The sequence below is a fragment of the Euphorbia lathyris genome, chromosome 8 (genome assembly GCF_963576675.1).
Source record: "Euphorbia lathyris chromosome 8, ddEupLath1.1, whole genome shotgun sequence".
NCBI classification, from domain to species: Eukaryota; Viridiplantae; Streptophyta; class Magnoliopsida; order Malpighiales; family Euphorbiaceae; genus Euphorbia; species Euphorbia lathyris.
This window is the reverse complement of record NC_088917.1, coordinates 66134201-66206092: the sequence shown is the minus strand read 5'-3', so window position 1 is coordinate 66206092 and position 71892 is coordinate 66134201. Positions and strand designations below refer to the sequence as shown.

The window sequence follows — 71892 nt, the reverse complement described above, 5'->3', positions numbered from 1 at the left end:
CTGCCAAAGACGAGTATTTCTAGCCTGCCATAAACTCCAGAGGTGCATCAAAAATGTTTTCACAATTTTTTCCGGCACTGCTCTAATCATATTATGAAACCATGCTGTCAGGTTCTCAGCCACCGCCGCCTCCGCATTAATTCGATCCAGAAGTCCTGTCTTCTGCCACACTCTTATAGCTCATGCACATTCAATAAAAAGATGTCATCCATCCTCCCAAGGTTCGTTTCATATCACACAAGTACTATATACCTGTAAACCACGAAACTGAAGATTCACCCGCGTTGGGAGACAATTTCGTGCTAGTTGTCAACCAAAATACCGGACCTTGTGTGGAATTTCAGCATACCATAATTGTCACATCCGTGTCCTTAATTTTAGTTATTATACCCCAATATTATATTATATTATAGTTATTTATTAATTGATGAGTTAATAGGGTATTATGGATATAGTTTGGAGGTTAATTTTGTGCTCTAAGTGTAAAATTAAAAGTTTAGGGTAAGTTATAAAAGAAGTTAAAGTTTAGAGGGACCAAAAGGGAATTTTTCCCTTATTGGGAACATAAAATCACACTTCCCAAATGTATATTTCGGATAACCAAGAAAAGAAAAGAAAAGAAAATCAGATTTCATCCCCATCTCCTCATTTGTTCTCCATTCACCCCCAAACCTACCTAGTTTTGATCATTCTTTGATATCTGGAGTTTGCACCGTCGGATCGAGCTCATTTTTTTTACAGTAGGTTCTAGACATCCTAATAACATTGTGGTTGGTGTGATTTTGATTTGGAGATTTGTAGAATCAATTCGTCCTAAGCAGATTAGAGGGGAAGATTTGAGCCTTAATGTGTTTATTTTCTCAATTATGGTCAATGTAAGTAACTATCAACTACCCTTTTGAGTTTTTATGTATATATATGTATATATAACTCTATATTTTTCAGAAAATTGAATTTTTGTGGTGATTTTTGACATGCATTTGATTAATTTGAGTTTTTATGAATTAGTTTTTAACATGAGCTTAGAGTTAAGTTCAAGTGATTATATATGTATTTGCATGTCAATTTCAACCTATAATATATGTTTATGTATATATGATTTAAGTTTGGTTTTGATGAACTTAGTATATTTGATTAATAATTGTGTAAGATTTGATATTTTGAAGAGTTAAAATTCAAGAAAAGTGTGTTGAGAAACTTTATTGATAATTGATTTATGAACAAGGGTATATTTATATATTAAGTGATTTTCTATAAATTTATTTCTCAAAGTAAATTTTAGTTTTAATTAAAGATTGTTAAAGTTGCAATTTTGATGAATTTATGATTTATTGAAATAAAGTATATTTTTAAATTATTTATTGATGATTTTAGTACAATAATGATTTATGATGGAATATTTTGGAAATTGATTGAGTAAATGTGTTGATAAAACATTATGATGTTTGTTTATGAGTTATATATATTTTGATATATATATATATATATTTCTGATTTTAAATTATATTATGAAATTATAATATTTTTAGTATCCATCAAGAGTAATCCGGATATGTGGTTTTTATTAAAGTCCGTATTTAGTGAGAAATACGGCTTGTGTACACAGTTGAAAGACCTATCGGGTATGGCAAAGAAGTGTTGAGTAAGACCATGCGGGATGGGCAAATTATGAGATATCTCGATTCTATTATATTGTGGGGATTGATATATACGGGGATTATCTCTCGGATGGATACGATTTATGAAGTGTTTATTGAGATATGATTTATGAAGAATTTATTGATATACGGTTTATGAAATATTTATTGAGATACAATTTATGAGGTATTTATCTAAATACGATTTATGAAGTATTTTATCGTAATACGGTTTATGAAGTGTTTATTGATTTACGGTTGATTTGAATACATGTTTTGATATTAAGTATTTTAATACATTGATTTACGTTTTGACAATGCTTGATATTTTAAGAAATGATAGCAAGCTTGATATTTTAAGTTGAAAGTTTTGTTAAAAGTACCATTTGACTATTTTATTATGGTTTAATCCATAAAATATTCATTTTTAAGAATATGAATTTTATATGATGCATTTTGAAAATTAAACTATAGATATAGTTATTTTTAGTATAATTAATTTATATAGTTGATAATTACTTACTGAGATTTCTGTCTCACGTTTTTAAATGTTTTAATGTTTTAGGCGAGAAAGAGCAAGGTATAGAAGAAGTTACGAGTTGATAAACGAGGTTGAAGTATCAAGTCGGTGACTTGGTCTTTAGTTAGGACATTTGCCTTTCATTGGAAATTTGATTGTATTGGATTATATTTTGGGGCTTGAATGTAGTACATATATGAATTCGTTTATAATATATATCTAAGAGGAATACTCGAAAAACTTAAAATTTATGATATTCGGATAATTTGGAGACTTATAGGTATTGATTCTGATCTTTCTATTTCACGCCCGATGCCGATTGAGGTCAAAAAGGGTCGGGTGTGACAGTTTTTTTCCATGCTCCCTGAACATGAAATCTCTCACCTCCTTCCAACGTTGTAGCCAATCGGTAAGCACTTTTCACTGTGTAACGTCCTGAAGAATGGAATTTCCATATTAACCGATCCTCACTACTCAAAGTACCAACGGACAGTTTATGAATCTCTGTAACGTCTCTATGCTAAAAAATTTCCTCCAACAGCTCTTCATCCCAATCCCTGGAATTATGGATAAACAAATCATTAACTTTTAAATAATCCAACCCTTCTACTATAGGGGTTCGTATATAGCCATCCTCTTCATCACGTAACCATCTCTCACTCCACACATTTATTGATTGACCGTTTTCAATTTTCCATCTGATTCCTTCTTTAATGATTAGTTGAGAACTCCAGATACTTCGCCATATAAAACTTGGTGAATGCCCCAATGAGGCCCCCCATAAAATCCCCTCTTGGATAATATTTAGCTTTGAAAACTTTACTAACAAGCGAAGATGGATTGGTAAATAACCGTCATCCCTGTTTTCCCAACATAGCAAGATTAAAGGCTGTGAAATTTCGAAAACTCAGTCCTCCCATCAATTTTGGAGCACATAATCTATCCCATGCCATCCAATTCAGTCCTCTCTCACCTGATTTTTTATTACCCCACCAAAACGAATTCAGCATTCGTTGTAATTCCTCAGCCGTTGATATAGGGAGCAATAATACACTTATGAAATAGATTGGTATGGCTTGTCCAGCTGACCTAATAAGTGTAGCCTTACCACCTTTTGATATTCCTTTCCCTCTCCAGCGTTGTAACCGCTGCCATAATCTGTCTCTGAAGTGTGCAAAGATTGCTCGTTTCGTTCTACCCACCAATGATGGAAGACCCAAATACCTTCCCGTATTCAACGGATTAGTAATACCCAAAATGCTAGAAATTCCCATAGCTAGGTCATTTGCCACATTTCTACTAAACATGATTCCAGATTTTTGGAAATTTATAGCTTGCCCCGAAGCTAATTCATATGATCTAAGTAATTTTTTTAACACTCTACTTTCAGATATAGTAGCTTGGCAAAATAAGAATGAATCATCAGCAAAGAGCAAATGTGAAATCGCAGGCGCCCCTCGCTTAACTCGGCAACCATGCAATAACCCCCTATTCTCAGCTGCCACCAATAATGACGTCAACCCTTCAACACAAAGCAGGAATAAGTACGGTGATAGTGGATCACCTTGGCGAAGTCCTCTTTTTGGGCAAACAGGACCAACCAACTGATCATTTATTCTAACCATATATTGCACAGAAGTTACACAACGCATTATCAAATTTACCCATTTATCTGCAAAACCCAACTTTAGCATCAATTCTCTTAGATAATTCCAATCCACCCTGTCATATGCTTTACTCATATCAACCTTTAATGCCACATTTCCTACTTTCTTGGCAACGTTATTGTTAATGCTATGAATAAGTTCAAATGCGATCAAAACGTTGTCATGAATAGACCTCCCTTTAATAAAAGCAGATTGATTTTCAGAGATAATCCCAGGCAAAAGCATTTTCAATCTATTCGCTAAGACTATGGAGAAAATTCTGAGTATAACATTACACAATGCTATCGGACGAAGTTCAGTCATAATAACAGGATTCTCACATTTTGGAATGAGAGTAATGATAGTATTATTAAGCTTAGATGGAAACATACCTTGATCAAACCATGTTGACCCAGTAGTGAAGCTATCATCTCCAATTATATCCCAGAATTTTTGATAAAATCCTAGATTAAATCCATCAGGTCTTGGAGCCTTATCAGGATGCATATCAAATAATGCTCTCTTGAATTCCTGTTTTGTAAGTGGTCGCAGTAATTGCTCATTGTCCCGATCAGTGATGCGTGGCTGCATTAAATCTACTACTTCTCTCCATTCGCTATTACTGTCAGAGAAAACCGATTCAAAATACTGTATTGCAATCTGCCCCATCCCATCTTTATCATCAATCCATTCTCCTGCATTATTCCTAAGCCCTGTTAAACTATTCTGCTTCTGTCTTCCATTAGCGAAAGAGTGGTAAAAATGAGTATTCAGATCTCCCTCCTGTAGCCATAAGACTTTTGCTCTCTATTTCCAGTGGTCTTCCTCTTGAACCATAATTCTCACATACTCAGCTCGGGTCGACTCATACTCATCACTATTATTTGGACCTCCCACATCACGTAATTGTATTAATTTCACTTTTAATTCTTCAATTTTCTGACAAAAATTGACATCACTAATTCTGCTCCATCTCATAAGCACTTCTGCCACATGTGTTAACCGCGAACTCAGTGCCGTTTGATTATCTGATCCCCATGCCTCCTTAATCACATTCCAAATCTCCTCATCCCTTAGCCATCATTGCTCGAATCTGAACTGCTTTTGCCTCAAAACAGCTAAGTCGGTTGACGTATGCAATATTATTGGGGAGTGATCTAAAGTGGGAGCAATAGAATTAACACAAAAATTACCAGGAAAACGCCTTCCCCACGCTTATGTACAAAGGCTTCGATCTAACTTCTCTTGAACTTCATTTGGTTTACCTCTATGTCGTACCCATGTATACGGAGAACCTTGTAATGGAATATTAATAAGGCCACAATCAGTCAACGTATCTCTAAATCCCTTATAGCACCACTCCGGATGCTAATTTATCCCTTGTTTATCACTATGAACAAGTAGATATTAAAATCTCCCAAAATAGACCATGGGAGAGAAGAGGCGGCAGCAAGGCTCCTTAGTAAATCCCAAGAAGTCCTTCGTCTAGCTCTCTCCGGATACCCATAAAAACCAGTAAGGCGCCAGTCTCCATCACTAGGGTCATTTACAGTCAAATCAATGTAATTTGGTGAAAATGACCTTAAGGAGCACATACTGGCCTTCCTCCAAAAAGCACATATTCCTCCACTTCTCCCAATCCTATCAATAACAAAACACCCTTCAAAACCAATGCATACCTTTATAGCTTCAATGCGAGATTGACAAACCAGAGTTTCATACAAGAAAATAACATCAGGCCTATGAGCTTTGATGAACTCATACAGAATAGGAACTGCCCTAGTGTTGCCCAAACCTTAGCAGTTCCAACTAAAGATTTTCATTGCTATGGGCAGACCATTTGGCCTGCCTGTCTTGTTTGTTGTTCAACTTTGTTTTGAACTTTTTGGTTTCTCTGTTCTTTCTCACAAGCTTTATTATCATTTTCCTGGTTTGGGGATAGATCATCAACTTCCATGGTTTGAATGGTTACCTCCTGTATAGTCTCAATTAGTTTTGGTTGAAATGCAACAAGTTCTCCCCTTTGTCTTTTCCTTTCCTCTCCTACTTCTAATCCGGTTTCTGATTGCAAGAGATTAACTGGAGTGATTTCCACACCCTCCTGATCATAAAAGCTTACACCAAAGTTCTTTGATAGATGCCGGAGATTATGTCTAGGAGTTGGTTCCTTCATCTGTCCCGATGTACTACTACCTGCATTTCTGTTTGAGCCATATACCATATTTCCTTCGGGCCTAGCCTCTTCTTTCAACCATCTTTCTCCTCCCATAACACTAGCACGACGTAAGGGAGCCTTTATAGAGGTATCCCAAGCCCTCACTAAGTCCTCTTCCTTACTACGAAAAAAGATCTCACAATGTCTATCCAAATGTCCAATTAGACCACATATAAAACATATAGTTGGCAATTTTTCATATTTAAAGACACAGTTCAACCAATCTCCTCCTGCCCTTCTTACTTTTTTCCCCCTTTGTAATGGTTGTCTGATATCCACGCTAACTCGCACACGGAGATAACTTTGCTCATTTATCTATTTCGCTTTTGAGTCCATAGATACATAAGACCCAATGAAATTTCCCAATGCATGTGCCATTGTCTCAGTAAACAAATTCTGTGTAAGACCATAAATCTGTATCCAGAAATTTGTATGTGTCAATTGAGTCGCAGATGGATCTTCTCCCTCTTTCAGAGTATACAAAATCAACAATTGATTATCAAAAGTCCAAGGACCATTTTCACTAACCCATTTCAGATCATACGGATGATAAAACCTAAACAAAATCAAACTTCCCCCAATCTCAAAAGTTGTTAAACCCTTCCCCGGTCTCCATATACTAGCCATTCGATGTTTGAAAATTTCAAAATTAAAGTTTTTGTTCGTCACAAGTGATCCAACCACACACCACCTATAATCAATCTTTTCTCCTCCGGTGTCTGTCGCTTCGAACTCGAACCCATCATCAACAATCTTCAACTTAACATATAACATTTTAATATTTGGACTTTGATTAAATTTTATTTTATGAATTTACCTTTTTACCTTTTTTTTGTTAATTTAATTAAATTATTTTACGTGTCAATTTTTTTTTAAGACATGTTAAATTTCCATCTAAATTAGGTAAAATTTACAAATTAAAATAAGTTTGGAAGTAATGATAAATTTTGGGTGTTGTTATACCCAGCCTCAAATTCCCACCCCTAGCCCCGTGAAAGGACGAAAATGCCCTTTCATGGATTAAGGGTGGGAAAAAGCTATTTTTTTTGCTCTCCCAACACGGGGGCGTGTGGCTATCACGCCTCACCGTGTGGTCGGGCGTGATAGCCCCACACCTCACCGTGTGGTCGGGCGTGTGGTTATCACGCCCGACCACACGGTGAGGCGTGTAGCTATCACGCTCGACCACACGGTGAGGCGTGATAGCCACACGCCCGCATGTCGGGAGGGCAAAAAAAATTAGTCCGCTATTGAATTAAACCCGTAAATTCCTGAATTAACAAAATAAAATTTAACTAAAATTAACAAAATAAAGATTTAGTTAAACTAAATTAACAAAATAAAATTTACAACAACTGCACTTAACTAAAATTTACAACATAAAAATTTAGTTAAACTAAATTAAACAAACTAAAAATTACAAAAATTTAATTTAATTTAACTAAATTAAAAAAAGTAAATAAATAATTGCCCATACGCTACACGGGCGTATGAACATCACGCCGTCACTTCTGGTGCGGCGTATGAACATCACGCCGCACCACAGGTGACGACGTATGAATATCACGCCACGGTGAGGCGTGATATTCATACGCCATCGCCTGTGGTGCGGCGTGATGTTCATACGCCGTACCAGAGGTGATGGCGTGATGTCCACACGCCTCCATGTCCCGATTCTGATTTCGAATACTAGAAAAATCCGATGCAAAAAACGTCCAAAAAAACATCAAAATCAAACGGGAATACGTATCATAGGTCCCTTTCGTTGATAAATTAGTCCGGATTAGATTAAAGAGAGTTTAAGTTATTTGAGAGGATTTGAAAATTCTACAAATTGTGTAAAGGGTATTTCGGTTTTTTCACAGGACTAGGGGTGGGAATTTGAGACTGGATATAGTAATTCACTTTTTACATGGATGAGGAGCTAAATAAGGATTTGAGCCAATATAAAAGTATTACATTTTAACGGTTCAGATTGAGCGAAGGCCGTCAAATTGAATGCACCAGATCTTCCATCCACATCAGGTCATTAAGAAATCTTCTCTTCACTCTGCCAATCTTCCACCATCGGAATTTTAGATCTCCCAATTCGCGTTTTGGGGTTAGGGTTTTCGCTTTTCAAGCCTATTTCATCAAATTTATCGGCAATCCATACTCAAAGAAATGGCACTAAGGAAATTTTACAGCGAGATTAAGGGGTTGAAGGTGAAGGAATTGCCTAACCATGTGAAGCCGATGCTTTCGATTGATTACTTGAAGAAATCTGTGGAGAGAGGCTTGGAAAACTACCGTGCCAAGTACATCGAGACCGATTCCATTACTCCTCTCTACCATGTCTGCTTTGGAGGCATGATCTTTTCCTATCTTGTTGCTCTTCCCGAGGAACGTCGCCATCTTGAGCATAAGCAGCACGAGGGCCACTGATTCCTTGGTTGATCGATTCATCGATCTCTCAATTCTGGTATTTCTCATGTCTGGGTTGATTTTTTTTCTTCTATAAGGGCAATGATTCTATACTTTGGTTTGATACACAGGTGTTCTTTTATTTGTAATTGATTGGCATGTTATTTTTAGCGTTGTTGATGGACATATTGCAGCTTACTTATTGGATGTATTATGTGTTTGTTGAGCAATTTGATTGATGCTTATTTGTTAAAATACGAAAATCTGTGGGTGCTAATTTGTGTGATCGTAACAAGGTCTAGATTACATTTTCTTTGTTGTTTCTAACATTAAGGTTTTGTATTCTTTCCACTTGGATCTATTTGTGGGATTTGGATATAGGATTACAAAGGATTGAAACTTGCTTAAGCATTTGAGTGATGCGAGTTGTAAAATGTTTTGTTGAGTATACCTATTTAATTAGTCAATGCGCCTTCGTGGATGCCTAAAGCATTGGCTGGAGAACATTTGTTTTTAGCATTTTATCAATAAAACTATGTGGCTCCAAGGATTTGTTAATACAATTTTCCTAATGCCAAAATTTTATCTGTTTTAGGAACATCTTAATATTTTGAAACTCCAAACTGGGAGGTTGACAAGTTGGAGAGGCTGTTATTATTTTATCTTTTAGTTCTTTATTTAACTATGCATAGCTTGTGAGATTTTTAGGCAAGAGCAGAAGTTATGTGTTCGTAAGGAGAAATCGTTATTTAATAATCGAGAAAAGGTAGGTCTGGGACTGGCACCTATTGAGGATAAAGTAAAAGATTTAAGGTAATTGGTCAGACATGTTCAGAGCTGTTCTGTGGATGGTCAAGTGGGTAAATCATTGAAAGTAAAAGTAATACAAGTGGACTGAGACGGACATGGATATCAGTGATTAAACTTGACCTCCAAGTGCTAGATCTGTCAAGATTTTATTTCCAACAGGACCGGATAGAAAAAAAGGATGTATATAGCCAACCTGGAACTAGTTGCAATGAAGAAATGGTTTCTGTTATTGGTTTAATTGATAAATATTTATCTCGCACATAATGTCTTACCTAAAGAAATAATAGATGAAAGAGTAGAAGAATGATACTCAAATTTTCCGACGGACTGGTTTTAGAGTTTCACTGTTACTGATGAAAGAATTCTGAGTGATAGAAACTACTTAACAAAAGACATGAGTAGTGGATGTTGCTAATGTGGTTAGTGTGTGACCATATCATGCAACAATGTGGATTTTCGTGGCATTAACTTGCTGAGATATGCCCATTTATGATTTTTGTGTAGAGAAGAAAGAAGTGCCTAGTAGATATTATAAAGTTTCATCATGAAAGAAATACATGGCTGAGAAGTGGTGCATTGTTTTTTTTTTTTTTTTACTTTTAATCATAGTTGTTAAAGGCACGCCTCGAGCAAGGCTCAAGGTTTTGAGCCTTGAACCTTAAAATTGATGCGCTGTAAAAAAGGCTCTCGCTTTGTGCGCCTCGCTCGTGCCTTGGAGCCTGGTGCACCGGCAGTTTTTTACTTAGGGTTTCTTTTACAGTTTTACAGTTTTTTTTTTTTTTAAATAACTGCTTTATTAATCTCAACCACTAATCTAACTTAAATAAGATTAATCTGAACCCTTTAAATAAGAATATGAAGCGTCACATTCTTAATTAAATATATAAAGAATAGAGAAAGATTAGGAGAAGTCACGTTAAGTATATGGAGAGGACCATATTAATTTGGAGGATGATCTTGATGGTGATGATTATTAGTTTTTGTTGTGTGTTCTTTTTGATTGACAATGAATGGTTATTAACATTTAAGAAGTTAAGTATTAGGTGTCTTTATGAAGTATGAACTTAATTTGGTGTTCTTTGCATTTATGATTTAGTATTATGTTTTTATGTGGTTTTGTTTTGTTTGTGTGGTCATAAGTGTTTTTTTTTTTTGTTTATGCTTAACTAGTAAAAGAGTATATATTTTTATTTTATTTTATGCGCCTCGTGTTTCTAAGGCGCGCCTCGCCTTGAGCCTTGAGCCTAGGCTCCAGGACCCCTTGGTGCCTTAGTGCGCCTTGCGCCTTTAACAACTATGCTTTTAGTCAACTGGTAATACAGTTTGTTATTTGATAAATACTTGCCATGAATATAAAATAAATTCAATGAACAAAAGATAAAAGTATTAATTGTGACCTTTTCTGTGTACTTCTTTGCTTCTGATGTTTCGAATTCTTGAAGCAATTCTTATGTGGTTTCCTTAAACTACACAATTTGTTATTTATTTCTTAAGTTTCTTTTGAATCCTTAATCTCCATTTGAGTTAAGATCTCAAAGGTAGGAGGAGTAGCATATTTGAAAAGATTGAGCTGAAAGATGGGAACACTATTTTTTCTTGGACTGGGGAAATGTAGGACAATGTTAAACTACCTATTTTTATTCGATCTACTTTAATTGTTTTTAACATCTCGTTTGATCCTATTATATGTAAATTGGATTGCATGAACCAAACTTTCAACTTTATGGAGATTGCTTTTCCTGCATTCTACTATTAGGAATTGGATTTGGATGCTTGGATAGTGGCTTAACTAGGATAACGCAGTCTTGCATCGTGTAGGAAGCTAATAAATCTCTGGATGATTCTGTTTTTTCTTTTAAGAAAAATTTGGCTAGTTTATTTTTAATTTAGTTATTATGAAACCTGGAATATGATCTACTCATTTAAGTGTTTTTTCTTTTAAGAAAAATTTGGCTGGTTTATTTTTGATTTAGTTATTCTGAAACCTGGACTATGATCTACTCATTTAAGTGTTTTTTTTACTTGGTACGCATTTTGAAGCCCGTGTTTTTTGAATGAGCACAATTCACTTGAGATCTTGTAGCATCCATAAGATGCAACTGATTTATCCAACTTATCCTTTGCTTCTAAAGTACACAGCTTAATCGATTAATCTGCTGCTTTCCCTTGCTCCACATTTCTCGGTCCTACATTATGAAAATAAGTAAAACAGATCAGTATCAACATAAATATGAGTAATTGCATTATCATAGGAGTGTCCACGAGATGCGACTGCATTGCTTGAAAAATATGCTTTTCTGTGCACCCGAAATTGTTGGAACATGTGTTTGAATGAGTGCATGCTCCAATCCTGTGTACATTTTCAAGAAGTTGAGGTTTTTTGCGTTGTTTTTGCAGGAATTGGTGATTTTTACTGGAATTTGATTTGGGAGTCGTGCATTTGCTTGATCATTTCTGAATGTCTTTCTGGATATTGTAGTAGGCAGGAAAGATACTGTCTTTTTTTCTTTATGCTTGGCAGCATGAATTACTGAAATAAGAAAAAGGAGAACATCTGACTTGATTTTTGAAGATGATTACTTTTCTGTATTTATGTCTAATGTTATACGGGTAAACAACTTCCTCTTGTTCTCTCTTTTTTTCTTCTTTTTAGTTTATATTTTATTAAGAGTTTGATTGGATGGAGAGTTGGAAAGGGTAAATAAAGGAAGAGGAAGGTTCAACCCTTCCAAACCCGCCAAATTGGTGGGCACAAAAATTGGAAGAATTGCAATCTCTATGTTGCACGGAAACGGGAAACGAAACGGATACGGATGTTGGAAACGTTATTTCTAAGAAAAATTAGCTAGGAAACGGAAAAGAATTGGAAACGGACACGAAATGAGGAAACGCTAATGAAGAGTTTCCATGCAACATTTTCCCCGATAAGGGTTTCCATCAATCTTTACTAACCCAACTAAACCTCTCATTTAATCAAGCCTTAACATAATGACCATTTTTTTAGGCTAATTAATTTATTAGTTCTTATATTTTGACAAAACACACTGTTTAGTCCCTGTATTTTCAAAAATACATGATAAAGTCTCTAACATTTTTCTCGATGAACTGTTTAGTCCCTAATGTTTTTCTCGGTGAACTGTTTAGTCCCTGCCGTTAGACTCTCATGAAGATTTTGTTAGTCAATTTGGATTTGCGTTCTTCTTTTCCTTTATTTTCCTTTCGTTTAAACTCTAATGCATCTGAAATCAACTTTGAATGTTTTTCTTCTTGATTTTTTTTTAATCGTTCAAATTTGTAAACATTGGGTCTGTTTTTCTTGTTCTTCATACAAATAGCTTCTTCTTCTAAATTGGATTTCCTCTTCTAAAGTTTGAAGGTAAATAGTAAAGGGTAATTTAGTCATTTTCGAAGCCATAAACGGTAAAAAAATCTAACAAACAGTCGGAATGATTAAACAGTTCACTGAGAAAAAGGTTAAGGACCTTACCATGTGTTTTTGAAACTACAGGGACTAAACAGTATGTTTTGTTAAAATATAAGGACTAATAAATTAATTACCTTTTTTTTTTATCTCGACAAGGTCAAAATGAATGGTGAGAATTGCAAAATGTAGAAGTTTAAGAATTAAAGTTATTTAGTTATATATTTTATATGGAAAACTATTTTTAATTTCGCAACTGACTGTTCTATTTTTTTTTTTTTTTGTAGGACGCAACTAACTGTTTTATAAATTTTCTCACTAAATAACTACCTTTTCTTTCCTTACTAAATAAATTTAAACGATTTCAAAACTATTTAAAATCTTAAAGAGGTTTAGAATATCATTTTTTTTTATTAAATTTACTATATATTATTTGGAGTGATCATTTTGATCATAAGTAAAATGAGTCAAACTCATTGATTTTTGAAGTTTAGAGATCATAATTTACCCAACAATTTTGCTTGTTATCTCGTTGTAATTTTATCCAATTAAGAGTTTAGTGTGTAATTTTATCCAATTAAGAGTTTAGTAATTGATTAATTAATTTGGTCATGTGAGCACTTAGGATTACGTGGGCACTACTATACATTGCTATATATTAAATTACATTGTTATATATTAAATTACAGAGGACAGGAATTTTCAATGAATAAACAGGTCTAATGTTGAAACTGATTACATGAGTGAAATATTTAGGAAAAAACCATTGCGAAACACCGTGGATTATTTCTTTAATATTAGTAAACTATAAGAATTAATTTTTTTAACAAAGGAAAGAGATTTATTGAAAATCCGACCGAAGGGCATTGCATAAAATGGTGGGAGGGACAAGACTTCATTCTCTACAATCAGATTCAGAATTAGAAGCTCGGGTTAGAATAATTTGATAGAACCAAATGAATAATTTGCTACATTCTTTATAAAGTGTAGTAATAAGAAGTCAGAGTCAGACACGAAACTAATATTAGTAAGGCCTGAGGATTTAAACCAGCTTAACGCTTCACGATAGCTAAAAGCTTCGCCAACCAAGGGGTTGAGGGAACCAATAAGCATAGTGTTGTTTGCAAACACCATCTTACATTTTGAATCTCTAACCACAAAGCTATACCCCAAACAGTCAAGCGAGGTAGAAACAATACTATCAAAAATCAATTTGAGATCTTGTCGTAAGAGGAGTCCAAGAAACTAAAGTCGAAACAACACTAAAACTAATATTGGCCCCTGCGCACTGAGCTTGCTGCCATTTGGATCGTAGCATTGCGAAAAATAAATCCTGTTGGTGAAGAAGAAATTTTCCAAATATTATTGTCTCGATTATCCTATCGGGCCTAACAAAGTATAGTTGTTACTTCTAACTCGTTAGCTCCAAACCGAGACAACAACAATCTTTAGAAATCCGCAAATTTGGACGTTACATCACTGCGGTGACCTACGGAAGAGAAATTTTAGGTATATTTGGCGATTTGGTAGCGGATAAGGGCATAAAACAAATCTTATTCATCTGAACGATAAAGAGGGCAACATCTATCAACAACAATTCTCTTAAATCTCAACACACACAACTAGGTAAAAAAACGTAATTCCTTATTGATGTATAACATTACGATGCTTGTGTAGTGATGGACGAAATGTGTATTATGCAAAACTAAGGGCAAGTGCACCCTATCGTTTTAGTAAGTAGAGTATCGTTTCCACGAGGATTGTGTTTTATAGCTATTTATATTTGCGAATTTCTATTATTTAAGTAATCAATTTTGGATTTGATGTTTACTAAACTAAAAACTAAAATAAATACACTCAATTAATTAAAGAAAAGAAAAACAACATTTATTAACTCTTATGATAAAGGTGTTAGAGCAAGACTTTACCTAACCTAATATATAATCCTCTCAACAATCATGTTCGAGTTATTAAGTTTTAATCTAGAGACATTGATTATTTTCTAATGTAATTAACCTAGCTTTGGTCCAGTCAAAATTAATCTTATTTCACATACACTTACCCTAGCTTTGGTCCAGTCGAGAATAAAGGTATAATGAAAGCACTAAATTCTCTGAAATAACCCCAAAGTCGTGAAACTAAACCCTGAAAACCGCACCGCATTGACACAAGTCTAAACTATGTAATTCTATTAATTATCTTAGTGTCGGTCAACCAAAATCATTAATTGTAATTTAGGTCAATATTGGCCAAATATCTAACTAGGAAATTAAGCTCCATATTTTAAATCTCTAATTAATAAATTATGAACTTGAAATCGGATTGCAAGTAAATCATATATTTTGATCAGGATCCACCATAGCTCTAGCTATTGTCACACCCGACCCTAAACGACCTCAATCGGCATCGGGCGTGAAATAGAAAGATCATAATCAACACTTAGGAGTCTCCAATTTATCCCAATATCATAATATCATATTATATTACAATTGAAATACCAAAGTTCTAACCATAATTCTAACAATAAGCAGCCACTTCCAAATCCCGCCTAATCGGTCGTAACATTCTCTATATCCTGTACTTTCTCACCTAAAAACATTAAAACATTTAAAAACGTGAGACAAAAATCTCAGTAAGAAACAATCAGCTATAAAAACCAACTTTACTTAACATAGCTACATATATACCTTTATAAAGGGATTTAATCAAAACCTTATAAAATATACTCAAAACCAAAGTTCATAATATAGTCAAAGTAGTAAACCAAAAACCAAAAACCAAAAATATATAATCTTGTATCGTTTCTTGAGTTCAAAACCTTATAAAATATTATAATCAAACCAAATCGTAATCAATCAAACGTAAAATCTTATATCAAAATCAATCATAACGGAAAACATAATCCAAATGAACTTAAAACATTGAATCCATCATCGAGTTTCTCCCCTTAAGTATCAATACATAACCATATATATAATCGAGACGTCTCTTAACATTGTCTATCCCATATGGTCTTACCCAACACTTCGCTGCCATACCCAATAGGTCTTCAGACTGTGTATACAGGCCATGTCCCTCACTGAACATGGTCTTCAAATATAAAACCACCGATCCGGATAACTCTCGATGGATATAAAATCATAAAATCATAACGTACTCAAATTTCCTTTCACAATCAAATTCCAAACTATTTCATAATCAGAAATCATTTGGCTTCAATTAGCCCTTTTGTATCATAAAAATCATATTTGGATTTCAATCCAAAATAATAACAACAATAACCGCAACAGATTTCTCAATCCAAAAACAATGCATAAGAAATCATCAAATTCATTTTATTCAATATATATATACATTGAAACCAAAAACATATATGTATATATGTAAATCAACCAAATTAAGCCTTAAATCAACATAATCAAGTAAAATCTGAAATTCACATAGAAGCATAGTCAATAGCTTCATTTGAACCATAATTTCACAATAAAAAGCAAAATCGTGAAAAATCCCAATTTTACAAAATTCCTGCATAGTTGATAGTTACTTACCTTAGTCACTAATTGAGGAAAACAGATCCGTTCAATTCTGCTCTAAATTCTGTCTAAGACGTTTCCCTCCAAACACTGCCGAAACTCAAAAACTCTTTGGTTAGGACTTAGATCTATGTATAAGGATGCTATGGTTCCAATTTTAAGTGATTCGGACGGTCGAATCTCTGTAAATCAAAGAAACGGTAGAGAAACGGTTCAGGAACGATGAAAATGATGAAGAGGCAGAGAAAGAAAAGAAAAAGGAAAAAAAGAAACCAAAGATAGGATTATCATCGCATGGTTTTGGAATATATATCCAAATCTGGAAAAAATTCAGTTTGATCCTCCATCTTTATATAATCTTTTAAAAATTATTCTAAACTTTTAATTTATACATAAAACCATCGAATTAACCCAAAACTTTTCCTATAACACCGAATTAACTTCACACACCCACTAATTATAATATATAATAATATCAAAATATAAATTCTAGAAATTTAGACACGGACGTGACAATTCTCCCCACCTTAAAAAATTTCGTCCACGAAATTCATAGTCTCCAATCTAAATTTTCTTCCTCAAATAATCTCCAAGATCACAAAATTATTTCAAATTATCAAGATTCCTATCATCATAAGACCACAAATTCTAATGTTTCCTTTCATTAACTTCATCCTTTATCCATATCCACATCACTGTACCAATTATTTAGGGTAAAATCCAAAAACAACCCATGTGGTTTCATGTTGTTCCAAAAAAACCCATGTGGTTTATTTTTACAAAAAAAAGGATTGTGGTTTACGCCGTTACCCGAAAAACGGAAAAGGGCTTAACACCGTTAAAAATACTGACATGGCAAGGGGTAGAGTTGGAAATTTTTTTTTTAATTATTTTTCTTTTTCTTTTTCTTCTTTTCCTTTTCCTTCTTCTTCTTCTCCTCCTCCTCCTTCTTCTCCTCCTCTTTCTTCTCTTCTTCTTCTTTTTCTTTTTAAATTTCTGAAATTTTATTTTTTTTAATTTTTCTTTTTCTTTTTCTTCTTTTCCTTTTCCTCCTCATTCTTCTTCTTCTTCTCCTCCTCCTCCTCCTCCTTCTTCTCCTCCTCTTTCTTCCCTTCTTCTTCTTCTTCTTCCTTCTTCTCCCCTCCTCCATTCTTCTTCTTCTTCATCCCTCTTCTTCTTCCTTTATTTTTTTCTTTTTTTTTAAGTTTCGGAAATTTCCAGATTTCTTCGGAAATCTAGAAAATTCCAGATTTCTGACGGAAATCTGGAAATTTTCCAGATTTCCGTCGCAAATCTGGAAATTTTCCAGATTTCCGAAGAAATCTGGAATTTTCCCGAAATCTAGAAATTCCAGATTTCGGGAAAATTCCAGATTTCTTCGAGTAAGGGAATTTAAAAAAAAAAGAATAGAAAAAAAGAAGAAGAAGAAGGAGGAAGAAGAAAAAGGAAGAAGAAAGAAGAAGGAGGAGAGAAGGAAGAAGGAGGAGGAGAGAAGGAAGAAGAAGAAGAAGGAATAAGAAGAAGGGAGAAGGGAGAAGGAAGAAGATGAAGGAGGAGAGAGAAGAAGAAGGAGGAGAGGAAGAAGAAGAAAAAGAAAAAGAAAAAAGAAAGAAAAAAGAAAAATTAAAAAAAAATAAAAAAAATCGAATTTCCAACCTTACCCCTGTGCCACGTCAGCATTTTAACACCGTTAAGCCATTTTCCGTTTTTTGGTTAACGGCGCAAACCACAGTCCTTTTTTTTGTAATAACAAACCACAAGGGTTTTTTTGGAACAACATCAAACCACAGAGGTTGTTTTTGGAATTTACCCAATTATTTATACATAACTCTTAGTAACTCTCAATTTCAACCTAGTTAATTTCATCACCATAATTCACAATAAAACTTCAAATATCATATATTCAATTTTTATATGATATGAGAAACTTTATCTTCATATCTTCCTATCATACACTAAATCTCACTTTAATAGATTTAAATCACAATTGATTTCATCAATTGCATATATATCAAATATATTTCACCTATCTCGAAGTTCTATAGACTTCAAACATATCACTTTTGAACCACTAATATGTACGATATTATATTTTTCTTAAACTTCAAATAATGCGAATCAATAAACATCATACACCTATAATCATATTTCATCATAATAATACTTAAATCTATAATTTTTTTTTTCCACCCCAATCATGATTAATATGAACTCCAAGTCATCATCATCAATCACATATAAACCTTATATCGATAACATATTTACTCTATGAATATCACATTGACTTATTTATTTTCATAAAACCTCTATAATCAAATCCTTAGAATAAGAAAAATCAATATAGATCATTCCTATACCCATCATCCTACATCCCATTAATAACTCCAAATAATATCTTTACACCCATAAAAGTCAATAAATCTATAATATCATTCGATTTTCTTATTTGACCTATAAACACTCAATTTGATCCTTATATAAACTTAAACCATAATCACACAAATTTCAACTAAAAATAACTTCTATTAACAATATATGTACTACAAAATTTCAATTATCAACATATATATACTCTTATATCATATTTATCTCTTAATTTCCTACCTTAAACTGTGCTTAAGATCAGCAAAATTTGTCCTCAAAATTCATATCTTAATATATTCTCCCACTTTACTTCTCATTGATCACTGACATCGGTATCTCTCTAAACATCATTTATATAACTCTCAATAATTCTAAACCTCAACCCGATAAAATTCAACAATAGATCTGCACTTCGAATTCGGATATCATTTATTCAAATTAAGATTTCATAACTTATTAAACTCCTATCATAATCTCCAATTAATCAACCTCCAAAACAATTAATTGACATCTCCACATTTTCGCTTTCTTAATCACATATATATTATCTTCAAAACTCATCATATCATTTCAAAGTCTCCTAACCTTACTTCACATGTGAGATACGTATATTTTTCAGCCACTATTAAACTCTCAAATATCAATTCCAAGTCATACTAAGGAGAAAAATCAAACAAAAACCAAATTCTGGTTTAAAGCTAAAATGACCAACATATGCCGTTTTCAGCATAACTTTTTCATACGGAGTCTGATTAAGGCGATTCAAAAACCTCTAGAAACGTAAGATAAAAATAAAGAACTTTCATTTAGGACTCCATGACAGATTCGGCCTATATCTGATCGAAAAATGCATCACAAGATTCAGGTACGAATCTGATTTTCCAGCAGCACCTATATACACAATTCTCTACATCTCTAGCTCAAAGTTATGACTTACTCATAACCCATATCACCAAATATCAAATAATTTGCTAATTTTCATACACCCAATATTTTACTAACCATCAAATCTCATTTCTACTCCTCATTAGCTAGTTACTCAATCCTAAAAAAATTCCAAATTATTTCTTAACTATCACCAAATATCCATATTCCGCAGTTACTATCGATTATTTCTTAGCTATCACCAAATATCGATATTCCTCAATTACTATCAGCCTTAGGTCCGAAGAATTTAATCTAGGCTCTGATACCAAACTGTCACACCCGACCCTAAACGACCTCAATCGGCATCGGGCGTGAAATAGAAAGATCATAATCAACACTTATGAGTCTCCAATTTATCCCAATATCATAATATCATATTATATTACAATTGAAATACCAAAGTTCTAACCATAATTCTAACAATAAGCAGCCACTTCCAAATCCCGCCTAATCGGTCGTAACATTCTCTATATCCTGTACTTTCTCACCTAAAAACATTAAAACATTTAAAAACGTGAGACAAAAATCTCAGTAAGAAACAATCAGCTATAAAAACCAACTTTACTTAACATAGCTACATATATACCTTTATAAAGGGATTTAATCAAAACCTTATAAAATATACTCAAAACCAAAGTTCATAATATAGTCAAAGTAGTAAACCAAAAACCAAAAATATATAATCTTGTATCATTTCTTGAGTTCAAAACCTTATAAAATATTATAATCAAACCAAATCGTAATCAATCAAACGTAAAATCTTATATCAAAATCAATCATAACGGAAAACATAATCCAAATGAACTTAAAACATTGAATCCATCATCGAGTTTCTCCCCTTAAGTATCAATACATAACCATATATATAATCGAGACGTCTCTTAACATTGCCTATCCCATATGGTCTTACCCAACACTTCGCTGCCATACCCAATAGGTCTTCAGACTGTGTACACAGGCCATGTCCCTCACTGAACATGATCTTCAAATATAAAACCACCGATCCGGATAACTCTCGATGGATATAAAATCATAAAATCATAACGTACTCAAATTTCCTTTCACAATCAAATTCCAAACTATTTCATAATCAGAAATCATTTGGCTTCAATTAGCCATTTTGTATCATAAAAATCATATTTGGATTTCAATCCAAAATAATAACAACAATAACCGCAACAGATTTCTCAATCCAAAAACAATGCATAAGAAATCATCAAATTCATTTTATTCAATATATATATACATTGAAACCAAAAACATATATGTATATATGTAAATCAACCAAATTAAGCATTAAATCAACATAATCAAGTAAAATCTGAAATTCACATAGAAGCATAGTCAATAGCTTCATTTGAACCATAATTTCACAATAAAAAGCAAAATCGTGAAAAATCTCAATTTTACAAAATTCCTGCATATCCTTAAAATATCAATTTCTGAAACTTCTTTGATTATATATATATCTATATACATAAAACTCAAAATATAGTTGATTTTTTTTGGTAGGAAAAAGAAAACAAAAGCAAACAAAACAAAAACTAACCCGGGATTAATCTGGAAAACAAAATATAGTTGATAGTTACTTACCTTAGTCACTAATTGAGGAAAACAGACCCGTTCAATTCTGCTCTAAATTCTGTCTAAGACGTTTCCCTCCAAACACTGCCGAAACTCAAAAACTCTTTGGTTAGGACTTAGATCTATATATAAGGATGCTATGGTTCCAATTTCGAGTGATTCGGACGGTCGAATCTCTGTAAATCAAAGAAACGGTGGAGAAACGGTTCAGGAACGATGAAAATGATGAAGAGGCAGAGAAAGAAAAGAAAAAGGAAAAAAAAAACCAAAGATATGATGATCATCCACATGGTTTTGGAATATATATCCAAATCTGGAAAAAATCCAGTTTGATCCTCTATCTTTATATAATCTTTTAAAAATTATTCTAAACTTTTAATTTATACATAAAACCATCGAATTAACCCAAAACTTTTCCTATAACACCGAATTAACTTCACACACCCACTAATTATAATATATAATAATATCAAAATATAAATTCTAGAAATTTAGACACGGACGTGACAGCTATGGAGGAGTTAGTTTATGGTAGATGGAAGGAAAACAAGAAAGTTAGTAAAAAAAGCAAACTAGAGAACATAATTAATTTGTTAAACTAAAGAGAAGAAAAGATGAATAGAGAATAAACTTTGAAATAGAAACTAGAATCAATTACAAAGGTAGAAATGGAATGAACAAAAAGAAAACTACAAAAAGTTTAAAAGAGAGCTAAAAAGAGTGTGGTGAGGTCTGTTGAGATGTGTTCCAGCTCTCAGTTGAGGTCTGTTCCACGTCTCCTTTTATGCTCCCTAATGTAGGTATTTATAGTTGCACATGTCTTCATGCATTCCTTGTAACTTTCAACTTTAATTCCATTAAAGAGAAGATTAATGGAGGATTGAATTCTTTATTCTAACTTCTTAACTTTAATTTAATTAAAGAGAACATTAATGGAGATTTGAATTCTTCTTTGCAACTTCTCAACTTTAATGCAATTAAAGAGAGCATTAAAGGAGCATTAAGTAGTATAACTCCTCATTGAGCATTCAAAGACTCTTCAAATAGTCATAACATTCATTGGATGGTTATTGAGAAATTTATGATGATAAAGACTTATTTAAAGAGTCATGAATTCTTCATTCTTGAACTGCTACGAGGTCGCCGACTAGAGAGAGTTCTGACTGGGCAACTTTATTTACTTGAGTAATGATTCCATAATTATATTTTTACCCCAAATAATGAAAGGAACACATGGTTGTTCCTAGTTAGAGTTGGTTATATCAGAGGTTTATTGAGGGATTGGATGAGTAGTATATATATACATATATAGGTGTGATGTTGATAGGGAAATATAGTTTTGGCTTTCGAGTGTCTTAGTTCTTGGTTAGGAGAAGGGGGAGAAAGCCCTAGGTTGTGCTTTGGTACCAACTTGTGTCTTCCTTTACTTTCTAATTCATGAATACAAGCCTATTATTACATATTTCCTACATTTTGTCTGTTTTTTTTGTCTATTTGTGTGTTTGGGTATGCTAATTTTATGATTCTCATCATGCACATGTCAGGATGAATGTGCCTTTTGTTTATTTTTGGGTGTTGCTTTTTGAGTGCTAACGGGACAATTGCTCATGCGCATTATGTGTATCTTATGTTAATTATGGATAAGACAATAACGTTTGTCTTCATATCATAGGGCTCCTCTTTTTGAAGTCCAAACTGATAACTGAGAGTGCTAATGCTCTGTCGGTTGGGACTCAATTCGCACTGATTGTGCTGCACCTCAGGTGAATTAAGCTTGAATATCTTGATTATTCCTTTCAAACTTTAAAGTTTAAAGAATTCAAACTTTTGATTATTCCTTTCAAATAGAGATTGGTAAATAGGGGTTCATCGCACAAACTATTTTCTCCCCAAGTTTTGAGAACCATGATAGAATAATCTAAACAACATTCTGAGAAGTGGGGCACAAGTACATCAAATCAAGATTATACTTTAAGCATAAATATTATCAAACAGCAAATAATCAAAAGTTTGAATTCTTTAAACTTTAAAGTTTGAAAGGAATAATCAAGATATTCAAGCTTAATTCACCTGAGGTGCAACACAATCAGCGAGAATTGAGTCCCAACCGACAGAGCAGTAACACTCCCATTTATCAGTTTGGACTTCAAAAAGAGGAGCCCTATGATATGAAGACAACGATTATTGTCTTGTCCATAATTAAGATAAGATACAGATAATGCACAAGAGAAATTGTCTCGTTAGCACTCAAAAAGCAATACCTAAAGATAAACAAAAGCCACATTCATCCTGATATGCGCATCATGAGAATCACAGTAAAAGCATACCCAAACACACAAATAGACACGAACACAGACAAAAGGTAAGAAATATGGAATAATAGGCTTGTATTCATGAATTAGAAAGTAAAGGAAAACACAAGTTGGTATCGAAGCACAGCTTACGGTTTTCTCCCCCTTCTCCTAGCCAAGAACTAAGAGACCCGAAAGCCAAATATATTTCCCTATCAACACCACACCTATATATATATATACTACTTATCCGATACCTCAATAAACCTGCGATATAACCAACTCAACCATATGTCCCTTTTATTCCTTCTAGCCCTTATGTCCTATATAGCAAGATCTATCAATGCATATGTGGAAATAAGGAGAAAAGGCAATACTTGTAGTATTATTAATATAGCATTTGAAAATACTTTTTGCTTTACTTTTATATATGTAGGGTTAGAATCATCATGGCCGGATGAGATTGTTCATGTTGAGCAGGAAAATTTTGCAAGCTTATAGATGCACATACATCAATCGAAGATTTAAATTGTCTGCTAGCACTCAAAGGTGTCTAAAACCCCCAAATTTCAAGGATGTTCAAAAAGATTTGAAATTTTTCAAGTCACTCATACATATCTTATCTAATAGCATATCAATTATGTACAGGGTAATACAAACAAACAAACAACAACAAAGCCTTAGTCCCGAAATGATTCGGGGTCGGCTAACATGAACCATCATATATAACCGTGAAATCAAGTCATGTCAGCGACACAAATTCGCTCCCTCCACTCCTTCCTATCCACTACCATATTTTCCTCAATTCCCAGTAAACTCATATCACTCTCGATCACCCTCCTCCAAGTTTGCTTAGGTCTTCCCCTACCCCTCACCACTACATCCCTTTGCCACTCTTCGGTTCTCCTAACCGGCGCATCAAGCGCTCTACGTCTCACATGGCCAAACCACCTTAGTCGGTTTTCTCTCATTTTATTCTCAATAGATGTGACCCCTACTTTTGTCCTAATTATTTCATTACTCACCCGATCCTTTCTCGTATGACCACACATCCATCTCAACATACGCATCTCCGCCACTAGTTTTTACCTAACATACTGTTTAGTCCCTTATTTTGAAAAACACATTTTAATGTCCATATCGTTTGCCAATATTAACCTTGTGGTCATTTTATCTAATATTTTAGATTTTTAACCGAACATATCTTAGCTTTTAGGACAACCACAGTACAATACAAGTTGACCATGTTACTCTGTTATTTTATATATATATCTGTTTATGCTAAAATATAGCGATGACAAGTCTAAAAAAACTAGACAAAAGGACTAAATGATTAATATTGGCAAAAGATATAGACCTTATAATGTATTTTTTTAAAATAGAGGACTAAACAGTGTGTTAGGTAAAAAGTATGAGACTAATAAATTATTTACTAAAAAAAATATATCATGATGTGATTTTAATTCCCATATACAATTGCTATCACTTAAAAATGCCACTCTTTTTAAGACATAGATGCTAAGACAATTAGAAAATAAAAAATATTACTTTTACATTAATTTTTTTTTCAGAACTTAGAAAATCAAAACCCTAAAATTCTCAAATATCTAATTTCCAAAAATATCTAATCTGACTCACTCCTAATAGTTATCAATATGATCTAAATATGTCATATGTCTCGAATACTCAAATGTACTACCATCAACATCTAACCAATAGCGGAGCCAATGCCTAAACATTAGGGGCAAGACCGTGTACAAAAAAATTTAAATGTTGCTTGAAGATATTTATAAACAATATAAAATGAAATTGTATTATAAAACGAGAGTAAAAAATATTTTTTACCTATAGTAAGAAAATTAATGTCTAACAAGTGGCAATTTAATGTAGCTTAACTCTGACTTTTAACCTCCGAGTTGTTATTGCTTTTAAGGTATCATTAATGTTCATTAATGATGGTGACCCCGCCGTATAACAACTATTTGTCTTTATCATAGCGGATCGTCTTACGGGAAGGACCCCGTATCTTTCTATCGTGGTGGATCGTCTTATGTAACGGACCTTGGATCTAGGATGGTCAAAGGCGTGTCACCGTATGCGTATCTCTCATCTAGCTGTACGCCATATATACTAAGCTGGCAGATCTTTTTATGTCTTTTCTCCCTTTTGATCATCTTTTCAGGGAATATTCCCAGCGAGGTCTTCATGATATCATTACGGATGTTATCATATTGAAATATACAAAACTATACTCGAGAGCTTTCAAACCAAATGTTATAGTATTAATTCATTTGGGCTCATAATAAGTGGGCTCACTACGACTTAATATATTTGATTTACCTTGACCCAAATAGGAGAGCTTTTGGGAGGGTTTGGTTGCTGGCCGAAGGCATCCTTCGGCTATCTCAATATGACCGAAGGTATAAAGTCAAACGGTATATCTAGGTACACGTGGACCAGTCAGATTGATAGACTCCAAGTAGACGTTCCTAACTTCCATAAATACAGTGGCACACAAAGATATGGTCCGCTGACCTATAATAAACTGCCATGTTTATGGAAGTTACTTTTTGTTATCTATAAATAGCCAAGCCACTACAGAGTTGAGATAACTGATTTTAACTACTTGAAATACTCTCTAAGTCTTTGATATTTTCTCATTCTATCAACTGACTTATCATCGGAAAGGGTTCGTCGGACTTCAACCCCCTTTTGTATTTCAGGTGATCGGAGTCTTGATTAAGAAAGCAGGTTACTGAAATCACGGTAACACCAAATTTCACTAGTTCATTTATAAATTGAGCCGAACATCGAACCGTTCATGAATGAAACAAAATGAATGAAAGGAATTCAAGTAGTTATAATTAATTTGGATGATGATATTTGAAGGCACGTGAGGGTAATGTAATTAGCTAACCTTGTTTGTTTTGAAGTGTAATAAAAGAGTATAGTAAATGAGGGTCGGTGATAAGAATTTTGACTAATTTTCCTTACACTCCAAATTGAAAGAAAATCATGGTTAGGATATTTTTCTTTCAAAATTATCCATTGTCTCATATTTTATTTATATAAAATGAAAGGATACGAAAGTAATTTTATATATAATCTACACTATATATAATTACAGAAGCAGAGAGAAATGAGAAGAAGTGTTTTAGAGGTCTTTTTGATGAGTTGTCAACGTAGTAAAAAATCAGATTAAAAATATTTAATTAATTAAAAATAACAAATTTATATTTATAATATATTAAATAATTACTAGTCTATTAAAAGAAAACAAGAGTTACGGGAAGATGAAAAAACACAAAGCAAAGGAAATCCAAAAGTCACAAATAAACTTCTATATAAAGCATGATAGATGGTATTCCACCATTATATTCATTGGTCACGATAAATAGTATTATATTTCTGAAGGTAAATATTCGATTTTTTTCATATGTTGTAGTTATTTTGTTCTCAATTATGTTGTTGTTTTATTTTTATTAAACAATAGTTGTTATAGTTTCATCTTTCAGATTCATTTCTGTTGTTACCCAGGTTCTATACCTCTCGCTATCTTATCCATGTTTTCTTTTTTATTTGTCTTTTTTTTTTTCAAATTGATAGCTTCAATTGAAGAAATCCAACAGAAATAGAAGATGCATGAACAACTAAAACCGAAAAATACAAAAATGTCAAAAATTACAAGAAATTCTTATGTTTCTCAAGGTAATTATTCGATTTTTTTTCATATGTTATAGTTATTTTTGTTCTCAATTGTGTTGTTGTTTTCTTTTTATTAAACAATAGTTGTTATAGTTTCATTTTTCAGAGATGAAATTCCATTTCTGTCGTTACCCAGGTTCCATACCTCTCGCTACCTTATCCATGTTTTCTTTTTTATTTGTCTTTTTTTTTTCAAAATGACTAAAATAAAGATTTTGTAAATTTGTATTCTTTTTTAGTATATGTTGCCAGGTGTTATCGTTTCGATTGCCAACTCTTAACTAAAATTTAGATTTTCGGCTTTATATGAACTCAATTTTTGGCTTTCTCAATTGTGCTGTTGTTTTATTTTTATTAAACAATTGTTGTTATAGATTCATTTTTCAGAGATGAAATTCCATTTCTGTCGTTATCCAGATTCCATACCTCACGCTATCTTATCCATGTTTTCTTTTTTATTTATTTATTTTTCAAAATGACTAAAATAAAGATTTTGTATATTTGCATTTTTTTAATATATGTTCCTAGGTGTTATCATTTTGATTGTTAACTCTAACTAAAATTTAGATTTTCGGCTTTTTATGAACTCAATTTTTAGTTTTAATTGAAGTTAGATTAATTTTTCTAATTCGGAACATGTTGATAAGGAAAGGCATTTCGCGGAAATATATTGACATCATAAAGGACATGTATGAGGGAGTATGCACGAGTGTACGTACTAGTGTTGGGAAGACTGAAGAGTTTCCTATTACGATTGGAGTGCATCAAGGTTCCGCACTAAGCCCATTTCTTTTTGCCATCGTTATGGATGAACTAACAAGTTCACTTCAAGATGGTATACCATGGTGCATGCTGTTTGCAGATGATATTGTGTTGGTTGAGGAGACGAAAGAAGGAGTGGAGATGAAGTTGGAACTATGGAGGCAAACTCTAGAATCTAGAGGCTTTAAGTTGAGTCGAAGTAAGACAGAATATTTGGAGTGTAAGTTTAGCGGCCGTAGGAGTAGGGAGGCAGGGACAATCATCCTAGATGGGAGAGTTGTTCAGGCCTCGGATTGCTTCCTGTATTTAGGATCTATTATCCAAACGGATGGAGAAGTAGATGGAGATGTTGCTCATAGGATTAAAGCTGGTTGGTCGAAGTGGAAGAGTGCTACGGGTTTCCTTTGTGATCCCGGCATGCCTAATAGATTGAAGGGAAAATTCTACCGGACGGCAATTAGACCAGCATTGTTATATGGTACGGAGTGTTGGGCAGTGAAACACTGCCACATCCATAAGATGTCGGTGGCGGAGATGCGTATGTTGAGATGGATGTGTGGTCACACGAGAAAGGACCGGGTGCGTAATGAAATAATTAGGACAAAAGTAGGGGTCACATCTATTGAGAATAAAATGAGAGAAAACCGACTAAGGTGGTTTGGCCATGTGAGACGTAGAGCGCTTGATGCGCCGGTTAGGAGAACCGAAGAGTGGCAAAGGGATGTAGTGGTGAGGGGTAGGGAAAGACCTAAGCAAACTTGGAGGAGGGTGATCGAGAGTGATATGAGTTTATTGGGAATTGAGGAAAATATGATAGTGGATAGGACGGAGTGGAGGGAGCGAATCTGTGTCGCTGACACGACTTGATTTTCACGGTTTTATATGATGGTTCATGTTAGCCGACCCCGAATCATTTCGGGACTAAGGCTTTGTTGTTGTTGTTGTTGTTGTTGTTGTTGGAACATGTTGAAATCCACTCATTTTTTTAGTTTGAGTTTAGCTAATTGATATGTATTGTATTTTTTATTTTTATGCATTTTGGTACAAATAGATATAAAGTTTCGCACGATAGTTGTTCATTGAAGTTTGAGACATACTAAATAAAATATTAAAGAGATATTGGAATATTATACTTACAATGAAGTTTATTTCAATATAAATTATGGGGTTAATACACATATTTGTCCTTGTGTTTTAGCGGAAAAACAGATTTGCCCTTAAATCAAATAAACCCACAAAACTATCCCTGAATTTTTCATAAACCTACAATTATACCCTAATCTAACAGAACTGCTAAACGACGATGACATCAAACCTTCTTGTCTCCAAACAAATTGGATGACGACAATCAAAATTCATTTGGTTTCTTATTGTTTTCTATTGCTATTGCTTTTGGATTAATTAGGAGGTTTAGACGCCGTTTTATTAGGTTGACTGAGCTTTTATGAAAATGAATTTTGATCAATCTGTTCTTCTAACTTGCTTTTAATCGAAATTGAATGTGCATATTTTTTTCTGTTTGTGATTGGTTGTTCTTTTCTGAAGTTTTTCTAGAGACAAACAGATTTGGTGTGAACGCCGTTTAACAGCTCTGTCAGATTAGGGTATAATTGTAGGTTTGTGAAAAATTCAGGGATAGTTTTGTGGGTTTATTTGATTTAAGGGCAAATCTGTTTTTCCGAGAAAACACAGGGGCAAATATGTGTATTAACCCTAAATTATGTTATATTATTATTATTATTATTATTATTATCAAGAAATTATTTTTTTCCAGTTTTCTAGACAAGGAGATTGTAAGCGTCTAATACGCTTGATAAGATGTTTATTCTTGAAGAATGTGGATTATGCTAGATACGAATTCAAAATCAAGGTAAACAAAAATAAATTTTGATGCTCAAAATCATAAAAATATACATTAATTATGGATATTGAGATAATTGCTTTTGCAACATTGGCTTATATAATTTTTAACTATTATATCATGGTTCGTACAAAATTGTTAGTATTTCAAGAGTTTTTAACAAATGAAAATGAAATATGATCATAGGACACATTATTGAAAGATATTAATTAAGAAAATATTATTATTTGAATCTCTTCAAATTCTCAAATGTTGAGCATAATGATTCTAATTAATATAATTAATTTCACATATTAATTATAAAATGTTTTTTTTGTACTGAGTGGTTACAATTGCGATTTAATTCTATTTAACTAAAATTAATTTATGGACTTAATACTTCATTAAGAAAAAATAAAATGTTTAATTAATGGGCAAAAAGGATTAATTCAATTTTTGTTTAACCTATATTGTAATTCTTTTGTATCGTAAATATAATATTTAATTTTAATTATAGTTTAATTCAATTTTTGGTTTTTTTATTATATTCTTTTTTTTTGGTGGGCAAAGGAAAGAAAAAAAACACCCAAAACCACAACACTAACCCGGGATTAGTCTGGGAAAGCTAACCCCAGCCCAATCCTCAGAAAGTAAGGATGGGTTTTTTTATATTATAATATATTTCTTAATTAATCTGTTATTTTATTATTATTGTTTCACAGAATACTAGCATGAACCCCGTGTATTGCACGGGATGCCTTATAATATTTTGGTAAAAAAAAAGCAAGCGATGATTTAAAATTATAGTGATCAATAAATTTTAAATTTATAGAAAAAAATTTACATATTATAATTCTGATTTGGTTTGGCTTAAAACCAAGAAGCAACCAAAAGACCAAAATATAATAAAATCCCACCTTAAAACTGCAGGGACTTTTCGTGTTAAAATTTTGGTTTGGCTTCCTCAATTAGAGTTCATGTGCAGTGCAGAAGCAACCAAAAGACCAAACATTGATACTTAGAATTCTAATCATAATATGACAAATAACAACTTCATTCAATATCGAGTATATATATATGCACCTGTTTTATACATATACAATCAAATACTGTAAGTGACCAAAAAGCTTAAATATGCACCTTCTAAACACATCTGAAAGATCAATTCACATATTGTGAAGTGCAATGACGATATCATTTCCCAAAATAAAGAAAAAATAAATAAAATTCCAAAATCAGTAGCATTGAAAGCAGAAATGAATGAGAAAATGCATTAGACAGGAAATCTCACCTGTAGCATGAAGACGCAAAATCAAAACAGACCAGTGTTGCAAAATTGAATTGGAAATTAGAAATTCATATTAGAGAGAAGGAAGTAGCATGTAAAATTGAATCATAACAAAATACCAAATGATATGAAATCAACACTAAAAATTAGATTTGAGATCAATATACCTGCCAAAATCTTCATGTGCAGAGTCTAGCTTTTGTCCAAAGATAAATTTCCGCCCTTACAACGCCAAAGTAAATCTCACTTTGTTTTCCAATGTCACTGCCCCCATTCCAAGTTCAGAAAGCTTTAATTTCTGCAAAAAAAAAACATCACATAATTAAGAACATGCTCTTCAATCGAAGGTACGAAGAAACTGCTAAAAGGCTCTAATACGAAATGGAAGAAATTAGAAGAGAAGAGAATATTTTCAATAGAAAGAGGAAGTAATGGAAATAGAAAATTATCTTGCATTTCACCAGTAAAAGGAAACCATATTTTAATCTACTAAATGTCAAATAATATACACGTGAAAAGGAAAAACAAAATGTAAGAGAAGCAAGCACTAAAAGATCCGCCATGAATGAGCACTAAGCTACTGTAAAAAAAGAGATGAGACGAACGTTGAGATTTTAAGTAATGGAGAATCAAAACGAAAGGATAAATGAAAAGAGAAAGGAGAATAGATTTCTTACCAAAAATCAAAAGAAAACATCTTTAGCCCAACATCAGATCTGAATCAGAATAAGAAAGGAAGAAGGTGAGCCTCTTACGAACACCATAATCGGTGGAAGAGTGGAAATCCACCACTAATTCTGTCACATACGATAAAGATTTGAAGCCACCGTTGATGGGAGGAAGCTTAACGCCGGAAAGCTTAAGGGTGGCGGAATGTGAAGAGTTCAGTTCAACCATAGGAGATGAAGTCTCATTTCATAAAGAGATAAGAAGTTGGGCTTAGAGAAAACATTAAGAAGGAATGTAAATGAGAAGATGAAAGAGGGGACGGTTACATAGTGTGAAAACCGTAGCAGTTTCCATCGTGGGAAGAAAAGAGCGTTGGGTTTTTTTTAATAAAATAATTAGCAGGCTGCTTTAGGAAATTGACATGTCAACAAAAAATTCTAAAATTACGCCACATCAACAACCATAGTATCCAGCTTTTAATATATTAATAGATTTTGCCTCTGGGCAGAAACTTAATATCCAGAAGTCTAGGATGATGTGCTCAAAGAATATGAACCCGAGAGTCTGTAAAAGATTAAGTGATCTTTCAGGTATTCCTCTTACTGATTCTCTAGAGAAGTATCTGGGTATTCCCCTCCACAGTGAGAGAGTGTCTAAAGTGTCCTTTAAAGATACTTTGGATAAAGCTAATATGAAGTGTGCCATGTGGAAAGCCAAGACTCTCTCTCTTGCTGGCCGCCTCATGTTAATTCAATCTGTTAATTGTGAAACTCCCAATCACATTATGCAGGTTTGTCAGCTTCCGGATCCTGTGCATAATGACCTTGATAAGATTAACCGTAGGTTCCTGTGGGGGGAAGTTGAGGAGGGGAGAAAGATCCATCTGGTGCCTTGGAGTGAGGTTTGTCAGCCTAAAGATTCTAGAGGTCTGGGCATTAGGAAAGCTAAGAATAATAATAAAGTTTTATTAATAAAACTCCTTTAGCGAATGTGGCAGTGTCCCTCTGCTCTGTGGGTCCAGCTCTTATGTGGGAAGTACCGGAAGGATAAGGTGTTTGGGGGGCCTAAGGAGAGGGTGGTTAATTGTTCCTTTCTTTGGAAAGGCATCAGTGCTGTGTTTGCTGAGTTTTGTACTAGGATTGGGTGGAATGTGGGTAATGGCAGATCCATCAGTTTCTGGAAGGATAGGTGGGTAGGTAAGAAGCCTTTACTGGAAGTTTGTACTTCATTGCCTCCGTTAGACGCTCAGGACTGGAGGATTGCTGATGTTGTGAACTCTGAGGGTGAGTGGATTTGGGATAAATTTGAATCTTACCTCAGTCTGGAATCGCTCCTTTCTATTAGAGGTGTCCACATAAGTAATCAATTGGAGGATAAGGACAGTTACTGTTGGGCGCTAACAAACAATGGGGCCTATTCGTGTAAGTCTGCTTTTCAGGCGTTCCATCTGGATTTGGAGTCTTCTTCTCCAGGGGTTTGGAAGACGATTTGGGGTTTAAAAGTGCCTTACCGTATTAGGAGCTTCTTGTGGCTTGGAGCCAAGAATATGTTGCTTACTAATTCGGATCGGAAAAGGAGGCACCTGGTGGTTTCTGGAGCCTGTGGCAGATGCAGAGGGTTTGAGGAGACGTTATGCCATGCCCTTAGGGACTGTGAGAAAAGTTTAGAGGTTTGGAGAAGAATCCTCCCTAGGGATGTGCTCCCATCTTTTTTAGCCCACTCTGAAGATGATTGGTTTGTGGATGGGATTAAGGGGGTTCTTTTGCCTGGGAATCAAGGTGTTCTTATTTTTGTGGTGGTGTGCCATCAGATTTGGAGGTGGCGAAATGAGGAGATCTTTGGAGGTGGAGTGGTTTCTATGCCAAATATCCTTGATTTCTTTTCTAAGAAGATCAGTACCTTGGTTGAAAGCTTTGGTGAAGACCCCTTAGCTAGGGTGGTTCAGAGGAAGGAGGTCAATCTATTAGGCTGGTGTAGGCCGAGCGAAGGTGTGATTAAGCTTAACACTGATGGCTCTTGTCTGAGAGACGGGAGAATCGCCGCAGGAGGGGTTCTTAGAGACGATGGAGGCAGATGGGTGTCCGGCTTCTCTCAGAATTTGGGGATTGGTTCTTCCTTTTCTGCCGAACTTTGGAGGATTCTTTCGGTCCTGAAGCTGGCTAAGGATCTTGGAGTGAAGAAGCTTCTGGTTGAGTCTGATAACCAAAAAGCAGTTAAGATGATTTCTGAGGGCAAGTCTGTTGTCGGAATAGCTCGAATATTATTAAAGGCATTAAAAGGATTGGGTCCTCCTTCGAGTCTATTAAGTTTTTTCATATTTATAAGGAGCAGAATCGCGTCGCGGACCGTCTTGCGTTGGAAGGGCACTCTGATTTGTTGGGCCTTTCTACATTTTCTTCTCCTCCAGTCTTCATTTTGTCCTTGATCTTTGAGGATGTGGTGGGGGTCAGTCTTCCTAGGCTGATTCCGGGTTGAGCTGTTTCGTTTTGTTTTTTTTTTCCTTTCATTTTCTACCAAAAAAAAAAGATTTGGAATATGAAAATGTATTAAAATTCCTAAAAAGTACAAATCATTAAATTTTGTAAAAATAAATAAATCATTTATCTTTAGTTAAAATTCTATAAAAAATAGTTAATTATTTTTAAAATTAATTTAATTTGAAATATCATTAAAAATATATATATTAATTTCAAATATATATAATATAAATTTTTTTCATAACATGATATAAAATTATTTAAAAGTAAATAAAATAAAATTATTTAAAAGTAAATATATCAATTTATTTATTTATCTAAATTATATAAAAGTTTCATACTACAGTCCACGCACATCTAACTTACTTCACTTTGGTTTAATTACACCACATCATAAAGGCTAATTAAATGACTCCGGTTCACCAGCAACAAATCCGTTGGGCGGCGCTTCGGAAACTGCAACTGCGTCTGCCTCTATCACATCAACCGATCACCTAAACTCAATCTTCTTCTTCTTCTTCCTCTTTTCCATATCATTAATTGATCCTTCCAATTTCATTTTCAAATTTTGGAGCCATTTTCCAACCCCAAATCAATCCTATTTATAGATACATACATACATATATATATATATATCCGCACACAGAAACATGTACATAATCGTTTAGTGTTTTAGTAGTGCAGCTATTCAACTCTTCAATTTCAAGATTTGTCTTCTCTGATTCGCCCTCTTTTCTCAGGTAGTCTTTCTTTGATGTGATATTGTGATTAGATTCGAGCTCAATCTTTGGAAAAAAGTTATTCTCTCTACTGTTTACTTACTTTTTGCTTAATGTCGAATCTCAATGCCTTTGGTTGATCGGATGTTGATCTTTCATTCATTGCTTTTGGGTTAGTTCTTAGCTGATTTATGAGTGATAATTACTTGTAATTATTCATTAATCAAGCTTAACCTCTTTTTGTTTTCGACTTAGAAAATTCTCTGATTTTGCTTGTTTTGAGCCTGAATTGAGAAGATTTAAATTCTTGACTATCGTGCTTTCAATTCAGTACGTTAGATGTTTTCGTTTTCTTCAATTTAAGCACTTCTCTTGGGCATGCTTGTTAAACATCACAAATTGCTAAATTGGGAAGTTATATGCCTCCTTAAATATGTGAGGCAAACCTAACCCTTTAAATTACTTTTGGGGTGAGGTAGGCCTTTGTTTACAATGCTTTATTCCATCTAAATATGGATAATTTCTTGTGTTGCTAATCAAAGCAATTCTTTTTGTAATTTGTTCTAATGAAATTGTGGTTATGCATTGCATATCTAAGTCTGCAAATGATTCTATCTTTTCTGGAAACGTTATGCATATAGTTGTGCATCTTAATCCTTTGTATGGGTATAAACATTACAATAATTTGGAATGAAAATTATCTCTTTGAATTCTAGTGAATATTTTTCTCCATTCATACTATCTATATGCATTAAGAAATCATTGACATTTAGACCTTTTTAAGTGCATTATTGAAAAGAAGTTTTGCAATTTTGTTCTAAAGTTGATTCTACTTACATAACAGTATTAAAAAAAAGGTCTGTCAATAGCACACAATTTATATAGTTAACATCTTGAGTTTTGTTTCTTACTTATGAATAGCTTATTTATACATATATGCAGTTTGATATCCAATCCTGACAGATCATTATGAAGGATACTAGAAAGGAAGCAGCACATCACGAATCTAGCAAATTTTCTCTGTCTAAGACAGAGTATGGTTCTATGCTAATTGCATCATTAAAGTTTAATAACAAGAATAGAACATTATCTCGTGGCAAGAAACATAAACCCAAATCAGAATCTCCTTTAAAAGCAGTTGGTGCTAAATTGATGAAGAGGAAGGTTTCTGACACTTCGAGCAAGGGAATCAGGAAGCGCTATACAAGTAGGAAAGTGATTAGTAGCAAAATCCTGCGAAAAGCTCTTGACAAAAGGTCCCCAAAGAAGCTGGCTTCTTCAGGACCACAAGACAAATATTCATCAGTTATTTCTTCCAAGGAGAATGAGAGCAGGGCTGTTACAGCAAAGAGAAGTAAGAAAAAGAGTAAGAGAGGGCACAAGGAGAAGACTGTGCTTGATGTGCCAGCATGTTTGCAGAGGAAAACAAGAAACCTGCTGATTAAAATGAAGCATGAACAGAACTATATAGATGCTTACTCAGGGGAAGGCTGGAAAGGTCAAAGGTATGAAAATTTTCTTTAAGTCCTTTTCAAGAAAATGGAACATCTCCTTGCTAAGATATTCAAACGTGCTTGGAAATTTGAACAAGTCATGCTTTAACATATGGTATAGATTTCGAAAACTTTGGTAAGTTGTTTTAATATTTGGAGATTTTTATGTGCCTCCTCAGGTAATATTTGCCTCGCCCTGCAGTTAATAGGATATCCTACTACTGGTAGCAAGGCTACAAGCCATATAGAAAAATGAAAATTTTGTTTATATTTGAGAACATACAATATCTTATATACTGCCATTCTTTTCTTTTCAAACATTTTCCAGTAATATCTGAAAATCATATGCATATAACTAAAAATAATATAAGTTAAAAAGTAAAACCAAGATACCTGATTTGTTGTAAGCTTTTTGCAATTTGGCTGCTCCCTTCCCTCGCTTAACAGGATAAGTATCTTGAACCTACTTACTTCGTCAATGGCAATTCTTAAAAATTGCAAGATTATGAAGAACAAAAAAGGAAAGCATCTTGAATGAAATGACTGAAATTTTGGGATGTTATTTAGTTAATGCTTTGTCCAAGTAAAAGGAAAAGAAAAAGAGAGCTAAAGTAGTGGAAGTAGGTCACATGAAATTAGAGTTTATTCTGCTTATATTTGTTGTCTGCCTCTAGAAATATAATGTCCCAGTGTTGAATGGAAAATTTTCTAATAGCAGCTTGGACTTTAGAGAAATTATCAGAAAATATGTTGGAAGTACTGGAGAAATATTGTCTATTTGTTTAATCAAGTGAGATAGAATTTTCATTTTCTTTGACTCTTGTATGACTATGACTCTTAACATATACATGATATAAAGTGAACTTTTCAGCATCTCTAAAGCTGGTAAATAGAAATTTTAAATGGTAAAATTGCTTGGTTTTATCCTTTACATGACTTTGCACAGTCGAGAGAAGATCAAGCCAGAAAAGGAACTGTTAAGAGCCCAGAAGGAGATTTTGGAATGTAAACTTGGCATACGTGACACAATTTGCCAGCTGGATTCACTGAGTAAAGTAGGTTGTATTGAAGACTCAGTTATTGCTCCTGATGGATCTGTTTCCCATGAACATGTAAGCTTTCCAACTAGTACTATTTCTCTTCTGTATAATATTGGGGATATGAATTCGTAAAAGTGATTTTTGATGGTAATTTAAAGTTTAAAGAATTCAAACTTTTGTTTATTCCTTTCAAATAGAGATTGGTAAACTGGGATTCATTGCACAAACTGTTTTCTCCCAAGTTTTGAGAAGCATGATAGTATAATCTAGACAGCATTCTGAGAAGTGGGGCACAAGAACATCGAATCAATATGATACTTTAAGCACAAATATTATCAAACAGAAAATAAATTTGAGATGAATGTTGCTTAGTTGTAGTTTGGATTTTCAAACAGCAAATAAATCTAAGGATGAAGATGCAGGTGGCAAAATGATATAGTCTAAGAATGTTTTTGCTTAACCATAGTTGTACTGATGTCTCTGTCCTTTATTCCAGATATTCTGCGCAAAGTGCAAATCCAATGAAGTTAACCTGGATAATGATATTGTACTTTGTGATGGGACTTGCAACTGTGGCTTTCACCAAAAATGCCTTGATCCTCCACTGGATACTGAAAATAGTAAGTTCACTCATTTTCTTGTCAATTCTTGAACTAGGTTGTGAAACAACTGTCTCCTTCCTAAGACTCTCGACTTACTTGATAATTTGCAGTACCACCTGGAGATCAGGGATGGTATTGCAAGTTTTGTGACTGTAGGATGGAAATTATAGAAGACGTAAATGCACGTTTGGGGACCCAGTTCTCAGTCAGTTGCTGTTGGCAGGTTGTCATTTTATATTCTAGAGCATTTCCTTTTGAAATAAAATATTTCTGCTCTATTACCAAAATAATTTTTGCCCCATGAAATAGGATATTTTCAAAGAAGCAGCTGTTCCTGATGGTGGGCATATATTGTTAAATCCAGAAGAAGAGTGGCCTTCTGATGATTCTGAAGATGATGATTATGATCCAGAAGGGAGGGAGAACAGCATCAGTGGAGCAGGCACTGGAGATGATGCCTCTGGTGATGCCAGCAGTTCTACCAGTTTGGGTTGGTCTTCAGATGGAGAAGTTTTCTCAGGATCTAGGAAGTGGGAGATGGAGAACACAGACTTTGGAAATCAATCTATTTATAGCAGTTTAGGTTCTGATGAAAGCAGTGATGGAGAAATTGTGTATGGACGCAGACAGAGAAGAGCAGTTGACTATAGAAAGTTATATGATGTGAGTACTCAAATTTTCATAAAATCAAATTGTTATTCGAGTAGTTTTCTTAAAAACAATAAGATATTGAACCAATGGTAAAACTGAGATGTTTATGCTAAACTCAACTAAACCTTGATTTGAATAGACTAGTTGGGGAAGCTTTTTGGACCTTTTGTTCCTCCAAACCTGGTTAAAATTACAAGCTAGAAAAGTCCAAATAGACTTCTCTATTTCTCCAGCTTTTTCCTAGTAGATACTTTATGCAGTTGTCTTGCAATTTTGATGTTGATACATAATTTTATGTGCTTATTATTTCTTCACTGTGTAACTCTTGTTACCATACTATATACCATTGCCTGACAAATTATACTCTAAAAAAAAGAACTTGCTTTCAACTTGGCTGCTAGTTTACCATATATCAATTCATGATTTTTGTGTTGTATATGAAATATGGATAGCTTGTATTTGGTGAAGATGAGGAATTTAGTGAAGATGAAGACTGGGGTCCTGGTAAAAGAAAGCGGAGAGTTAAGGAGTCAGATGCAGCCAGCACACTTATGACATTATATAAAAGTGAGAAAAAAAGTAAAAAAGTAGAAACCATTGAAGTGAAGAGGAGACTTTCTAGGGACCCACAAGTTAGGAGGTCATTTTTCCGAATCCCTCCATCTGCAGTTGAGGTAGGAATGTTTTTTAATTGCTAATTTGGAATATCTTGTTATGGCTTCCCCCTCTGCGTTTCATAATCTTCTAGAATCATAATATCAGATACAAATTCTTATCATGTCCTCTTTTTTGTACTTAGAAACTCCGCCAGGTGTTTGCAGAGAATGAACTTCCCTCTAGAACTGTCAAGGAAAACCTTTCAAGAGAATTGGATGTTGAACCTGGAAAGGTAATAACTTGGCCTTTTCCATATGTTGGCACGCTTAGTATGATGGATTTGGAATAAGATTCTATTGAAGGATGAATTAATAAGGTCTGTACTATTCATTTATTGCGTTTTACTAAAACAGCTGTTTTTGATAGATTTGTCGCGAAATAAATGTTATCCACCTCTAAACATTATACCAACATGAATGAAATTGAAGTGGTGCAAAATGGACTGTCTTGGATATGTCCTTGGACTTGCATTGTATGTTTCAAACTTCCAAGCAAAGTTACATGCTAGTTGGTTAGAACTGGGATTACAGCCCCATTTGGCCATGTGCTATCCAAAAAATTTATCATTTGACCCTTGTTGTATCATTTGTTAATATTTTCCCCATGAGTTCTCATAGGTGATACTTAATCCATTTTGAATGGAAAATTATGACTTGTTAATTTTTCCACATGACACAATTTTTAACACGACGTGTACGCGAGACAATTATTTTAATTTTATTCCATATAGATTTAATATGTGGATAAATAAGGAAAAAATTCTTATTTATCCACACATAAAGTTAAATATCACGTATGGAAATACCTCAGGAAGCAAATTTGCATTATGAATTTGATTCTTAGTTGGGTATGTCCACAGGGATGATCCATGCAACTTCTTTGATTGCATTTTTAATGTCATCCCTTCTTTGACAAATAAGAATCAATTTCAGGTCAGCAAATGGTTCAAGAATGCAAGATACTTGGCTCGAAAATCAAGAAAGGTACGTTTTCTACATCTATCTACTTTTGTGATTATTCGACTTTAGTAATCATGCTATTTTTGTCAGTTTGAGTTTTGCTTTTCTTTTTATCATCATTTTAAGCTGCATATAGCAAGGTTAGCGAGTAATATAATTTGAGGTGGTGAGCACCACCACACGTTACAACTTGATTTATGAGCCTGTAATTATGATTCTGCCTCTTTTTTGCATCAACAGATAGATAATACCCTAAGTTGTTTATTTTTACTTGCATAACAGGCAGACGGATCAAAAGAACTTAACAATACCAGTCCTATAATCTCTACTTCTAGTAGATTAGAGGGTATGAAGAGTAGAACTGGTGTGCTTGTGGAAATAAAGCCTACCTCACTGGGAAACAGGATACATAGCCCGAAGGATTTAAAACAGTTGCTTCGGAAAAAGAACCTGAATTCTGTAAGAAGAAGTTTGAAGGAAAATGAACTGAAAAAGATATCCGTGGAATCTCCTTCTGGAAGCAATAAGGTATTGATGGCTCAAACTTTTTTTCTTTTTCTTTTTTTTTTTACTTTTCAGAATTATTGGGTTTCTTTAGCCTCTAATACTCTCTTTTTTGCAAAACCCTTTTCTTTATAGACTTTCTGTTTTTATTAGGCAAAAAGTATAATTAAGCCCCTGAACTTTACCTATTTTAAGGATCAAGCCGCTGATCAATTATTTTTCCACATTGAGCCCTTGATCATGGATTTTGTTATGGATTTAGCCCTTATTTAACTTTTCCATCGAGTTTGGGAGAGGAGAAGATCGATTTGAGGATTCTAATGCTGAAAATCACAAAATGAGAGAGGAGAAGATTGAGTTTGGAAGAATCTACTGGAAATTAATTTCTGTAAATTCTTGTTATTTTTTACTCTCTATGTGCCACCCAAACTGGACGAAAAAGTTAAATAAGGGTCAAATCCATAACAAAATCAATGATCAAGGGCTTAATGTGTAAAAATAATTGATTAGGGGTTTGATCCTTAAAACAGGTCAAGTTCAGGGGCTTAATTATGCTTTTTGCCTTTTTATTATTTCTACTTTCACCTTTTTCTGCAATGTGGTTCATAATTGTTGGCTTAGCATCACTTGCCCTTTTAGCAAGAGCTAGAGGCAAGTTGACTTACAGATAAATAGAAGAGTTATTGGACACCCATTTACGAAATTATCAAGGTGGGATTTGTCCAAGAGATAAGATTTTGGAGACCATAATTGACATCTGCATGTCTAGCTTACTGCATTATACAAAGTCTAGAAAGAAAAAGAGTGAAATATGAACAGTTAGGTCTCAGCTGTACTTCGTCTGCATATCTGTGTAAAAAGGGGCGGCCCGGTGCACTACGTGTCCCGGCTAAGTGAGGGTCCGGGGAGGGGTCCCACCACAAAGGTGTACTGGCAAGAGGCCGCTCCTAAGACTCGAACCCGTGACCTATTGGTCACACGACATCAACGTTTACCGTTGCACCAAGGCTCGCCCTCTCGTCTGCATATCTGAGTAAATGCAAAAAATAAATATTTGTTTCGCTTTGACAAAATAACTAACGTGCTATGTGTTTGTGACTTGGTCTATGAGCTTGTACCTGAAAGCATTTTTCATATGCATATATGTGATATTCAGAAGAACGTTGAGAATAACGATGATGTAAGCTTGAAGAAGCTGTTAATCTCAAAAAGCAGTAGAGGGAAGAAGATGGTGAAGGCTGTTTCAGCAACAGAATATCAAGCGGCAGAGGCAGAGGCAGAGGCGGAGATGGAGAGACTTTGTAGAGCCAAGGATAGATTAGAGAATATGAAGAAGACACTAGTTGGAGTACAAAAACACAAAGCTAAGAGAACCAACAGGAAGCATTTACATCAGGAATCTGTTGTTTATGTTCCTACTGCAGAGCTAAGGGAAAAGTTTTGATCTTTCGGGCAACATAACTATAATTTTCTTGTCATGTGTTGCTTTTGTTTCTAATATCTGCGCTTTTGTTAGAGCTGCAAATTTGGGCATGCTATGCTAGGTTAGTTTGATGCCCAGTCAATTAAACTCAAGGGTGTGATATGCAAAAACTTCAGATCAATCTAATGAAATTTCCTTAAGATTTTAATCAACTATTTAGTCTATTTTTTCGTTTTCAATTTTAATCAAAATAGTTTTAATGAAGTGTTCTCTAAAATATTTATTATCATTTTTATTTATTTTCTAATACAATATCTTTAAATTAACATTCAACTATTGTTTTGCTTAAAAACAATCAATATTATTATAAATTTGTTCAAGGAATCATATTTTTATTCATTTCATCAATAAAATTTATTTGAAATAGAAGAAAAGTTCACTTTACAATTTTATAATTACTACTTTGATAATTTTAAAATATTTTTTCATTCAATTACACAACTACATGAAAGTTAGAAAAGTACTTATGATTATGCAGGAAAAGAAGCATAATAAGTAATGGTTGCCTTTTTCATATGGAACTTGAAGAATCAGTACTGTTGCAAAGTTGAACATAAGGAAATATAATTGGGGTTAAATGCTCACTGAATTTCTATAATTGTCTTAAAATGGTCACTCAATTTCAATTTATCTCAATAAAATCATTTAATTTTGAATTTTGTCTCAATAAAGTGACTCTGACAACTTCAAGAGCAAAAAAACATCGGAAAAGTGACGTGGCTACCCTATCAACAGTAATCAATTTTCACCACCAACTGAAATAACATGTGGCTGCAACCTAAATGAATGACACGTGACTGCTACCTAACTCACTGAAATGATATATACCAGCTAAGTGGCAATCATGTGTCGTTTCGCTCAGCAGTGAAAGTTGACTAGTGCTAACATAGATGTCACGCCATATTTTCGGTGTTCTTTTACTCTTCGAAGTCGCCGGAGTGACTTTATTGAGACAAAATTTAAAATTGAATGATTTTGTTGAGACAAATTGTCATCAAAGTTCAGTAACCAATAGTGCATTTAACAGAATACAATTGCCCAAATCTGATATATACACAGATCTAATTCTGATGAGTCTTTGTTGCGATTGTGACCATGAGTGTACCGCCTGTACGCCATAGTTGCATCTCGATTTTGCTGCTTTGATTTGATTTCTGCTGTTGCTGCTTTAAACCTTCGATTGGTGCTTCAATTTCGGTTGTTTTGCATTTAACTGCGCTCTCAACTACACACACAAGCACAATTTCATGTCAACCAAACAGAGATTTTCATGCTAAATGTTATTTGTTCAAGAAGGTGAGGACTGTGAATTTTTGAGGTATTCTATGCTAACAACATACCATCTGGATGTACTTTAGTTGTTTGAGAACTTGATCTGTCTCCAGCTCCTGTGGATACATGACAAGCGTTTATAACATAAAATTTGCTCTGAGCAAATGCAGGGAACTTCTAGAAACCAAATTTCGACTTTGGATGGTTTAACTAACATGAATATATGTGCATTTCTAAACATGATTATTGGTTAAAATTGTTCACTGATTTAAGATTAGTGGCTTAATTCTACTAATGGTCTTTAGACTCATCATCTAGTTATGAAAGATGTAGTTTTCTGCAATCAGAAGTTCTTCAACCATTTGAATCAAAGAAACTGCTGTTCACATGTATATTTAATTGAAATTATCTTCCTACTGCATTTTCAATTCTACAAGCCCAACAAATCTAAAAAGACAAAAAAAGGGATAAATATCAAGATATTTAAGCTTAATTCACCTGAGGTGCAGCACAATCAGCGCGAATTGGGTCCCAACCGATAGAGCAGAAGCACTCCCAGTTATTAGTTTGGACTTCAAAAAGAGGAGCCCTATGATATAAAGACAAACGTTATTATCTTGACTGTAATTAACATAAGATACACATAACGCGCAAGAGCAATTATCTCGTTAGCACTCAAAAAGCGACACCTAGAGATAATTAAAAGGAACATTCATCCTGACATATGCATGATGAGAATCACAGCAACAACATACCCAAACACACAAATAGACACAAACACAGACAAAAGGTAGGAAATATGGAATAATAGGCTTGTATTCATGAATTAGAAAGTAAAGGAAAAAACAAATTTGTACCAAAGGGATATCTCCCCCTTCTTCTAGCCAAGAACTAAGAGACCCGAAAGCCAAAACTATATTTCCCTATCAACATCACACCTATATATATATATAGTACTCATCCAATACCTCAATGAACCTCTGATATAACCAACTCTAACTAAGAACAACCACATGTCGCTTTTATTTCTTCCATCCCTTATGTCCTCTATAGCAATATCTATCAGTGCGTATGTTGAACCAAGGAGAAAAAGGATATCAAAACATTTGCATACCTGTAGTATTATTAATATAGCATTTCAAAATACCTTTTTGCTTTAATCTTATGTAGGGTTAGAATCATCATGGCCGAGGAGATTGTTCATGTTAAGCAGGAAATTTTTGCAAGCTTATAGATGCACATACAGCAATAGAATAGAAGATTTAAATTGTCTATTAGAAAACCACTCAAAGTTGTCTAAAACCCCCAAATTTCAAGGATGTTCAAAATGGTTTGAAAGTTTTCGAGTCACTCATCCATATCTTATTTAACAGCATATCAATTCATGTACAGGGTAATCTAGACAAAAATATCATGGTGTGATTTTTATTTCCCATATACAATTGCTATCAGTTAGAAAATGCCATATTTTTTTACGACATTGATGCTAAGACACTTTCCAGAGGATCTCATATAGATGTTTTGCTTGCAATCGAGACCTTTGAGCTATTTCCATCAAGGTCTTAAACCCAGAAGCACAATTACATAAAAGAGAACCATTAGCAAGTTTACCTGCGCCACTTTCCACATATAGTTCCATTAGAAGTTTCTCCTGCACCATCTACAACCTGTTTACACTGAAGCCAGTTACCGATAGAGCTAATCTTAGATCGCTTGTTGAGATTCAACTCCTACATGTAAAAGATGTGTTAGTTCTACCTGAACCTACAACAAGAAGTTAACTAATGAATGGAAATATCCTTACAGTAGAACTGAGGAAATCTGATGGATCCATTTCCAAAGGCTCAGGAACCTTATCTACATCACTGCATGAAAAATTAGAACAACAATATGGTCAACTATTAAAATCAGAATTATTTTGGAAAATTAACTGTTAGAAGAAGTATTTTAGTAACCAGCTTGCAAATTGATGCCTAATCATAAATCCAATATCTAAAAGCAGAAAACTTCAACTATATACCAAGAATCTACAATTCCACTTTGTTTTATATTAACTACACAACATGATACTCTGAAAAGGTTTGCAAATATTTCTTCTCTATAGATGTATATTATTAAGGTTATTGTTCCTCATTAGTATTCAATAGAAATAAACATGCAGGGTTTACCAAAGGCACCTACTTGGTGATTGGACCGGACCACTCTGGAACTTCTGCCTGAAAACCTTTACCATATCGAACACCACTTGAATATGGCTCAGTATCTCGTAGCATCAATAGTATAGGATTTGATTCCTCTGTAAAAGAACTTACATATCTGCCCTCTTCACCAATCACATAAGGAGATGTGGAAATTGTCTCCTTAAGAATTTTACAACGCTTCTTTGAGCATGAATGACAGAACCACTCATCAAGCGGTATGTATTTCACATGAGGATTGCAGCAAAGCAAATGAAATGCCTCTTCGCAACTGTCACAAATCAGCATTTTAACTGTAGATTCCTGACAAGAACAAATTTTGCACAACCGAGAACTACTGCTCAGGGTACTATCACCAACACCTTCAGCAGAAGCATAATTCCTACTAGGAGAAATTCCATCAAGCACTCCCTGGCTTCTAAGTATTGAGATGCATAGATCCTTTTCCGACATACCCTCCTCCAAGAACTCTGCAGCCATAACACTAGATGAGGAGCAATCAACAGAATCATCCACTTCAGTCTGCATAGAAGCTGAAACAAGTACGGTGTCTAACTTTGATGACGAACAACTATCATTTATACTGTCAACTTCAATCATTCTCTTCCTCATACTTCTCGAAGCTTCATTAGACTCTTGTTCCTCTACCACACGATTGCCTCGTTTGGAGACTGTAGAAGGGACAAAAGGATCTAAATGAATGTCATTCTTTTGAGAATCCACATGCAGCCCCTTAACTGCATCAGAAGGAGAATCAGAACTCATAACAGATAGACAAGGAGCCTCTGCAGAGAAAACACCAGTATATCTGCCTCCTGGTTTTTTTCGCCTATAAACAAAATCATTTCCACTGTACTTGGAAATTCTATCAGACCCTAGTTCCTTTACAGATGAGCATCCGTTGCTAGATCCTGAGTTGAAAACAACAGGCTCCCTGTTAACTGCTATAGAAGGCATAAGAGGATTTTCATTAGCATGTTCGCTTTGAGAAGCCGCTTGTTCTCTAATTGCAACTGAAGGAGCATCAGAACTGATGACAGAAAGGCAATCCTCTCCGTTTCTCTTTGTGGTTGCAGGGGCTTCTGCTGAAGAAAGGGTGACTGATTTTCCTTGTTGCTTCTTTCGCAAATATACAAAACTAGGAGGACTTTCAGACATTATACTGACAGTTGATAGATTAGGAATTGCTGCACAACTTAAGAGGCATGAATAATCAGCATTCTCTGTAGCTGATATGAGAGTCCTGACAAGAATTTGGACAACTGGAAAATTTCATTATGACACATCCATTCACTGATAAAATATTTTTCCAAAGTGATAAAATTGAGCAGCTGAAAATACTAGATGGACACCTGAAAGAAGTCTGCACTTGTATGCTCAGAATTCTCTATGTGATTCAAGAATCTAATTCAAGTGCACAAAAAATGACTGATTCCGATAGCTGCATGCAGCAAGACAGTGCCAATTATTATATCAAAAGGAAAGATAATTCTTTGTTTCCAATAGTACGGATCTATGAAGCATCGACTCGGGTGTGGACACTGGTGCGGTAAAAAGAAGATATGAGACATGGGTGCAGTGGGACACGGCAAATTTTATATAATTAATTATATATATATTACATATAAAAATATATAAAAAAATTGATAAATCACAAACAAGCCATTTTATAAAAAGGAGATGAAAGGCAAATGACTTTATAACAAGAATAACGCAGAGAAGAGGAAGATTTCAATAGCCAGAAAAACGCATAGACAAGCAGCAAATATATGGCAGAGGAGAAGAGGAAGACTGCAGCAAGAAAAAGGCACAGACAAGCGAAGGTTGAGAGGAAGTGATGGTTATATATTAGATTTTTTATCAAAATTTTACAATTAAACCATCTCATTTAAAAAAATTAAGAAAAAGGCCTAAACTTTTACAATTTTTTCCCTGCAGTCATGTCCGCCAGCCGTGTCCCAGCTGTGTCCCAGCCGTGTCCCAAGTCACAAACAAAAAAAATGCAGGGGACACCTTTTTGCCGTGTCGGACACGTGTCCGGCCGTGTCCCCGGCAAGTCCCCAAGTCCGGCGAGTCCGACACCGCCATGCCAATCCCGTGGAAGAGTCCGTGCTTCATAGGTACAGATATTTAAGCAGAATAGAACTACATATTTTTTTCTATATGTAAGATGTAAGTTCCTTGTCAGGAGTAGCACTGACTTTAGCACAGAATTAGGAGAATTAGGGTTAGGGGTAGAAGAATAGAGAAGGAGAATAAAAGAAAATAGAATAGATTAGGAAATTCTGAATATTCTCGACTGTTACTTCCTATTATACTTAGTATGACCTTATATAGCAGCTCAGTACAACTAAGGTTTCCTATTACACAAGTATGACCTTATATAGCAGCTCAGTACAACTAAGGTCAGAGACTGATAAGAAAATAGAGTTGTGATGACAGCTGGTCTAACAACTTCCCCAATAGTCCAAAATAGGCTATTGTACAAGAAAGCAAATATCCAAGAAAATAGACAAATAAGACATAAAACTTAATAATAAATAAACGCTAATACTAAAGAACAATAACTAATTGACTTCTTCTCATTAAGAATTAAGAATTAAGTGCAAAAGTGTCAAATGATTGGCATCAACAATTCCCAGCAAGAAACAGAAAAGACATCAAAGAGGAAAAGTGGAAAGAGATGTACCTGTGTAAAGAACAATCTGTTATCCTAATCTCGTCGTTTGAAAACCCTAACGAAGAGGGACATTTTCGGAGGCAAAACCACCAACACATTAAGGTACAAATTTAGTTGGGGAAGAGTATAAACGTAATATTAAATCTGGTGCCATTTCCCGCACTCCAACCTCCTGGCCACCATAAAAGACGCTTGAAATTGCAACGTCCGATAAACATTAGTTTTTTGCACTGTTTTATACGAGAACTAAAATTTGTACAGTATCCCTATTTTGTTAATAATGTCTGCTTTTATTAGAGCTGTCATTTTATGAATTTTGTTATTAATATCTGCTTTTGTCTATTTTGTCAATAATATCTGCTTTTGTTAGAGCTGCTGCCATTTTAGGATTTTGTTACTAATATTTGCTTTCGTTAGAGCTGCCATTTAAGACATTTATGCTAGGTCTGATCTGATGCCCAATCAATGAAATCTAATGTAATTTCTTTGGTGTAATCTAATATTATTCATAAGATAAAAGTTATGGTGAATCAAATTATTAAAGGTTATTTCTTTTGTCATGAAATTTTTTGGTCACTGCTTTATCTTCCTGGCTCAAGTTCAAATACAATGGGATGATTAAATACCCAAAAGAAGAAAAATGATGCTGCTGTCTTCAACTGGGGGAAAAAAAATTGCTGTCTTCAGTAAAAGTGAATTTCTTCTTGCCTTTTTCCTATTTCATATGGAACTTGTATATTCAGTACAGTTACAAAATTTGAAATATAATTGCCTAAATCTGATATGTAAATGCCTCCATGTATGTATGTGCGCTACACTTTGGTAACCTACCAAAACTGAAACAAAACGCAAATACCAGTCAACAGACTCAAAAGTCCTAACTCTGATGACCGTCTTTGTTGCGATTGCTACCATGAGTGTAGCGCCTGTATATTATACTTGCATCTGGATTTTGCTGATCCAGTTTCTGCTGTTGCTGCTTTAAAGCTTCCATTGAATCATTATCTTTCTTCCTGTGCTCCAATTTCCGCTGTTTCGCATCTAACCGTGGTCTCAACTACACAAGCACAATTTCATGTTAACCAAACAGATTAATCAAATTACAAAAACAACATATTCGATCACTTCCTCTAAATTTGAGTCATGTTTCGCCATAAAAACAACAGAACAAATTAAATTAAAGCAGATTCATATTTCGCTCAGAAAGGAAATATTGGAGTCCAACATGCCCCAACATCTAGTGCATTCACACATATTTCGCAAAACAGGAGTCTACAACATACCATTTGAATGTACTTTAGTTGCTTGAGAACTTGATCTGTCTCCACCTCCTGCAGATAAAAGGATATTCTGTCATGCAAATATAAAGTAGGAGTACCAACAGCAAAATGAAGCAATTTCAATAGTCAACACAAATTGGTAATAGTAGTAAACAGGATGCTAAAAAGAAAAAAAAAAGGAGAAATATCAAGATATTAAAGCTTAATTCACCTGAGGCGCAGCACAATCAGCGCGAATAGGGTCCCAACCGAGAGAGCAGAAGCACTCCCATTTATCAGTTTGGACTTCAAACAGAGGAGCCCTATGATATAAAGACGAATGTCATTAGCACTCAAAAAGCAATACCTAAAGAATAACAGGAATAGCACACCCAAACACAGACACAAAGTAAAGGATGAAGTAAAGCCCCTTCTACTAACCAAGAACTAAGAGACCCAAAAGCCAAAACTATATTTCCCTATCCATACGACAACTATATAATATATATATATATATATATATATATATATATATATATATATATATATTCAACACCTTTTGCTTTAATTTTATGTCGGGTGAGAATCATGCCCTGTGGAGATTGTTATGTTGAGCAAGAAAACTTTGCAAGCTTATAGATGCACATGCAGCAATAAAAGATTTAGATTGTGTACTAGAAATCCACCCAAAGTTGTCTAGACAAAAATATCATGGCCTGACTTTTATTCCCCATATACAATTGCTATCGGTTAGAAAATGCCAAATATTTGAAGTCATAATTGCTAAGACACTTTCCAGAGGATCTCATACAGATGTATTGCTTGCATTTGAGACCTTTCAGCTATTGGCATAATAACCTTGTGAATCTAACAAATTAAATGAAAATATTGTAGCAGTTAATGGTCCAAAACACATATTGAGAAGAAATAAATTTCAAAATAGTTTTTGATTTACAATTTTGAAATATATAGGCCCCGTTTGTTTGGCAAAAAATATTGTGCAGAAAAATATTTTTTTGATTTTCCGGTGTTTGTTTGCTTAGGAAAATAAGTCAACTGAAAAATTTAGGCCACTCAATAGAAAAATTTATGAACAAACTGAGGCAAAATGTTTTACCCTTTTGAAAAGAATAAAACATTTCCTAAGCTCTTTGAGCCATATTTCATTCCTTCTTACCCTTTTGAAAATAATAGTGACCCACCATTTATTCCCGTTTTCCTGTGTTGGAAAATATTTTACTTTCCAACACAAAATTTTCCTTTACCCAATATTAACCAAAACACAATATTTTCCGGCAAACAAACGAGGTCATAACCTTTGTTCATATGCAGTGCCAGAAAATAAAACATAAATCCAAATGCAGTCTACTTGCTCTTCATAAAACTAGGTCCTTAAAATTTTGATTTCCCCTTCCTCACTCAGGCTATTCCAGTTGCTACACCTAATACAACTCACACATATCATAATGCTAGACATATATATGGAGTTGCGTTTTTTTAACGAGTCCAGCATTCAACACCCTAATTGTGATGGTGGAGCTATGTTTTAGGAGTCAGCTAAGAGCTCTACAAGATTCAAATTGTGCAGATGTCTCACAATTTAAGTTTTTGAGTTGGACATTCTAAAAAAGCATACGAACACTTCCAATGTGTTATATACCATGAAAATATAGAGAAGTCCATGGGATACCATGCAGATTAAGAGCCTACATGAATATAAATACAAAGTTCTCCTTCATCAAGGAGACATTGTAAGCCCACAGCAGTCTAAGCATGCTTTAGTTGACTTAGGCATGCTTACGTTTATTACATTGAATTATTATTTAACACAATGATTTTCCATCAGTTGCCTGCTATACCCAGAAGCACAATTACCCAAAACCAAAAGAGAACCATTATCAAGTTTACCTGCGCCACTTTCCACATATAGTTCCATTAGCACTTTCTCCTGCATCGTCTACAGCCGCTCTACACTGAAGCCAGTTACTAATCGAGCTAACCTTAGATCGATCCTTGAAATTCAACTCCTACATGTACAAGATATGTCAGTTCTACCTGAACATACAACAAGAAGTTAACTAAATGGAAATATGAGTAGAAACATTGTGCATCCTTACAATAGAACTGATGAAATCAGATGGATCCATTTCCAAAGGCTCAGGAATTTTATCTATATCACTGCATTAAAATTAAAACAAGTCACAATATGGTCAGATGTTAGAAGTCAAATCACAAAGGGTTCGACCCCCATTTAATTACTTAGTCCACCTTGCAATAGCAATCGTCTACAGTCCATCTTGCAATAGCAATCGTCTACTGTTTTTAGCAAATATAGGTCGAACACACGCCAAAAAGATTAGAGGATGCAAAATATTTTTAGATTTCACGGAGAAGTTCCAGAACAGAAAATAACTTTTAGAAAGAGTATATTATCAACAAATAGAAAATGAGGTAGAGTACTACAGTTAAACCTATTCACCAACAATTAATTCAGATGTATGCTTAGTAACCGTGTTGCAAATTGATGCACAATTATAAACCATCATTATATACCTATAAATCCACTATTTAAAAGCAGCAAGGTTTAACGGTATACAAAGAATTCACAATTCACGTTGCTACTGAATTCTCCTCTGATTATCTAGCCTTGGTTTCCTGAAACCTTCTAACTTGTTTCTGCTCTATCCCAAAAAGGATTTATTACTGTTTTAGTCTTATATTAACACCTAAAAGCTCAAACACTGATGCTCAGTAAAATTATGCATAGAAAACATGAAAAAGAAAAAAAATAAACTATTTAGCAATCCATAATTCTTAGTTTTCAACAAGCTGTATGATTATCATCGTAAGGAAGGCCCAGCTGTTTTTAGCAAGGTTGTCAACTAGAAAAGTTGGCCAAATTACAGACTCTGGTGAGCTAGTAGATAATTTTGCCAACTTCACAAGGAAGGCGCATCTTATCTAACACCTTTAGAGTTGTGTTAAATAATTTGGCCATATTCTTCCAAAGACTCCTAAATATAGAAAGAATATGGACAAATTATCTAGTGGCATTAACAGAGGGTCTAACATGATAACTATTTGTATTGGTGCTATCGCATTTCAAACCACTTCTAAAGATGTAAATTTCAAGATGCTTAAAATCCTAAATGCACCTGAAAAGTCATATTTGCTCCCTTCTTTTTCATTTGCGCCATCCAGTTGAATCTGGACTGGTCTAGCTCTATCGGGCTGGGTATTCTAATCAGTGCTTCCCCTTAGCTGGAGCTATCTAAAGCGGTTTCGAGCTGGGAAAGACACTCAACCCAACAATTGGTTTTTTTCATTCACAAGACCCGAACCTAAGACTTTGCTTTTGGATAAACATTCATAAGGTTTTTTTTTTTCAGATGCTGCAAGAACATTGCTGAACAGGCTTACAACATTCATGCAGATCAGCGTGTTAAACAATTACCAAGGTGTAATTGCCTATGATGCTTCACTGGGTGTATAAAAGGATACATACATTACCACTTGCTAGATTACATCAAAGTCGAACACAATTCCTTATAGTAGCAACCACATAATGTGAAGTATATGACTTGCACAACAATCTCATGAAAAATTCCAACAAGACTTGGTGATTGGAGAGAGACAGCAATGAACAACTATACAATATGACAACATGATACTCCCAAAAGATTCGGGAAAAAAAAATTATTCTCAACAGCTTCCTATGTATATTATTAAGGTTAGGTTATTGTTCCTTATTAGTATTCAACAGAAATTAACATGTGAGGTTTGCAAAGGAACCTACTTGGTGATTGGACCGGACCACTCTGGAACTTCTGCTTGAAAACCTTTACCACATCTAACACGACTTGAATATGGCCCAGTATCTCGTAGCATCAATAGTATAGGATTTGATTCCTCTATAGAAGAACTTAAAAATCTGCGCTCTTTACCAATCACATAAGGAGATGTGAAAATTGCCTCCTTAAGAATTTTATGACACTTCTTTGAGCATGAATGGCAGAACCACTCATCAAGCGGTATTTTTTTCACACGAGGATTGCAGCAAAATAAATGAAATGCATCTTCACAATTGTCACAAATCAGCATTTTAAGTGCAGATTCCGGATGAGAACAAATCTTGCACAACCGAGAACAGCTGCTTGCACTACTATCACCAACACCTTCAGCAGAAGCATAATTCCTACTAGGCGAAATTCCATGAAGCACTCCCTGGCTTCTAAGTATGGAGATGCATAGATCCTTTTCTGACATACCCTCCTCTGAGAACTCTGCAGCCATAACACTAGACGAGGAGCACTCAACAGAATCATCCACTTCAGTCTGCATAGAAGCTGAAACAAGTACACTGTCTGACTTTGATGATGAACAACTATCATTTATACTGTCAACTTCAATCATTCTCTGCCTCATACTTTTGGAAGCTTCATTAGACTCTTGTTCCTCTACCACATGATTACCTCTTTTGCGGACTGTAGAAGGGACAAAAGGATCTAAACGAGCGTGAAAACTTTGAGAAGCCACATGCAGCTCCTTAACTGCATCAGAAGGAGAATCAGAACTGACAACAGATAGACAAGGAGCCTCTGCAGAGAAATCAACAGTATATCTGCCTTGTGGGTTTTTTCGCCTATAAACAAAATCTTTTCCACTGTACTTGGAAATTCTATCAGACCCTAGTTCCTTTACAGATGAGCATCCGTTGATAGATTCTGATTTGAAAACAACAGGCTCCCTGTTAACTGCTATAGAAGGCACAAGAGGATTTTCATTAGCATGTTCGCTTTGAGAAGCCGCTTGTTCTCTGATTGCAACTGAAGGAGCATCAGAACTGATGACAGAAAGGCAATCCTCTCCGTTTCTCTTTGTGGTTGCAGGGGCTTCTGCTGAAGAAAGGGTGACTGACTTTCCTTGTTGCTTCTTTCGCAAATATACAAAACTAGGACTTTCAGACATTATACTGACAGTTGATAGATTAGGAATTGCTGCACAACTAAAGAGGCATGAATAATCAGCATTCTTAACTTCCCCTGATGCACATTCTCTGGAGCTGATATGAGAGTCTTCAAGACAACTTTGACACATCTGGAAAATTTCATTATGAGACACCCATTCACCGATAAAATAATTTGCCAAAGAGAGAAAATAGAGCAGCTGAACATACTAGATAGAGAACTCTGTAATGACATTTCCACCTGAAAGAAGTCTGCACTTATATGCACAGATTCCTTCTATGATTCAAGAATCCAATTCACGTTAACTTAAAATGATTGATTCTGATAACTGCATGCAGCATGACAATGGCAATTATTTTATAAAAAATATATATATATTTTGTTCCAATAACACTGATCATTTCAGCACAATAGAACTACATATTTTTTTCTACATGTAAGAACTAATTTTCCTCTCATTAAAATTAAGTGCAAAAGGATCAAATGATTGCTATAAACAATTTGTTTGAAGAAAACCCATTGACACAACAACAAGGCTGAAACCATCATTAAGAACTAAGGTGTCGTTTGGTACGTTGTAATGGCCGTTGTAATGGAATGCCCATTACAATGAATGTTCATTACCATGTTTGGATTAGTCTATTGCTTTTGTCGTAATGGAATCACAACTACATCACTTAATTTTTCTTTAGAAATTTATGTAATGGGGATTACATAAAAAATAGGTATGAAATCCCATTACGACTAGCTCAAATATATATTTTTATTATTCATATTTATTATCCACAATTCTTATTAAACGGTAAAACATAAAATGAGAAAAACATGACAAATGCAAAGAACGGGGAAGATGTGAAAACGGAAAAACACGAAAAATAGAAAAATGGAAAAATATGAAAAACGAGAAAAACATGAAACACGAAAATGAAAAAATAAGAAAAACGCGAAAGATGGGAAAATACGGAAACGGAAAATGGAAAAGACGTGAAAAACTAAAAACGCGATAATATAAAAATAGAAAAACGCAAAAACGAACAAAACGAACAAAAGTTAACAAGTTTTTAAGCATCGTATATGGATGATGTTCCTATGCATATGAAAATTTGAGAATAATTGAAGTTTCTAACTACATTTGACGAAACAAACATAAGTATTGTAATAATTACTTGGCCTAATGCTCCCCCTAACTCATCAAATGTCCTATTTACCCCATTAACTCCATAAAAATGGTATTTCTCACCCCTCTCAACTTGTCCATTTACACCCCAACTCATAGCATGTCCTATTTACCCCCTTAACTCCATAAAAGTGGTATTTCTCACCCCTTACAATCCGTTATCGATGTCTAAATTGATACCATTTTTTAAACGTTAAACTTATATTGATGCTATTTTGTACGTGAAACCTAAATTGATACTTTCCTAAAAACCATAGGTCTATTTTGGTACCTTATCCCTGCATATAATGTCTTTAATTTGTTTATATTATTTTTTATTCATTCTTTCTCTTTTCAACTTTTTTGGCTAGTTAAATTTTAATTATCTAATTATTGTAATACAATATTATTGTAATAAACACATGAAGAATCAATATCATTATCAAATAAAAACAACATAAAAAGTTGATATTAAAAAAAGTATATTTTCAAACTCATTTAAATAAGTCCTATTAATTTTGCACTATGAAGGGGTAAGAAATGCCACTTTTATGGAGTTAAGGGGTAAATAGGATCATAAGGGATGAAAAATACCACTTTTATGGAGTTAAGGGGGTAAATAAGACATTCGATGAGTTGGGGAGGGGTAAAATGACCAATTTGGACAAGTTAAAAGGTGAGAAATGCCATTTTTATGGAGTTAATGGGATAAATAGGACATTCGATGAGTTGGAAGGGTAAAATAGCCAATTTGGACAAGTTAAGGGGGCTGGAGGAGCATTAGGCCTAATTACTTTTCACCAATTTTTTTTAAAATTTGCTAACCAAACATTGTAATGTAATCATTATTACATTGCATTACATTACAATTTTGATTACATTGCATTACATCATACCAAATAGGACCTAAATGCAAAAGTATCAAATGATTGCCATCAACAATTTGTAGCAAGCAAACCCCGATAGAGATTAATATAAGAACTATTGTTAAGCCTTAACTATCAACTTAAGCTTTTAGCTCAATTAGTTCCATGACATGGTATGAGAGCCTCTTGGGTTCGAATGCTAGCAGCCTCATTATTTGGTGAAACTAAAAACACATGGTGAGATAGGCCTGCGTTGTGCAGGCTTCAAGCCGAGGGGCATTCTCTTGAGGGGTGTGAGAGATTAATATAAAAATTATTCTTGGGCCTGAACTATCATCTTGAGCTTTTAGTTTAATTGATTCCATGACAAACCCATTGACACAACAAGGTTGAATTTTACTATCCCTGAATTAGGAAACTAAGTTTGCAACCATCAAATTCAAATAGCGTACAAGGGGATCACATCACATGCTTGCCATAAATTATTCTTCCACCAAGGCCGCATTTGTTCTTTCTAAATGCACGAAATTAACTTGGCAATCATCTCAAAATTGGGTACAAAAGGATCAAATGCATGCCCATCAACAATACAATACAGCACTAATCATATCTTCAACTTGAATGAAGTAATTTGAACTGTTCCAAAATTCAATACCTTGTTTCATCAAGAAAGAGCGTCAGAATAAACTATAAAATACAAGAAGACTGAAAAACATGATTGAAATTGGGTTTATCGACCTTACCACCAAAGAATTTTTGACAGTAAAGAGGAAAAGTGCAACGAGGCGTACCTGTGTAAAGAACAATCTGTTCTCTAAATCTCGTCCTTTGGAAACCCTAAAGAAAGAATAAGAAATACCAAAAAAAAAAAAACGAAGAGAAAAGATGCGTCTGTTGGAGGAAAAAACACCAACACAACACAACACACCCTTTTTATTTAACCCCTTTCCTTTCTGGCTGGCTTATGACTTTCACAGTCACAAAACTGATTGCAATATGCTAAAATCACTCAATTAAATTTTGATCAAATCACTCAATTTTAATTTGAAATACTAATTCATTTTCTTAATCATAAATTTCAAAGCTAAAATCTTGGCCTAATCTGTGTAAGAAAGTTAATCAACTCTAAGACTAGACAAGTGAATTCATTCTAAACATTCCTCAAATATATATGTACTACTAATATTTATCAACAAAACTGTGGGAAATTTGAATTTTCAAAGTGAATCGTTTCTTCAAAAATTACTTTGGAAACAATTTTAAAAATTAAAAAGATGCACTTTACAAATGATTGTATATAAAATCTTCATTAAATTACAAATATTTTTTATCCAAAAATTAAGAGGTTAAATGCATATTCGTGACTGAATTTTTATGGTTGTCTTAACATGTAATTCAATTTTAATTTGTCTCAACAAAATCATTTAACTTTAAATTTTGTAACAATTAAGACACTCTAATGATTTGAAAAGCAAAAAGTTGACGGAAAAGTGACATGATTGCCACCTAGATGACATGATTGCCACACACATCAACAATAGTCAACTTTCAATACTGACTAAAACGACACATGACCGCTATCTAGATGACATATGGTTACCACCTAGTTGACCGAAACAACATGTGTCAACTATGTGGTAGTCACATGTCGTTTTGGTCAATGGTAAAAGTTTACTATGGTTGATTTATAGTTGGCTATCTTGAGATAAATATAAAAATCGCTAGAGGTTCTGTTTTTAAAGTCGCTAGAGTGATTTAATTGAAACAAAATTTAAAGTTTATTGATTTTGTTGAGACAAATTGAAATTAAGTGGCTATCTTGAGATAAATATAAAAATCCAGTGACTAATTGTGTATTTAACTCAAAGACATCTGTTTGTAATTTTCTAGAATTTGCAAATACACAAATCACAAGTATTTTTTCTTTTTAATTTACCCAGTATAAAATATTATAATATCTTTTAGCCTGTTTTTAGGAATAAATTTATTCCCATGATTAAGAAAGCAGATTTAGTCTCTGACACGAAAAAATCTTCAATTAAGCAAATTCATAAACTATAGATTTAAAATTACACAATTTTCTATAGTGTTAAATTTATATCTTACCATTGTTTTCAACTTTTTACTATAATAACATATGAGCTTGAACTTACGGCAAGGAAAACGATTTTCGTGGCACCTTCATCCGGATTCGATTCTGGCTATGGAGTTAATGGATATCAGTAATTTTCATGTAGTCAATGACTGATCTAAGTGAATTTGATCAATAATGGAGATTAAGATCATCGTCAGATTTAGATTTACACCTCCTAGATTTAATGGTGACTGATCAGGTGAAAACCACAATGGTAATAGATATAGTAATAATAATATGCATTTCCAAAATATACGTAGAAGAATTTTAAAATAAATGAGTTGAAATAAAATGATTTAAGACTTTTGAATTCATTTAAGTTCCAACAGCTTTTTAAAAATATTGCACACAGATTTGAGGAATGTTTAGAATTCACTTGTCTAGTCTTAGGCCAAGGGTTTTAGAACTCACTTAGTATTGAAATTTATGATTAAGAAAATTAATTTATTATTTCAAAATTTTAATTTTCTTGTTGCAATCAGTTTTGTGGTAGTTAATGTCATTAGCAAGCCTGAAAGATTTTTAATAAATGCTATAAAATAAAATAAAAAAGGAGAGGGAAAGAAAGCAAGGTGGTTCTGTTGTGTTGTGTTGTATTGGTATATTTCCCCTCTTTCCTCTTCGTTTTTGTATTCCTTCTTCTTCTTCTTTAGGGTTTTCAAAGCACGGGATTAAGAGAACAGGTTGTTCTTTACACAGGTACGCCTCTTTGCACATTTGTTCTTTACTGTCTTTTCTTCTTTTATTTTAAGCTCGATAACCCCAATTTCAATCATGTATTCAATCTTCTTGTATTTTATAGTTTAGTTTAACGCTTTTTCTTGATTAATCAAGGTATGGGAACATTCAATTTTGGAACAGTTCAGATTACTACATATTTAAGTTGAAGATATGATTAGTGTTGTATTGTTGATGATGACATGCATTTGATCCTTTTATACTCAATTTAGATATGGTTGCGGAGTTCATTTCATGCATCCTTGTTGTGTCAATGGGTTTTCTTGCAACAAATTGTTTATGGCCATCATTTGATCCTTTTGCATTTAATTTTTAGTGAGAGAAAACTTCATTCTTACATTTGATCCTATCGTGTTGTTGGAAACAAATACTTCTCTTTCTTTTTTGACTAAATAATTGTCTTTGTCCTGCTGCATGCAGTTATCATAATCCATCATTTTATGTTCATGTGAATTTGATTCTTGAATCATAGAGGGATTTCCAAGCATATAAGCGCAGACTTATTTCAGGTGAAAAGTCATTACGGAGTTCTCTATCTAGTATGCTCAGCTGCTCTGTTTTCTCTCTTTATCCGTGAATGGATGTGTCACAATGAATTTTTCCAGATGTGTCAAAATTGTTGTCAAGACTCTCATATGGGCTCCAGAGAATGTTCAGCAGGGGATGTTAAGAATGCTGATTATTCATGCCTCTTAAGTTGTCCAGCAACTCCTCAGCTATCAACTGTCAGTAGAATGTCTGAAATTCCTGTGCCTAATTTTGTGTATTTGCGAAGGAAGCAACAAGGAAAGCCAGTCACCCTTTCCTCAGCAGAAGCCCCTGCTGTCGCAAAGAGAAGTGGAGAAGAGTGCCTTTCTGTCATCAGCTCTGATGCTCCTTCAGTTGCAGTTAGAGAGCTACATATGGCTTCTCAAAGTGTGGATGCTAATGAAAATCCTTTTATGCCTCCTACAGTAGTTAATAAGGAGCCTTCTGTTTTCAAATCAGAACCTATCAATGGATGTTCACATGTAAAGGAACTAGGGTCCGACACAGTTTCCAAGTACAGTTTTTTTTATAGGCGAAAAAACCCACAATGCAGATATGCTGCTGTTTTCTCTGCAGAGGCTCCTTGTCTATCTGTTGTCAGTTCTGATTCTCCTTCTAATGCAGTTAAGGAGTTGCATGTGGCTTCTCAAAGTTATCACATTCAATTAGATCCTGTTGTCCCTTCTACAATCTGCAAAAGAGGGAATCATGTGTCAAAATCAGAATTGATGGAGTCTAATGAAACTTCCAAAATTATGAAGCATAAAATCATTGAAGTTGACAGTAATATTGAAAGCTGTTCATCATCAAAGTCGGACACTGAACTTGTTTCAACTTTTATGCGGACTGAAGTGGATGATTCTGTTGACAGCTCCTCATCATCTAGTGTTATGGCTGCAGAGCTCTTGGAGGAGGGTATGTCGGAAAAGGATTTATTCATCTCCATACATAGAAGCCAGGGAGTGCTTCATGGAACTTCGCCTAGTAGGAATAATGCTTCTGCTAAAGGTGTTGGTGATAGTAGTGCGAGTAGCAGTTCTCGTTTGTGCAAAATTTGTTCTCGTCCTGATTCTACACTTAAAATGCTGATTTGTGACAATTGCGAAGAGGCATTTCATTTATTTTGCTGCAACCCCCAAGTGAAAAGAATACCGCTTGATGAGTGGTTCTGTCATTCATGCTCAAAGAAGCGTCGTAAAATTCTTAAGGAGACAATTTCCTCATCTCCTTCGGCAATTGGTGAAAAGGGCAGATGTTTAAGTTATTCTATAGACGAATCAAATCCTATAGTATTGATGCTACTAGATACTGGGCCATATTCTAGTGGCGTTCGATATGGTAAAGGTTTTCAAGCAGAAGTTCCAGAGTGGTCTGGTCCAATCACCAAGTAGGTTCCTTTGGTAATCCACCACATGTTTATTTTCTGAGGAATACTAATAAGGAAGACTAACCTTAATCATATACATTGGAAGCTATCAAGAATAAATATTTGCAAACCTTTTTGGAGTATCATGTTGTGCAGTTTTTTATTGCTGTATCTTTCCCATTTGGTGGAAAGGCCTACTAGTCTTGTTGGAAATTTTCATGAGATTGCTGTGCAAGTCATATACTTCACATTATGTCAATTACAGCTATTATGTTAGGGAGCAGAACTGCTATCTGCATAAACAGGGAGGAATAGTGTTTGATGTATTCTAGGAAGTGGAAATGGTTTGTATCCTTTTATGCGCCCATTTGAGCATCATAGGCAATTACAGCTTGGTAATTTTATACCATGCTGTTCTGCATGAATTTTGTAACTCTGTTCAGCATTGTTCTTGCAGTATCTGAAAAAAAAAATCTTCTGAATGTTTATTCAAATGCAAGCAAATGTACCGACATGTTGTTGGTTGAAGTAGTTAGGAGCTCCTTCCCCCTTCAGCAAAGTCTTAGGTTTGGCCGTTCGGGTCTTGTGAATGACAAAACCAACTGTTGGTTTGAGTGTCTTCCCCATCTGGAGTCTAGATTCAACTGGATGGTGCAAACCAAAAAAAAAACAATCAAAAAAAAAAGGAAGCAGATATGATTTTTCAGATGCATTTGGGATTTTAAGCATCTTGAAACATACATCTTCTGAAGTGGTTTGAATTGCGATCCAAATAGTTATCATGGACTAAATAGGTTTCAGACTCTGTTAGTGAGCCACTAGATAATTTGGCCATACTCTTTCTATATTTAGGAGTCTTGGAAAGAATTTGACTTCTAATATTTGACCATATTTTGACTTGTTCTAATTTTAATGCAGTGATATAGATAAAATTCCTGAGCCTTTGGAAATTGATCCATCAGATTTCGTCATTTCTACTGTAAGGATGCAAAATCTTTCTGCCCATATTTCCATTTATTAGTTAACTTCTTGTTGTAGGTTCTGGTAGACTGACACATCTTTTACGTGTAGAAGTTGAATTTCAACAAGCCATCTAAGCTTAGCTCTATCGGTAACTGGCTTCAGTGTAGAGAGGTTATAGATGGTGCAGGAGAAAGTGATAATGGAACTATATGTGGAAAGTGGCGCAGGTAAACTTAATAACTGTTCTCTTTTGGATAATTGTGCTTCTAGGTTTAAGTCAAGCAGGCATCTGATGGAAAATCATTGGTAGTGTTTATATGCTTTCTTAGCATATCCAATTCAAAAACTTAAATTGTGAGGCATCTGCACAATTTGAATCTGTGTAGAGCTCTTTCTTAACTGACTCCTAAAACATAGCTCCACCATCGCAATTAGGATGTTGAATGCTGGCCTAGGTAAAAAAACGCAACTCCATATATATATGTCTAGCACTATGATGATGTTTGTGAGTTGTATTAGGTGTAGCAACTGGAATAGCCTGGGTGAGAAAGGGGAGATGAGACTCTTAAGGACCTAGTTTTATGAAGACCAAGTAGGCTGCATTTGGATATGTAACAAACCATGTAATACACTAGGAATACATGAGATACCATGTAATTAAAAGACTACAAAACATAGTAGCCCTACTAGCCACCTATAGTTGTCTTGTAGCAGCCTATAGTCAACAAGCATGTTGTACATTTATTACATTGACTTATGAACAAAGGCCATATATTTCACAATTGCAACTCAAAAACTATTTTGAAATTTATTTCTTCTCTTTAGGTTTTTTGGACCATTAACTGCTATGATATTTTCATTTCAATTTGCTAGATTCACAAGATTGTTATGCTATATAGTTAATTTTGTATTGATGTGTTTATTCATCTTGCTAATACAGTAAAACAGAATTTGTGTTTGTAGTAGGCAGTTTATTCCATGTCTCGCTTTAAAACCTTGATGCCAATAGCTGAAAGGTCTCAAATGCAAGCAATACATCTGTATGAGATCAATAAACAGTAAAGTTCTGGGGCATAAAAAATGTTGTTTTGCTTTCACTTAAAATTGTTAATAATTATACATTGTCTTAGAAAGGTCTAAAAAATTAATGAATTGTGTAAAAAATAAAATTGAAATTTCTCCAAAATGTTAATTAGTTCATTATTTGTGTTCTAAACAATGAAATTGGTTGTGCTATTTTTCAAACAAGATTGAACTGTTGCAATGAGAATTGACTGTTGCTGTGATTTGTTTATTAAATATAAATTGAAACCAAAAACTCAAAAGCGGTAGATGTTATGAATTTTAATGTCAATGCTAAAGGCTAGGGAAGGAAGAAAAGTGAGATGAGTAGGGATTGTGTGGGTGCGGTCACAGCTGCTGGATGAGGAATGGCAAGAGTGGGAATAAATCACCGAGTTGCGAATATGCTGAATTAACATAATTCTGCCAAGTTCTGATTGTGATTTGAAAACCTTTCTTATTGTGGCTACATCACATAATTCTGTATATTTGAATCCCTGTCAGATTCAATCATGAACTTTGGCTTCCAAATCTCATATAATATTATATCTCCTTTTAAGTTCATGTCTCATATAATATTATATCTCCTTTTAAGTTCATGTGATTTTCAAATGATATGGGATCTGGAGACTGAAATCCTTTTAGTCTTTTATCAGTGAAAAAGGATGAAGGTCAGTTTACAAGTTGGGAAGTCCTTAGTTATTGCTTATGCATCTTTGTGGAACTTCATATGGACATCCGTTCATGTTTAAAGTACCAGGAAGGACCCATGACGTGGAATAGACATGGTATGTATACGATGAGCTGGTTTGCGCATGATAGAGAAAGAAGTGTGATAAAGAAAATAACTAGAATTGTAGAATGAAAAAAAAAAAAAAAAACTGACAGAGACTGATTGTTAGATAAGTTGGAGGATGGACAACTTATTCCGGAAAGAATCTAACTCACCCAGTAAATTTGTGTCGGGTACAAATGTGAACAAAAAACAATGCTCCATTTTGAAGAGTTTAGAAATATCACAAACGGAGACGTCGGTCTTAATGAAAAGTAGTTATTAGCCTATTAGTTAATTAACTTAGGATTTGATTGAACTTTAGTCGTTACAGTTAGAAATTTTATTATGAATTATGATTAGTAGTTATTTGGAATATTTTTTATGCATTTTATGACTATGGACAATTGGATATGATTTAGTATTTGACAATTTGTTGCATTTTAGAAATGTTAATTGTTGTTATTTATGATTTTATACATTATTTTTCTTTAGTGCACCTCGTTTTGCTCAGGGGCACACCTGAGCCTTCGCCTTTAATAACTATGCTCCATGTTCTGTAGTCAGTAGATTTATAGTAATTATACTCACCTTGGCGCAACGGTAAACGTTGTCCTGTGATGTGACTGAAAGGTCATGGGTTCGAGTCTTAGGAGCGGCCTCTTGCCAAAACAATTGGCAAGGGAAGGCTTGCCCCCAATACACCCTTGTGGTGGGACCCCCCTCCGGACCCTCGCTTAGCAGGGACGCGTAGTGCACCGGGCCACCCATACTCACCTTGAATATGCTGGTTTGGAGGCCTGTATGAAGCATAAAGGAAGAATTTCAGTAAGTGAAAGCCATTGTGGGCTTTATTGAGGTGTATGCCTAGGTAATAATCCGTATGAAAGGTTCAAGGCATGGGAAATACAGGCCTTCCTAACTTTTATCCCCATGGTCCATGTCATTGTTTCTCTTTAATCCATCAAGCAAAGCTGCACTATAAATGCAAACACAAATAGGAGCTTAGCAGTTTTCATTTTACACCAAATGAAAACAAAGAAAACAAGAGACCGATAAATGATTCTTTCTCAAATAAGAAACAACAGATATAGCAGCTTATCATACTATCTCAGTTAAAGACTAAAAATGTCAGGCTTACATCCATTCTGACTTCCAAGTGCTGGACCCAATCCAGTAAAAAATGCGGAAGCTACTTTATATATGTAGTACCTTAAGTTGATAAATATATTGATTTTAAAAGAGTAAAGATAGGAGAAGAAGAAGAAAATTTTAGGTGATCAAAGGCTTGGAAGCCTTGTGATATTTGTGGCACACCATGACCATTGACCATATAAGCTATATTTATGGAGAACAACTCCATTGCCATTTGCTGCAAGTTGCTCTATAAGAAGGTTCGATAGTAGTGTTCTCTGACTCTTGGGTGTTGGACTATGTACGGTGTCATTTTTTTCATTACATTAGAATACATGAGGGCATCTCTGGCATCTAGAGTTTATTTTAAATCCCATCCCAATGTTGTGTCTAGTTGGATTTTGGTCCAAGTTTTTATGTAATCTCCCTCAACATAGTGAGGAAGTAGCAACATGTGATGTTATCCCTTAATGACCAAAAGGATATTCTGTTAGCATTAAGCATGTAACCATTTAGTTTTTGTGTTGATAGGGCAATGTTTCCTTTGAATCTCATTTGCTTGAATTATTGAGCTGCTTAATAATGTAGAACTAGAACTTAATAGGTTGGTCCTTGGTGTTATATTTCCTTCATTTATCCTTCATTGCAGGTTGATTATATTATCTCGTTTCCTAGTTAGCTCTTTGAAGTTGTGTTCAAGTGTCTATGCATTTGGGCCTCAGCCTTTGCAAGAGTGAAATCCTTTCCCATTGCTAAATCAAATTATTGAAGGTTGGTTAATGGCTTAGGAAGAGAAATAACACAACCCCTAAGGAGTCCTTGGAGAAGTGGACCAATTCTCCAGACCTCTTGTTTACTGGATTCCTTAAATTGCTTACCTTTCATCTGGTTGCATATCTCTCCCTCCATATACTTTGATCCCCTTAAACTGATAACCTATTTCACTTGGGCAATGTGATCATTCTAATTTCAGAATTAGGGTGATTCTAACTTAGAATGCAGTAGTAAATTGGTATGCTACCGACTTAAGAAAGAGGGGTATATTACTGTTGATATTGTAGTATTATGACGTATTAGACTTTAAACTGCTAAGCATATAACTATAGAATTTCTTAAGATGAGAGCATAATATGATAAATATTACAGTAATTCTGAATTGAGGCTCTTTTTTTTTGCTAAGATTAAGTACAAATCATTTAATTTTGCATGTTAAGAAATCTGAAGAGGAGCTGATTTGTGGCTGTTAGTAAAATCTGAGATTCTGCACTGATCTTTTCTTATAGTAAATTATGTTTTTAAAATGCTATATTGGTACTAAGGTATGCAAATGTTTTGATATATTTTTTCTCCTTGTTTTGACATATGCCCTGATAGTGATTGCTATATAGAAGTTAAGGGCTGTGAAGGAATAAAACTTACACGTGGTTGTTCCTAGTTAGAGTTAATTATATCAGGGGTTCATTGTGGGTATTGTATGAGACTTAGTAGTATACATAGGTGTCATATGGATAGGGAAATATAGTTTTGGCTTTTGGGTCTCTTAGTTCTTGGCTAGGAGAAGGGGGAGAAATCCCTAGGCTGTGGTTCGGTACAGATTTGTGTTTTCCCTTACTTTCTAATTCATCAATACAAGGCTGACATTCCATTGCTACTTTTTCTCTGCGTTTGTGTGTCTATTTGTGTGTATGGGTGTGCTATTGCTGTGATTTTCATCATGCGCATGTCAGGATGAATGTGCCTTTGTTTGTCTCTAGGTGTTGCTTTTTGAGTGCTAACAAGATAATTGGTCTTGTGCATTATGTTAGTATCTTGTATTAATTATGGACAAGACAATAACTTTTATCTTCATATCATAGGGCTCCTCTGTGTGAAGTCCAAACTGATGATTGGGAGTGCTTCTGCTCTGTCCTTTGGGACCCAATTCACGCTGATTGTGCTGCACCTCAGGTGAATTAAGCTTTAATATCTTGATGTTTCTCCTTTTTTTTTTCGTATTTTTAGATTTCTTGGGTTTGTAGAATGGAAAAAGGCATTTGGAAGACAGTTCTTAGGAGTCTGTAAGACAATATAATGAATGAATTGAGTGCTTCAAAGATTATGAGAACTGCACCATAGGTTTTAATTTATATCATTGCCTTCAAGAGGCATTTGTAGTTACTTTGTGGTGATGAGCTTGGACAATATCGATGATGAATATTTTGATATTGTGATCTAAGATGCTTGCCTTCTGCAACTGAAAATGTTGAAGATGAATGCCATACAACAAATGCTTGGATCATTATTGTCACTATCATAGTATCATGGTTCTTTGCTTTATCTTATTTTGTTGATGAATCTTAGCTTTACCTTCAGGCATCATCGTTGATAATAAAATTTGATTGAAGTCATTAATTTTGGATTGGTATAAACAAATTTTCAAACCTAATTTGGCCTTTAAACCTGCAGGAGTTAAGGGATATTTATATAAAAAAAAAACAATTGTATGCTAGTAGATGTTTATAGAGAAGTGACAATTGAATTGAAGATATTAGGAAAATAACTTCAAAAAGTGCAGAGCTGTTTCTTCAATTCAAATGGTTGAGGCACTTTTTATTGCAGAAAACTACATCTTTCATAATTAGATGATGTGGCAGTCAAGCCACCACAAACACCCTCCAAAAAAACTGTTCACTAGTTACCGAGCCGTTTTAAGAAGGTTAGGAACTATTGTCTAAAATAAAACAGTTTGGATGTCAAGTAACATTTGTGTAAAAGTTTGTCTAAATAAAATTGAAGTTAGCTTAGATTAGATTGAAATTTAGCAGCTGATGAGTTTAAAGACCATTAGAAGAATTAAGTCACTAATCTTAAATCAGTGAACAATTTTAACCAACAATCATGTTTCAGAAATGCAGATATATATTCATGTTATAAATGCTTGTCAAACTTAGAAGTTTTAAGTTTCCCTTTGGATACAATTTGTAGTGTCATTTGATTGCAATAGAGTCGTCTGTCAAACTGTCATCTCAATTTTGGAGAACAGTCTTTAGATGTGATAGTCTCCATTAGAGTTACTTGTATTACAGATTGCTGGGCGCTTCATTTTTCTGTTACTACTTGTGAATGACGGAATTTCCTTTTTCGTTTTTACAGGAGCTGGAGACAGAACAAGTTCTGAAGCAACTAAAGCTCATTCAGATGGTATGTTACAGACTCCTGTTTCGTGAAATTATGGTATTTGTTTTTATCGTGAAATTATGGTATTTGTTTTTATCGTGAAATGGGTAGTTGTACCTTGAAGCTAGCTAGAAGACCTCAGAAATTCATAGTCCATTAACATGAAAATATAACTTGAATTTAGAGAAAGTAGTCGAATATGTTGTTTGGAGTAAGATCTACTGGATGTTTATTAACAGAAATTTGGTCATCACGTTTATGTTTCAGGTCAAAGATGCTTTTCTTTTAATAATCTGTTTAATCTGTTTGGTTAATATGAATTTCTTCTTGTGTAGTTGAGACGGCGGTTACATGCGAAAAGGCCGAAAAGGGTGCGCAGGAAGAAAGAAAATGATTCAATAGAAGCTATAAAGCAGCAACAGCAGAAACCGGAGCAGCAAAATCCGCATGGAACTATTATGTACAGGCGCTACACTCATGGTCGCAACAAAGTCAGTTTTCAGAATTAGGACTTTGTATCTGGTTGTCTGGTAGTTGTCTTTTGTTTCAGTTTTGTTAGTCTACCAAGTGTAGCATACATGGAGGCACTTACCTGCTCCCTATGCTTTGAAAACGGTCTTATTTACCCAGAACTTGCTTAAAATGAACTAAAATTCACTTGGCAGACAACGCAAATGGAGGTTTTGGACAAGTTGAAGTACGTACCATTTAAGCAAGTTCAGAAGGGGGTCAATAGGTTACTTTTATCAATTTCAGGAGTAGATAAGACATTTTGAACAATTACATGAGGTAGAGATGAGATGTATTAAGCATATATTTCTTTTGTCTCCAACTTTGTAACTACATATGAAAGAAAACGGCGACAAGTTTACTTGAGTAGTTCACGAGTATGAAATCTAGTTCATGAGTAAGAAATATAAGACTCATTCTTAAGAACAGCAATGAATATCAATATTGCTGTTATATGAGAAATAGAAACTACTTGATGGGTTGGATGAGTTTTGATGGGTTATACTAACTTTTTTTATATAGATTGTTTTGGTTGGATTATATGAGTTATGATGATTAGAGTATATGAGTTGGACTAATTTTTCAAACGAACTATTTTCTCTCCTCATTTTTTTCTTTTCAATTAGTAAATAAATTATATTTCATTGATTAAGATGTAGCGTTGTATTAAATGGTGCACGGATGTGTCAGTCGTACAATGAAATTTTTCTCTAAAAATTCTGTTCAGCCTTTCTTTCCTCCCGTTCCAAAAGAAAAAGAGTAATTAATTACTAGTTAACGGGGACAACTCGGATTTTTTTTGTAAAAAAAATGTTGCTTTTGTGTTCTTTCCACCTCTAAATTTGTAAAGCTTTTTTTTTTAATTAAATTATAGGTTATAGCATCAATAGTTAAGAAGACACTATAGTTACTTTGTTTGTTTTTGATAAAGTAATCATTATTTTTTTTTTCTACTATTTGGTGATGACTTTATTTTTTTCCACTATTGGATTAATTTTCTATTTCATTATTCAATGGTGAAAAAAATAAAGTAATGGTTACTTTGTTAAAAACAAAAAAACCATAGCGGGCACCAACAATTACATACCGATAGTTGAATAAATATATTCAGGAAAAGGAAAGTATTGAAGTAACTGCTTATAATTTATTAAATAATTACATATTGAAGTAACTGCTTATAATTTATTAAATAATTAAATAATCGCAGCTATCTAACAATGTATTCACATATAACAAAAACTTTGTAAATCATTGATTTTTTTTGTTTGTTTTTATGTTTTTCCTTTTTTATTGGAAACTTTCACTTTTTTTCTGTTGTGTTTCACTTTTTTTTTTATTTTTTATTTTTCCAAATTCTTCCCTTAAAAAATTCAATCATACACCAAGAGTAAAACACTCGACCTATCAAAAGATATAACTTATACATATTTTAGTTATTAACACCATTCCAACGTTAGCGATTATATTTCAACAGTTTATATTTCAACAGTTGTGCACATTGGATGTAATTCTTCTAATTAATAAACAGTAGTCATTCATTAAAAAAAAAACACCATTCAACTCCCGAGAGATGGTATACATGAATTTCATGACCTTGATTTATTAAGTTGTGAAATTTTTTACATATTCAAATTGAAATTTGTATCGCTTTAAACAAGTTTAGGGATCAAATGGATCACCCTAAGCAAGTTTAGGGAGCCAGTAACTAGGCATGCAAGTGGGGCGGGATTCTCCGTTTCCGTCGATGACCCGTCCCGATAGGGACGGGGAATCACCGATAAGAATCCACATGGGATGGGGATGAGGATAATTTTATCCTCCATGAATGGGATGGGGAATGGTATCCCCGCCCGTTGGGTATCCTCGACCCCGCCCCATTATCCCCGATGGGAAATCCCCGACGGATCCCCAATTATTCCCCATTATAGTTAAAATTATACTTTAAATATTATAATTTATAACATTTAACTTAAATTAAATAGACTTGTTTTCAAATAAAATATTAAATGAGTTAAATAAAATATTAGCTTAGAATTAAATGGATATTTTTCCTAACCTAAACTAAACTAAAGGAGAAGAGAAAAGAAATATATACTGATTTTAAAAAAAATATAAATGGTGATTCTCCGTAAGGATGAGGATGTGAAATAGGAAAAATTATTTTTAAATGGGGATGGGGATTCCCCGGGGGACAAATCTGTCCCCAGCTACCCGGCGAACAGCGGCGGAGACTCGATAATCTTTGATACAATTGCCTATTACAGACGTTAACGGATACGGGGCATATCCCTGAGACTATTGATGAAATAGCAGCGTATGTCTAACTCACGGGCACGGGGATAGGGAATCTCCGACTAGTCGGGGACGGGGATGGGAAATGCATTCCTCGCCCCGCTCTGTTTGCATCCCTACCGGTAGCTCACTTTAAACAAATCCAGGTGACTAATAGGTTATTTTAAGCAGGTTTGAATAGGGATGGCAACATGTACTGTATCCGCGGGTATCCAATATTATCCGACCCTAATGGGACTACCCGTGGATAGGTATGGGATCAAAACCATTACCCTTAACTCGAGGGGACGGGGATGGGGATGGGGAATCCCCAATTAGTCGGGGACGGGGATGGGAAATGCATTCCTCGTCCCGCTCCGTTTGCATCCCTACCAGCAGCTCACTTTAAACAAATCCAGGTGACTAATAGCTTATTTTAAGCATGTTTGAATAGGGATGGCAACATGTACTGTATCCGCGGGTACCCGATATTATCCGAGCCTAATGGGACTACCCGTACCCTGTATAAAATGATATGGGACAGGTATGGGATCAAAACCATTACCCGTTAGGGATACCCCTAGGGTACTCGGTACCCATCATAATTTTTTTTTATTAGTAAATATCATCGTTTTTTAGATGTAAGACGTGAGATTTGAA

The 71892-nt window shown here is 34.3% G+C and overlaps 5 protein-coding genes across 16 annotated transcripts; 3 read left to right on the top strand and 2 right to left on the bottom strand.

Annotated features, from left to right (window-relative positions):
• Window positions 1–8031: 8031 nt before the first annotated feature.
• On the top strand, window positions 8032–11857 carry LOC136203562 (uncharacterized). Its single transcript, XM_065994750.1, has 2 exons — window positions 8032–8479; window positions 11629–11857. Exon 1 carries the CDS (start codon window positions 8182–8184, stop codon window positions 8440–8442), a length of 261 nt encoding a protein of 86 aa, XP_065850822.1. The 5' UTR covers window positions 8032–8181; the 3' UTR covers window positions 8443–8479; window positions 11629–11857.
• Window positions 11858–34474: 22617 nt separating this feature from the next.
• LOC136202533 (pathogenesis-related homeodomain protein) lies at window positions 34475–42352 on the top strand. 2 transcript variants are annotated; one of them, XM_065993220.1, is made up of 11 exons: window positions 34475–34832; window positions 35754–36316; window positions 37251–37416; window positions 37841–37964; window positions 38057–38169; window positions 38256–38609; window positions 39050–39271; window positions 39397–39486; window positions 40187–40237; window positions 40496–40741; window positions 41877–42352. In XM_065993220.1, the coding sequence occupies exons 2-11, from the start codon at window positions 35781–35783 to the stop codon at window positions 42159–42161; spliced, it is 2187 nt and encodes a 728-aa protein (XP_065849292.1). In that variant the 5' UTR covers window positions 34475–34832; window positions 35754–35780; the 3' UTR covers window positions 42162–42352. The 2 variants fall into 2 exon arrangements, with proteins under 2 accessions (XP_065849292.1, XP_065849291.1); XM_065993219.1 differs by having other exon boundaries at window positions 34477–34832; window positions 41874–42352.
• A 354-nt stretch (window positions 42353–42706) lies between these two features.
• Window positions 42707–47695, bottom strand: LOC136203122 (uncharacterized). 3 transcript variants are annotated; one of them, XM_065994189.1, is made up of 7 exons: window positions 47023–47695; window positions 45654–46932; window positions 45277–45337; window positions 45084–45202; window positions 43971–44061; window positions 43541–43588; window positions 42707–43425 (listed from the first exon to the last, which is right to left on the bottom strand). In XM_065994189.1, the coding sequence occupies exons 2-7, from the start codon at window positions 46826–46828 to the stop codon at window positions 43369–43371; spliced, it is 1551 nt and encodes a 516-aa protein (XP_065850261.1). In that variant the 5' UTR covers window positions 46829–46932; window positions 47023–47695; the 3' UTR covers window positions 42707–43368. The 3 variants fall into 3 exon arrangements, with proteins under 3 accessions (XP_065850261.1, XP_065850262.1, XP_065850260.1); XM_065994190.1 differs by having other exon boundaries at window positions 45654–46913; XM_065994188.1 differs by having other exon boundaries at window positions 45654–47695.
• Window positions 47696–49010: 1315 nt separating this feature from the next.
• On the bottom strand, window positions 49011–57736 carry LOC136202528 (uncharacterized). 2 transcript variants are annotated; one of them, XM_065993213.1, is made up of 8 exons: window positions 57390–57735; window positions 54786–54904; window positions 53406–54706; window positions 51727–51787; window positions 51518–51636; window positions 49842–49932; window positions 49634–49681; window positions 49011–49407 (listed from the first exon to the last, which is right to left on the bottom strand). In XM_065993213.1, the coding sequence occupies exons 3-8, from the start codon at window positions 54704–54706 to the stop codon at window positions 49228–49230; spliced, it is 1800 nt and encodes a 599-aa protein (XP_065849285.1). In that variant the 5' UTR covers window positions 54786–54904; window positions 57390–57735; the 3' UTR covers window positions 49011–49227. The 2 variants fall into 2 exon arrangements, with proteins under 2 accessions (XP_065849285.1, XP_065849286.1); XM_065993214.1 differs by lacking the exon at window positions 54786–54904 and having other exon boundaries at window positions 57390–57736.
• Window positions 57737–59081: 1345 nt separating this feature from the next.
• Window positions 59082–69330, top strand: LOC136202868 (uncharacterized). Of its 8 annotated transcripts, none has more exons than XM_065993814.1 (8): window positions 59082–59431; window positions 59891–61385; window positions 62283–62343; window positions 62436–62554; window positions 64035–64177; window positions 67152–67242; window positions 68428–68475; window positions 68787–68924. In XM_065993814.1, exons 2-7 carry the CDS (start codon window positions 60052–60054, stop codon window positions 68450–68452), a joined length of 1773 nt encoding a protein of 590 aa, XP_065849886.1. In that variant the 5' UTR covers window positions 59082–59431; window positions 59891–60051; the 3' UTR covers window positions 68453–68475; window positions 68787–68924. The 8 variants fall into 8 exon arrangements, 6 of the variants coding, with proteins under 6 accessions (XP_065849886.1, XP_065849887.1, XP_065849885.1 ...); XM_065993813.1 differs by lacking the exon at window positions 64035–64177 and having other exon boundaries at window positions 59084–59431; window positions 59891–59979; window positions 60076–61385; window positions 68787–69330; XM_065993812.1 differs by lacking the exon at window positions 64035–64177 and having other exon boundaries at window positions 59084–59431; window positions 62439–62554; window positions 68787–69330.
• Window positions 69331–71892: the final 2562 nt, after the last annotated feature.

Excerpts from the sequence above, each read along its gene's own strand:
- LOC136202868 (XM_065993811.1), top strand. The coding sequence starts at position 60,052 with ATGTGTCACAATGAATTTTTCCAGATGTGTCAAAATTGTTGTCAAGAC. Across the intron at positions 61,386-62,282 it reads TGGTCTGGTCCAATCACCAA|TGATATAGATAAAATTCCTG; the intron begins GTAGGTTCCTTT and ends ATTTTAATGCAG. Across the intron at positions 62,344-62,435 it reads CAGATTTCGTCATTTCTACT|AAGTTGAATTTCAACAAGCC; the intron begins GTAAGGATGCAA and ends TTTTACGTGTAG.
- LOC136203122 (XM_065994188.1), bottom strand. The coding sequence starts at position 46,828 with ATGTCTGAAAGTCCTCCTAGTTTTGTATATTTGCGAAAGAAGCAACAA. Across the intron at positions 45,338-45,653 it reads TGGTCCGGTCCAATCACCAA|TGATGTAGATAAGGTTCCTG; the intron begins GTAGGTGCCTTT and ends TTTTTCATGCAG. Across the intron at positions 43,589-43,970 it reads CTGATTGTGCTGCACCTCAG|GAGCTGGAGACAGATCAAGT; the intron begins GTGAATTAAGCT and ends ATGTATCCACAG.
- LOC136202528 (XM_065993214.1), bottom strand. The coding sequence starts at position 54,706 with ATGTGTCAAAGTTGTCTTGAAGACTCTCATATCAGCTCCAGAGAATGT. Across the intron at positions 49,682-49,841 it reads CTGATTGTGCTGCGCCTCAG|GAGGTGGAGACAGATCAAGT; the intron begins GTGAATTAAGCT and ends TTTTATCTGCAG. Across the intron at positions 49,408-49,633 it reads AACTAAAGTACATTCAAATG|TTGAGACCACGGTTAGATGC; the intron begins GTATGTTGTAGA and ends GTGCTTGTGTAG.
- LOC136203562 (XM_065994750.1), top strand. The coding sequence starts at position 8,182 with ATGGCACTAAGGAAATTTTACAGCGAGATTAAGGGGTTGAAGGTGAAG.
- LOC136202533 (XM_065993219.1), top strand. The coding sequence starts at position 35,781 with ATGAAGGATACTAGAAAGGAAGCAGCACATCACGAATCTAGCAAATTT. Across the intron at positions 38,610-39,049 it reads ACTATAGAAAGTTATATGAT|CTTGTATTTGGTGAAGATGA; the intron begins GTGAGTACTCAA and ends AAATATGGATAG. Across the intron at positions 39,487-40,186 it reads TGGATGTTGAACCTGGAAAG|GTCAGCAAATGGTTCAAGAA; the intron begins GTAATAACTTGG and ends AATCAATTTCAG.